General features: G+C 39.8%; 7 protein-coding genes across 9 annotated transcripts in view; 5 read left to right on the top strand and 2 right to left on the bottom strand.

Moving 5' to 3' along the window:
* LOC117558123 (bone morphogenetic protein 1-like) overlaps positions 1-9,731 on the top strand; it is a 14,605-nt gene extending 4,874 nt beyond the window's left edge. The window contains exons 7-20 of the mRNA XM_034234124.1: positions 955-1,079; positions 1,286-1,401; positions 1,897-1,999; positions 2,117-2,233; positions 2,347-2,492; positions 2,667-2,862; positions 2,942-3,067; positions 5,060-5,223; positions 5,348-5,528; positions 6,871-6,996; positions 7,932-8,059; positions 8,130-8,343; positions 8,528-8,778; positions 8,856-9,731. Of these exons, the coding sequence (XP_034090015.1) occupies positions 955-1,079; positions 1,286-1,401; positions 1,897-1,999; positions 2,117-2,233; positions 2,347-2,492; positions 2,667-2,862; positions 2,942-3,067; positions 5,060-5,223; positions 5,348-5,528; positions 6,871-6,996; positions 7,932-8,059; positions 8,130-8,343; positions 8,528-8,778; positions 8,856-8,990 (2,128 nt within the window). The 3' untranslated portion in view covers positions 8,991-9,731. The remainder of the gene's footprint in view (positions 1-954; positions 1,080-1,285; positions 1,402-1,896; positions 2,000-2,116; positions 2,234-2,346; positions 2,493-2,666; positions 2,863-2,941; positions 3,068-5,059; positions 5,224-5,347; positions 5,529-6,870; positions 6,997-7,931; positions 8,060-8,129; positions 8,344-8,527; positions 8,779-8,855) is intronic.
* Positions 9,732-9,804: 73 nt separating this feature from the next.
* On the bottom strand, positions 9,805-16,048 carry trim69 (tripartite motif containing 69). Its single transcript, XM_034234132.1, is given in 7 exon segments — positions 9,805-11,247; positions 12,723-12,838; positions 12,933-12,955; positions 13,602-13,835; positions 14,584-14,679; positions 15,251-15,448; positions 15,450-16,048. Coding segments are annotated over 7 exon segments (1,650 nt in total). The 5' UTR covers positions 15,888-16,048; the 3' UTR covers positions 9,805-10,702.
* A 4,728-nt stretch (positions 16,049-20,776) lies between these two features.
* Positions 20,777-32,924, top strand: LOC117558139 (calsenilin-like). Of its 3 annotated transcripts, none has more exons than XM_034234147.1 (10): positions 20,777-20,863; positions 23,161-23,335; positions 25,185-25,187; positions 30,296-30,420; positions 31,407-31,476; positions 31,580-31,650; positions 31,730-31,837; positions 31,917-32,021; positions 32,311-32,373; positions 32,462-32,924. In XM_034234147.1, the coding sequence occupies exons 1-10, from the start codon at positions 20,858-20,860 to the stop codon at positions 32,507-32,509; spliced, it is 774 nt and encodes a 257-aa protein (XP_034090038.1). In that variant the 5' UTR covers positions 20,777-20,857; the 3' UTR covers positions 32,510-32,924. The 3 variants fall into 3 exon arrangements, with proteins under 3 accessions (XP_034090038.1, XP_034090037.1, XP_034090039.1); XM_034234146.1 differs by lacking the exon at positions 25,185-25,187 and adding an exon at positions 24,937-24,941 and having other exon boundaries at positions 30,295-30,420; XM_034234148.1 differs by lacking the exons at positions 20,777-20,863; positions 23,161-23,335; positions 25,185-25,187 and adding an exon at positions 26,999-28,778.
* A 3,530-nt stretch (positions 32,925-36,454) lies between these two features.
* sprn2 (shadow of prion protein 2) lies at positions 36,455-36,954 on the top strand. Its single transcript, XM_034234150.1, has one exon. The coding sequence runs from the start codon at positions 36,455-36,457 to the stop codon at positions 36,905-36,907; it is 453 nt and encodes a 150-aa protein (XP_034090041.1). The 3' UTR covers positions 36,908-36,954.
* Positions 36,955-37,467: 513 nt separating this feature from the next.
* Positions 37,468-41,602, bottom strand: prnpb (prion protein b). The gene is made up of 2 exons (XM_034234134.1): positions 41,444-41,602; positions 37,468-40,935 (listed from the first exon to the last, which is right to left on the bottom strand). The coding sequence occupies exon 2, from the start codon at positions 40,929-40,931 to the stop codon at positions 39,549-39,551; it is 1,383 nt and encodes a 460-aa protein (XP_034090025.1). The 5' UTR covers positions 40,932-40,935; positions 41,444-41,602; the 3' UTR covers positions 37,468-39,548.
* A 2,144-nt stretch (positions 41,603-43,746) lies between these two features.
* Positions 43,747-50,986, top strand: LOC117558138 (protein phosphatase PTC7 homolog). Its single transcript, XM_034234145.1, has 6 exons — positions 43,747-44,301; positions 45,704-45,883; positions 46,833-47,031; positions 47,775-47,898; positions 48,014-48,143; positions 48,472-50,986. The coding sequence occupies exons 1-6, from the start codon at positions 44,100-44,102 to the stop codon at positions 48,528-48,530; spliced, it is 894 nt and encodes a 297-aa protein (XP_034090036.1). The 5' UTR covers positions 43,747-44,099; the 3' UTR covers positions 48,531-50,986.
* An 868-nt stretch (positions 50,987-51,854) lies between these two features.
* tbc1d10ab (TBC1 domain family, member 10Ab) lies at positions 51,855-60,970 on the top strand. Its single transcript, XM_034234133.1, has 9 exons — positions 51,855-52,488; positions 56,517-56,616; positions 56,919-57,026; positions 57,247-57,353; positions 57,455-57,569; positions 57,841-57,906; positions 59,038-59,227; positions 59,905-60,059; positions 60,222-60,970. The coding sequence occupies exons 1-9, from the start codon at positions 52,316-52,318 to the stop codon at positions 60,624-60,626; spliced, it is 1,419 nt and encodes a 472-aa protein (XP_034090024.1). The 5' UTR covers positions 51,855-52,315; the 3' UTR covers positions 60,627-60,970.
* The last annotated feature ends 9,300 nt before the right edge of the window (positions 60,971-70,270 follow it).

The raw sequence follows: 70,270 nt of genomic DNA, 5'->3' as shown, positions 1-70,270 counted from the left end.
ACCTTGTTATGCTTTTCTTTCCCAAAGTGAGTTTTGTGGTACTACTATAATATAATCACTTTATATCCCAGATGTATTTTGATTCAGCTCTACCCTGGTTCACATAAACAGGCTATTAGTGATTCACTCTTACTACTATGCCTGTAACTGGCCACACACAGTGCACCAGGCCATCATCGCCGACACCTTTCTTCTTAGACTAAGTGATTTAGCTCCTTTATGTTCATGGCATTTAGAGTTTTAATTGAATACTTTTTTCATAGAGGAGAGTTCTGATTGGTTACTGTAGTTGTATGATATTTATTACAAGGTCTTGCTCATTTGACCTCCCCAGCTGCCCCTCATTTCATGCTGCATTATTAGCAGAGCTCCTACACTGACCAAGTGTTGTTCCCCTCATTCAGCTCTGCTAAACAAGCTTCATAGGGAACCTCAGGGGATTTGATCTTTTATTGTCACAGAAATGGTTTCACACTAGTCTCCTTTTCATTTCTGTCTCGTGCATGTTGTTGCCCTGTTGCTTTTCTCTGTGCTTTTGGTTTTTTACCTCCAATCGCCGCTTTGCTGGTGTGGGTCATGGAGGCGAGCCAAGGTAAATAAAGGCCTGGCAGTTCAGGCTTTGTTGAACAATTTGGGCTGGAGTGGCCTTTTTCTCTGGCATTCAGCAGCGGGCTCCACTGAGCCGGCTGGCACCGCCGAAAGGCCCCTTTCAGAGTGCTCTGTTTGCACATGCCTGTCATTCATGGGTGCATCTCCATGGGAACTGTGCAACAGTGACCTCCAAACCCAGAGAGATAATCACAATCAATAAAGTATTAAGGTGTTGAACAGGAGTCAGATGTCTGAACTTTGGAACAACATATGTTGCTGCACCTCCTCATCTGCAGACTTTTGAATTATTAGATTTATTTCCATTTCTTTGAGAATTAACTGCTTGTGATCCGTCTGATACAGAGGCCTCTTTTTAGACACCATCTTGCCTCGATATGACGTCAATGGAGTCCGGCCACCTATTGGACAGAGGACCCAGCTTAGCAAAGGGGACATTGAACAGGCCCGCAAACTCTACAAGTGTGCAAGTGAGTAGTGCATGTGCAGAAAACATCCTGACCCAAATGATTAATTTTATCATTATTATTTACCAATCCAATTAGATAGCAAACACTATGACTGAATATGCACTAAAGCTAAGGGAACCAGCTTCTTTGTTCTTTATTCTGGGACATTAAAGTTATTTCTAACTGTAATAAGACCATGTGTATGTTATGGTGTGTGCTTGTTAAAGGATGTGGGGACAGCCTGCAGGAAAGCTCTGGAAACTTTTCTTCTCCGGGTTTTCCCAACGGTTACTCAGCGTACGCTCACTGTGTGTGGAGGATTTCTGTCACTCCAGGAGAGAAGGTGAGTAATGACAAACAACAAGTCATTCATTTAGGGCTAGACAAATCACCAGCTTTATCCAGTTACTGACTGTGTTACTCATATCAAAACATTCAATACATTAACTCTCCCAGTCCCAAATACAATTCTCTACAGACTCTTTAGCTGTAATTAAATATTACAAAAATGCCAGCAGTGATATGGTGCACAGGTCAGTTTGAAAAAAATCGGTCCATTTATTTAAGTACTTTTTAAGGTCAAATTGACAATTATTCATGATATACTGTCGATCAATTGGCAGGTACATTATTCAGTTTATCTTTATAAGATTTACTTACTTTTATTAAAACTACTTAATGATTAACTTTTGAAACCATAAATAAGAATTCACACTTAATTGAAATGAATCAGTGACCACTGCTGGCTCAGTGTCACACGTTTCAAACCTAGTAGTAACAACAAGAGGAAGATATTTTGTCACAAACTTCCCTCCATGTGTCTTCTTCTGTCTCTTAGATTGTTCTGAATTTTACTTCCATGGACCTCTTCAGGAGTCACTTGTGTTGGTACGACCATGTAGAGGTCCGGGACGGGTTCCGGAGGAAAGCTCCTCTGAAAGGTCTGTAACTTTGACTTAAACCTCGCCTCCCTCTCATGCATAAACCTCAAGTCATTCCTGTGTCATAAACTCATTTCCAAGCTCTGTGAAGTGTAATTTCTTCATGGACTTTTGCAGGCCGTTTTTGTGGAGACACACTTCCAGAACAGATCATCTCCGCCGACAGTCAACTGTGGATTGAGTTCAGAAGCAGCAGCAGCTGGTTGGGAAAAGGCTTTACAGCAGTCTATGAAGGTACAACATTGACAATATTGTACGCTTTTATTCAGCACTTTCTTTCCCCTGACTGTAGAAATATAGAAAGCTTACCCCTGGTTGAAACAAATCACTTCTCACCTCCTGTGCAGCCATCTGTGGGGGAGAGGTGAAGCGGGACAGCGGCCAGATCCAGTCTCCCAATTATCCCGATGACTACCAGTCCAACAAAATGTGTGTGTGGAAAATCACAGTAGCAGAGGGTTTCAACGTTGGCCTCTCCTTTCAGTCATTTGAGGTAAAATCACTTTTCAAGGCATTATGAATAGGAGAAAATGCAAGAATGCTTCACCAACCTCAGATTCACCACGTTTTCTTAGCTCTTTAGTTTTTCGACTTTGAAAGGCGAGTAAGGCCTCATCTGCTGTAACATCTCATTGCAAACATCACTGGCCTTGCTTCCCCCCTGCAGATTGAGAAACATGACAGCTGTGCCTACGACTTTGTGGAGGTGAGAGACGGCGGCTCAGACAGCAGCCCACTGCTCGGACGTTTCTGCGGCTACGACAAACCAGACGACATGAAAAGCAGCTCCAACCAGCTCTGGCTGAAGTTTGTGTCCGACGGCTCGGTCAACAAAGCCGGGTTTGCAGGCAACTTTTTTAAAGGTCAGAAAGTCATTACAGTAACAAACGGCCAGGATTGAAGAGAGCGTCTGGTTTTATTTTGACGTTTTCCAATTTCCAGAGATGGACGAGTGCTCCAGACCCGACCACGGTCACTGTGAGCAGCGCTGCCTGAACACGCTGGGCAGCTACAGATGTGCCTGTGATCCAGGGTATGAGCTGGCAGCGGACAGACGCAGCTGTGAGAGTGAGTGTAGACGCGACTCCACACACTGAGCCTGCATACTGCTTCAGTCACATCTGTACCCTGATTGTAGAGATCTTCTCTCAATGCAACACATATCCAATGTCTCTGAGAAGACAATAAAGTGGAAGCATTGCTGGGTCTTTGTTGTGATCAGCTTCAGGTATATTGTGCTTATTCTATGTTGTGAAGATCTCAATGAATTGGTGGAATATGGTCTCAGAAATGTGTAAAGGGGGCATGCAATTTATGTGTTTTTGAGACCATATTCCACTCATGCAATGAGCCATTCACAAGATGGAATACATATCAACTGCACCATTTTAAAACAGGGTGTTGTACTTAATGTGAACGTTTTGAATGACGGTTCAATTGAGAAGATCAATATTGCTCCCCTTTTATTTATTTCCATTAAATAGATATAGATAGAAAGGTACTTCATTGATCACAAATTGGCAAATGGTGTTGTGGCAGCAGCACGGTTTACAGGCATTACAATCTTTAAAGATGGAAGAAAGTATAAACATGATCAAATGAACATGACATGAACCACAAGAATACTCAATATAAAACGTTCTAGATAATTTAGACTGTTCCACAATATATTACAGTAGCAGGACACATATATACGCATTGGTAGTATATAAATTACAGTTGTGTAACTAATTAAGATTATTATTAAGACTAGAAACAGGGGGAAAAAACTAGCCTGGCTCTGTCTAAATGTAATCAAATCAAATCAAAGTTTATTTATAAAGCACATTTAAAAGCGATTTTTGGTCGGGCCAAAGTGCTGTACATGTAATAAAAATACATTACTACAATCACAATAAAAGACAATAAATTACAACAGATATATAAAAAACACAAAAGGTCAGGAGTCGTGCTCCGCTCTGACTAGAAAGCCAGGGAGAAGAAGTGTGTCTTAAGAGTAGATTTAAAAACCCCTAGGGTCTGGGCCGACCTCACATGGAGGGGCAGAGTGTTCCAGAGCCTAGGGCCAGCTGCTGCGAAGGCTCGGTGCCCTCAGGTTTTGAGCCTGGTCTTAGGCACTATCAGCAGCAGCTGGTCAGCCGACCTTAAGGCTCTGGCTGGGGTGTAGCGCTGGAGGAGTTCAGCTATATAGGCCGGAGCCAGCCCATTTAATGCTTTAAAAACAATTAAAAGGATTTTTAAATCAATTCTGAACCGAATTGGAAGCCAGTGTAGTGAGGCCAGAATTGGGGTGATGTGGTCACGCTTTTTGTGGCCAGTCAGAAGACGTGCAGCTGCGTTCTGCACTAGCTGCAGGCGTCTAATTGACGCACGTACAGAGCGTTGCAGTAGTCCAACCTCGAGGTAACAAAGGCGTTAATAACCCTTTCCAGGTCTTTAAAAGATAAAAACGACTTGGTCTTGGCCAATAGTCGTATTTAAAAAAAGCAGGTTTTGACTACGCTGCTGACCTGCTTATCGGATTTAAAAGCGCTATTGAAGGTCACTCCAAGGTTCGTGACAGAGGGGAGGATATTATTTTTGAGGGAGCCCAGAATATCTACCTGGGAGGCTGGAGGTTGGGGTCCAAAAAAGATAACCTCAGTCTTGCGCTCATAAAATCAAACCTTTCGAAAAACTGTTTCCAGTCTTTGGTTTTTAACTAATCTAACTTCCTGGGGGTATGGACTTTTTTTTTACTAGGTTAATTCATCTTCTACAGCTGTAGTATTTCCAATCAATAGGCTATGACCTTCTTCTACCACCAGAGGGCAGTACTACCTCACTGCATTTCTTGAGCCTTCAGCACAATGTGGTGCATTTCTTGATTAAAAAAGTGATTGCGTAATCTTTAGTGACTACTCTTCTTCCAGTATCACTCATTCATATTACATAAATGATCCTGGCTGTAATCTAAGTTTTTGTTATCAAGAGCTTGTTAGCTACGGGGGATAACATGTCCTGCAATAATTCTGACATTAGCACAAATCTAATTAATGTGTCTGTGTGTTCTCCCACCAGCAGCTGCCTGTGGCGGGTTCATCACCAAGCTGAACGGCTCCCTCACCACCCCCGGCTGGCCCAAAGAATACCCCCCCAACAAGAACTGTGTGTGGCAGCTGGTGGCGCCCATTCAGTATCGCATCACTCTGGTGTTCGATGTGTTCGAGGCCGAAGGGAATGATGTAAGTTCATGACTGTAATACATCTCTCTGCAGACTTTTTATCAGATAGTCTACTATAATCATGATCATTTCACAGGCCAATTCTGTGTCCGCTGTAGTAAAAATGTCCAGTGTTTACCACCAGGTGTGTAAGTATGACTATGTGGAGGTGCGCAGTGGGTTGAGTTCGGACTCCGAGCTTCATGGGAAGTTCTGTGGAGCGGAAAAACCCGAGGTGATCACCTCCCAACAAAACAACATGAGGATCGAGTTCAAGTCTGACAACACCGTCTCCAAGAGGGGCTTCAAGGCCCACTTCTTCTCTGGTAAGTAATGAGGGAACTTTACAGGAAGTGCTGAGGAAGGAAACACTGAGGAAGTATTACATAATGCCAAAAGCCTGCTACTGTAGGAAACATCACTGCACTCCAGAGGTGGGAGAAGTACTCTAGATCTTGTAATTGAGTGAAAGTATAAGTAGTGTAGGAACACTAAAAAATATATATTTACTAAATATACTTAAACTACCAAAAGTAAAAGTACTTATTATGCAGATTGGTCCATTGAGTATAATTAGTGATGCATTAAAGTGTTATCAAAGCTGGTAAAGGTGCAGCTATCTACATCTGTAAAGTAACTAAAGATACAAAATAAATGTAGTGGAGTAAAAGTACATGAGTTACCTCTGAATTGTAGTGGGGTAGAAGTACAAAGTAGCAAACAATTGAAATACTCAAGTCAAGTACAAGTATCTCAAAATTGTAATTAAGTACTTGGGTAAATCTACTTGGTTACTTTACACCTCTGCTGCACTCCAAAAACAATGAAGTAGCTGTCTTCACTTTCTGATGCTAGACTGGAGGCAGGGATGTTGGACTTGTTTGTTCAAATGTAATTTAATTTTGCACAATTCAATCATTTAAAAGCATGCCTGGAGTTTAAAGTGAATCTGTCAATTTCACATTCAGAATCACAGTTTGCATTATTCACACAATTAAGACTAATGTTTGTGTATTTCTCTGATGGTATTTTATTTTATTATCTAATATAAAATAATTGTGTAGAAAATGTCATTGCAAAAATGCTCTCCAACTAAATTATAAATGTGTTAAAAGTGCTTCATGCAACAACAGCTGAAATACATCCACCTAAACAGACCACCATTTATAATAATAACGGCTATAGAATTAATTACATTTTTTCTCAAATGAATGTCCCAACTGAATGCTCTTTTTTGTAATAAAGAATATGTTGATAGCTCATCTTAATATCCACATAATAACATCTTATTAATTTTGTAATGTTGCGAATGACCAGCTAAAATGTATTAAATGGATACACCACATCCATTAGTGTACGTATAGGCCTATATCTTGAACCTCAAGCTGTTGATGTATTTCACAATGTATGCATTTGGTTCTTTGGACTGGAAGAGCTGAGCTTTTTAAAAACACTTACATAAGACTCTTAGACAAGAGAGTTTTGCTGAGAGCGTACAGTACTGCAGATTCTCCCTCGTTCAGTAACACATGGAGCCTTTGTGTCTGCACTGCAGCGGCACATCTTGGCCCAAAACTCAATATGTGGTGAACTTTTTCTGCAGTCTGCTGTGACAGAAATGCTGTGCAAAGGAATTTTGAAAAGCAAATTCTTTAAACATTTCAACAGATATAGACGAGTGCTCCAAAGAAAACGGAGGCTGCCAGCACGAGTGTGTGAACACCTTCGGGAGCTACAGCTGCCAGTGCCGCAGCGGCTTCATGCTGCACGACAACAAGCACGACTGCAAGGAAGGTACAGTGGCTGTTTCTGCTGCATACTCACATGTCTTATTGGAAGGGTCAGTGCACACAAATTACAGAAAGACTGGAAAAAATGTCTTATTTTTATTTAAGCAGAGATGGCAAAAGTACACACATCCTTTACTCAAATAGAAGTACAGATACTCGTGTTTAAAAATACTCTGGTAAAAGTAGAAGTACTGACTAAACTTCTTTACCAAAGTAAAGAAGTGTGGGCTTCGAAATGTACTATAGTAAAAAGTACCCATAACTAGCAGCTGTTTTAAAGAATACCTGACCTCCCTTTATATTAATAGAACAATAATGTCATTATTAGCTAATGAATGTTTCCATGCTGAACAACGGCAAAATTACAACATTTTCATTGGTCCCTCTTCTTTAGAGAAGACCAGGAAATGATGGATACACGGATCGTGTTCAAATCAATAGGCACGCAATGACTCTAAATAATAATGATCAGGCCACCAAACACACATTCAAACTAAAGGAACCAGCTGTTAGAAAGTACAGGTATTTGTGTTAAAAATGTAAGAAGTCAAAGTAAAAAGTCGTCTATAAGAAGTATAAGATAAGAAGTGGAGTAAAGTACTGATACCAGAAAAATGTACTTAAGTACAGTAACTAAGTATTTGTACTCCACTACTTCCCACCTCTGTATTTAAGTGTTTTTTTTTCACCTTTTATTTAATCTCCCCTTGAAAATTAGCTGACATGAGGGGACAAAAGCTCGGTGTTCTACTTTATAACTTTGATATATATTATTTACATGTTATTTCTTCTGTCTGGACAGTTTTCTTATGAACTGCCTATTGTTATTACTTTTGATGGATGCCTATTCTTAGGGAAAGACCCCAGAGGACACTTGTGGTGAAAGGGGGAAATGATGTGACCACTCTGTGATGCAGCTTCCATTGTTTTGCTTTTCAGCGGGCTGTGATAACGCTGTGAGCACGGTGTCCGGCACAATGAGCAGCCCCAACTGGCCCGATAAGTATCCCAACAAGAAGGCCTGCACCTGGTCTCTGTCCACAACCCCGGGCCATCGGATCAAACTGGTATGTCGAAGGGTCTTTTGTCACAACCCAACTTGAAAAGAAAGATATTCATACCTTTTTATCACTACAGGTTTTCAACGAGATTGACATGGAGGCTCACCTGGAGTGTGCTTACGACCACCTGGAGATCTACGACGGGCAGGACGCTCGTGCACAAAGTCTAGGACGATTCTGCGGCACCAAAAAGCCTTCTCCAGTCATGTCCACTGGAAACAAAATGTTCCTGCATTTTTTCTCAGACAACTCCGTGCAGAAGAGAGGCTTTGAGGCTTCATACAGAGCAGGTGGGCAAAGCAATTTTCTACGCCCAAAAAGTCTGGAAAATGTCCCTTTGGAGAAAGAATAAAATACAAAATAAGTGATGTTTCAACTATGTTTGTCCCGCTATGTTTAGAAAAGTTGCATTCTTTCCTCACTTTTACAAGATCCTCTGTGTGACCCTCTAATCTTGTGGTTGTGAATTCCCAGAATGTGGAGGAAGCCTGAAAGCCGAGGTCAAGACAAAAGATCTGTACTCCCATGCACAGTTTGGAGATAACAACTACCCGAGCGGCTCGGACTGTCTGTGGGTGGTCTCAGCTGAGAAGGGATACGGAGTGGAGATCATCTTCCAAGTGTTTGAGATCGAGGAGGAGGTGGACTGCGGGTATGATTACGTGGAGCTGTATGACGGTGCTGACATCAAGTCTCCCAGGCTGGGACGATATTGTGGATCTGGGGTAAGGCTAAAAATACCAGTTTAGAGTTTTAAAAACTGTTTAAATTACTCTTCAAAAACCCTTTTTCTTCCCCTCAGGCCCCAGAGGAAGTGTACTCAGCGGGAGATGCCATAGTTTTAAAGTTTCACTCAGATGACAGCATCAATAAAAAAGGCTTTCATGTTCGCTACACAAGCACAAAATTCCAGGACACGTTACACGCAAGCAAGTGACTCTCTACCCCAAAACTAAATGTGGAGACTTCACCCCTAACTTTTGGTCGGACACACCCATCTCGAGTGGATGCATGGATTGATACCACAAACACCAACCCGCATACTTTTACACTCACATCTGTTTTGACAAATTGCATCTTCCATAGCTCTTTAGGATAAGAGGCGAGGATTAGCTTGCAGTGATTATTTTGAGTAAATTCAGCGCCTGTAATGAGCTGATTAAGTCCTAGCACTGTGTTGAAGATATACAATGTATATATTGTGATATAGTCTTAATTCTAATGAATGTAATGCACTTTGTTGTTTTATAAAAATGGACGAATGCACATAACAAAATAATAATGATGGAGAAAGAAATGATGTAATCTGAGTTTTCCTTCCCAAAATATGAATTGTTCGTTTATTTTATATTTTGTCTGACTTGCATTTGATATTGAGTTTTCATTTCATTCATTACATTAATTACAGATTCAATTAGCGCCACATAATTCAATCTATCCAATATTCCCTTTACATCTCTGACTACGTCCTCATCAGTAAAACAAATGTATACTGACTTTGAACAGCAACTTAATACATAATACCTTGATTTATTTTTGAACTCACTTTAGTCTTTTAGAAGTGTACAATGTGGGCGTATAAGTACAGAGACACCAATTCAAGGAATTGAGGAAGCGAGGATGTACAAACTGAAATATGAGCCCTGAGCCTTTCATTTAGACCGATAGGGCTCCAACACCAACATAATGTAATCAAATGGCAAGGATGATCTATTTACTTTTTAATTTGGAATAAGTACTTTGGAAAGAAGTTGGAAGACATTTTTTAAACTTTTATTAACATTTTCATTTAGTGTTATATTGGTTGCCAACATGTATCAGCCATTGAGTCAGCCAACAGTCAAGACATCTATCAAAACCAGTAGAACATATCCACACTTAAAACCATTTGTTCACATTATAAAAAACGTATTAAACCCAAATGATCTTAAATACGCTTTTACAAATGTTTTGTCGTTGTTCTGCTGCTAGTTAGAATAAAAAAACATTCCCAATGTCCCTAAATGCACCAAAACAAAAAAAAACAATAAATGATATAGCACCTGATTAACTAAACATTTACTGTATACTGTATCAACATATCCATAAAACCACATTATAGAGTGGTAAATATATGTGGATCATGATCAACAAAAAATTATTGAATGATTAAAGTAATAATAAACCAGACAGTTTCATATTCTTCACTGAAGCACAGCTCCTCTGAAGTGAAACGTGTGGCAGTAGATCCAGTCTAGAAAATGAACAATGTGTTACAGAACTTAAAAGTTCCCCGTGGAGCTGCTGTCCTCTAGAAGTGTTGTTTTCCAATGAGTGACCCTTTTTTTGTTTAGATGCACACACAGTCCTTCAAATAGTGTCACATTGTGTTAATGATCAACAGGTGGCAGTCACACTCAAAGGTAAGCTGCAATGTGCCAACAAATACAGGCAAGAAGAAGGCTGAAGGCTAGCTAGTAGCTAACAGATTGCAAATGTTTGTGAGGAAGAGGATCTCCACAGGCCCCCATCTGTTTCTGTTGTTGAGTTGTATCTAATGTACAATGCAAATTAACAATTCTCCACTTCTCTACATAGTAAAAGTAATTGTTCCATGTTTGTTTATCAACTTTTTAAAATCTTTTTCAGTTGCATATTTGTCACACTTTCTTAAATCTTAGGTAGGAACACTTTGAGAGGCTCATTCTCATGCACTTTATCCAGGAAGCCGAGGTTGAAGTAGGGGAACAGGGTCTCGGTGAAGGTCTCCCTGAAGGTGTACAGGTGTGCCATGCACTCTGCGTTGTAGAAGGACACTAGGCCCCTCTTGTAATCCAGATACACCCCGATCCTGACCAGGGGCTCCTCCAGGGACAGGACGGTGGGGGGGGAAGTGCCGGCCATGTACTGTATCCCATAAGACAGGGAGAGGGTCCAGAAGCCGTTGGCAGGGAGGGCTTTGATGACCCCCTTCCTGGGCACCGACTCCCGGGCCACCCCCACCGTCCACACGGTGCTGCTGTAGACTTCGATCTCCCAGTAGTGGCGCCCGTGGGTAAAGCCCTGGCTCCCCAGCAGCGACAAGGCAGCGTTGAACCGTGAGGGGTTGTCCTGCACCGTGAGGTTAAAGGTCTGGTAGCGCACACAGGTGAGGGAGGAGGTCAGGCTGAGCCAAGGGTTGGCCGTGCTGGAGTTAAAGGTGATGGCCGCTGGAACTTAAAACAGGACAAATAACAAAAGAGTTAAAAGATCAGTGGGTTTCTGTGCAGGCTATTGCTTCTAGTTTACATTTTGCATAGAAAAATGGGGCCAAAATGATACCAGACGGACATTTCCCCCCAAATAGGATTTGTTGTATATCCATTACTCCCACTCTGTCACTTTGAAATCTTAAAGAATACTGCATGCCTCCAGAGTGAAGGAAAAAGCCAAGCCTTCCTAAACATTTCCAAAAGTCTTGATGAATTTAAAGTGGACCTATCATGCTATATTTGAAATATATATTGTAGGGCCATACCTATACAAAACATGTCTGTGAAGTCTTTTTTTCAAAATACCAAACAGGTCACCCATTGTAGCCATCCCTCATACTGCTCAAACCCCTCTTTTGAAGCCCTGTTAGAGAAACGCGGATCTTGGGTTCTTAGCTTGAAAAAAATGAAAGAAGAGGAGGTGGAGCTAATGCCTGATCAGAATTCTACTGGAGATAAAGTTAAATTCAGTTGTGATAAAACGCCATCCTGTTTAAACCACGTCAAGGATTATTTCTGAAATAGTATGGAGCTCAAATGCTTTTTCTTTTGCAGGATTATCACAAGGTGAGTTCTTTTTTTATTTCCTGCTTTTAAACACATGTGCTCTTCAGTACAGGTTAGCTCTGAATGTTAGCGAGGTTTGCTAATGTACAAACAAAGACGTCCAAAACACGTCAGGCATTGTTTCTGATAGCAACTTTCTATGGGTCCGCCGACGTCACCATGGATGGACATGTCAGTTCGGATGGAATCTGTATCCGCTCGTTGTACACCCGTTTTAAAAAGATTTGGGTACGGAGGAAAAGAGAGAGGGTTTTATTTTCTGACGCTGCGTGAGTTCCCCGACGCACCGGGGACACATATGTATGTATAAAAGACATCACAAAGTGCATTTTGCATGATAGGTCCCCTTTAAGTAAATGGGATCTAGTTTTAACAACACAAACTCTCACAACTCGTGCAATTTAATCCAAGTCTAATTCATCCAATGATATGATGTTTTGGCTCTATGAAACCTGATGTACTTATATGATTCTGTTTTCTTCAAGGTTGTGTCTTCCTGGTCGAATGTACTTATTGTAAGTCGCTTTGGATAAAAGCGTCAGCTAAATGCAATGTAATGTAATGTAATGTGATCGCTTATTTTTTTAGACATGCATTTTAACTAAAACCTTACTATTTAACACTTTTGGTAAAGTTCAGTGTTTAGGAAGAAGTGAGCATACTGTATAATGAGACTTTGATTAAACTGCGAGTTTGAGAAAATGTATGTTTAGTTATAGATCTACAGTTTCTTCAATTCATCAATAGTTTTCTCAGTTATTTGTTAATTGTTCACACTGGAGATGTGACGAGAAGGTTTCTTCAAGAATTCATGGTACCATGGCGTGAGTAATAGATCTAAAAATGCTCATTTTCATGTATTCCTTTAGTACCTGGATAAAGGCTTCCTTTCATGGATTTCCACACTCTGTACTGCAGGGGCCCCGCAAAACGACCCTCACACAGACTGGGCGGTGTGAATGTTGGTTTTTCAAACTTCAGTGAAGGCCTTCCAACATAAGCAAAAAGTCAGAACACTTAAGAGACGGAGATAAAAACAAAATCTATGCAGAATAAAACATTCAGACGCTTCTCTCACTCACCTCTGGAGCAGTGCTTTGATGCTCTGAATCGAGACAGGAATAAACACAAGACAGACACAAACTGTGATTAGTATCTGAGAAGCAGAAAGCTTTTTCCACATTACATCAATGCCTGAGCTCACGCTATCCCACCCTGTGGGATCTCCCTGTGGCTGGGGAAAGTCCCGCTGTATGGCCCCGTGCCTGAGCTAAACCCCTTATCCTCCAGATCAACAAGTGAGATCACGGTCTACATCCTGTCTCCACTCTGTGCAAGTATTTTGTTACAAGAGAAGTAGCAGCTGTGTTAACATTTCTACCATGTACGATAGTCTTCAAAATAATGCAAAGTGACATGATCAACATGTTTATGGCCTTTTTAATAATAGTGTACAAACTTACAGAGGAAAGCCAGAATGGTCACACCCTGCTCGGTTAAGTGTTTAAATGTTGATGTTGGAGCCATTGAGGCACCGAAATACAGCCCAGATCATGAAAATGAACTTTTACCCCATATTCCTGATTCATAGCATAAACATGAGTCTGGAAACCAACAGATTTAAAACCATGAGCTCAGCATTTCTTGCTCTAATTACCCCCAGAGCTGACTCATAATGCTGTTTCTCATTTCCAGATGGATTGTTTTGAACGTGGTTGAGGTTGGTTGAGGTTGGTTTCAGCGGATCTTACCCGCAGCAGGGTGAAGGCATCCTGCTCCCTCAGCTTGTCCTCGATCTCGTGGAGGGCCCCCTGCAGACGGGAGATCTCCACACAGAGCAGCGCCTTGTGCTCGTCCAGGCGGATCAGCTCCCTGCGCTCCTCCGTCTTCAGCTTCACCTGCAGCAGCTTCTCCTCCTGGTACAGGAACTGGTGCAGGTCGCTGAACTGGGCCTCGATGCGCTGCTTCAGGTCAGCCGTGTGGTCCTGGATCATGGACAAAGTCAGTGGGAGCAATCTCTTACAGTGTTTTCACAAAGAGGATCTTTTGTTCTTAGCTGCTACAATCTATGTTGGGAATTAGACACATTAACATCTTTGTTTTGCAGATTGCTTTCTGGCAAAAGCCGATTTCAAAGGTGCCCTATTCTGTTTTTCATCAATATATTATAGGTCTCAGATATATACAAAACATGTCTCTGAAGTGTTTGGCTCCAAATACCAAACAGATCATTGCAGCATCCCATAATCCCCTCTGTTTCAGCCCTGTTTCCAAAGTGCTGATTCTGGGTCTGTTACATTAGATGAAAATAAGGAGCCCCTCCCCACGCCCCTCTGAGAGAGATTTGGTTAAAAGAATACAATGGTGCTCTCGGGGGAGATTCAGGTGATAAGGTGGGGGGGGGGTACCTTGGTTGGTGATTGGCTAATGGTTACACAAGCCAAACAACTTTATGACATCACAAAGTGGCCAAAATCTGATCAGCTCATTTTCAGACAGGTTTTTATATAAATGGATCAGGAAAAAAAGAGAGTGGGTCTTTTTTCCTGAAACGTTCAGAGTCCCTTTCCACAGAGGGGACACATGTTGATGAATAAAACACATGAAAAAGTGGATTTTGTATAATAGGTGACCTTTCAGAGATTAAATGTCAAAGTGGATATTTTAGTCCAGTAAAGATTGTATTGTGTCCTTTGTGGCATCTATGTGTTTTTTGGAAGTGTTTCCTCTCACCTTCAGCTTTGTAACCTCGTCCTCTACCTCTCTGTCACACTGCAGCGCCGTGTTGAGCTCCACCTTCAGTGAGTCCATGGAGCTGTTTAGAGACGCCTGACAGGATAGAGACACAACATCACTGCACACTGACCCGCATCTACCTTCAAGTACAATGTCCCCCCTATGTATAGTTGATCTGAAGCAAAAAACTAGATAGGAACAGATTAAGAACTCATATATATATAAAACTATATGTAATGTTGCATTTAAGGTATTTGCTCACGTATACACTGTAGGAAACCAAACAGCCACAGCAGTGATTTATCTGAAATAAACTCCTGATATGCTGAATAATGTGCACTTCCTTCCCAAAAAAACGATCTTTTGGAAACTAAATCAAAGTCAGTGTTTAGAGAAGAAAGAAGAAGAAGAAATTGACACTATCACAGACTGAAGACCATGTAGTGTATTATGCACTAAGAAAAATATGCAAACAACCTGACTTGCAGCAACATGTGTAACAGAGAACTTGTGAGACCTTGATTTTAAAGGGTACTAAAATCAATAAATGTGTATTTTGGTTATTTTCCTTCAAACAGTGCATTATGAAAGCACGAAAAGCCCAAACAATCAAAATTGATCAGTGTATTAAAACAATATATGTTCTCCTGTTGGCTGAACTCACCCTGTACTTGTGCTCGGCCTCCTGCACACACACCATGGTGTGGTTCCTGTGCTCCTGGGAGACCCCACACACCAGACACACCAGCTCTTGGTCCTCCTCACAGTAAAGCTTCAGCTCCTCTCTGTGTCTGATGCAGCGGGGGACCAGAGCCGGAGCAGGGACCCTCTCCACCCCCCCCGACCTCCGCCAGACAGGGTCCGCTCCCGCTCTCCTCCAGACCCTGGCAGTAGCTCTCCACGATGTTGGCCACGATGCGGTTGGGCCTGTAGCTCTGCCCGGGGAACAGCTTCCTGCACTGGGGGCAGGAGCCGGTCCCTCCATGAAGGGGGACCCGGGGCCCGGTCCAGTAGCCCTCGATGCAGCCCTGGCAGAAGGTGTGATCACAGGGTAGGGACACCGGCTGCTTGAAGAGATCCAAGCAGATGGAGCAGGTGAGATCTCTGCTGATTCTGTGTGCTGAGCTTTTGGTGACTTTCCCAGCGAGGGGAGGCTGCCGCAGCTTTTCCATCGCTGCAGGGAAGTCTCCTTCCTTTGGTTTCCAACTTTTCTTCTCTGGCTTTAACCCCTGGTTGAGTTTTTCCAAGTTCTGCAGATAAACTGTCTGGATTTTCTTCACGTCTTTCGGATTCTTGCTCATTCCCTTGCCTTGGTTGTTTTCCTTTGTTCTGACGGTACAGCTGGACCTCCACGTCCTTCCTCTCCTGCAGAGTGCTGCTGCTCTGCTTGGCCTCCAGTCTTCCTGTTGAATGTGGGGAAATGAAGTGGGTGGTGCAGCAGCAGCAGCAGCCACAGCCTCTCACATCCTCAGCAGATAGTGAGGGAATCTCAACAGGCCCCCCTTTCCCCTCCAGAATGACGTCACGTCTGAGTCAGGAAACCAAGGCGGACTATGGATATTCTATCCTTGGCATGTTTGTATAGTGAAGCCTGCTCAGTAAGTGCAAGAAAGTTCACTAAACTCTTAATCCTTTGTAAAGTAACTGCAGAAAAATGTAAATCCTTACGGGAGCCTGTGTGTGTCCATGCCTGAGTGTGTTTGAGAAGTACATTTGTAATCACCAACAGATTTCCTGCTTGTTTTTATAGCGACACTCTAAGTAATAACTCCCGGTAAGTAATCATCGTCGCTGAAGGATAAACAAGTTCATAAAGAGATTTACAAAGAGAAAGAAAGCATCCTGCAGGCAGAAAACTCCACCATGGGCAAATACAAAGATAGCATGAATCATGTCAGTTTCCCCCGCCCCTCCAGTCATTATCACGCATATTTACAGCTCGGTCCCTGAGGGCTGGAACATCTGTCCTTGGAGTTTGTTTAACACACACTAGTTGACAGTTTCTTGTGACTTGCAGGGAAGAAAAAGAGCTCTGAGACTCGTCGGCATGTTTAAATATTACAGGGCGTTACATCACTCAGTGTTTATGGGAAGTCAGTACAAAGGTCAGGACAGTGAAGCGAGGGTTATGTTCATTTACATATGCATGTCAATTGGTCTGTCTGAGCTGGAAAGAGAGAAAAAGAGGGAACAAACCAATAGGGCGCATTTCTTATCTCATCTGGTACATTCAGTATTTTGAGTCTCTTGTAAAAACTTGTATCCTTGACATTCCTGAGACAGCAAGCAGATCAGCACCAAAATGTTGCGTTATGGACAATTGTGACACCTGGTGTTCAAACTGAAATGAAACAGAGGAATTATTATACAGTACATTACAGTATCGTGTAAAAAGTTATTCAAATCTTGCTCCTAATTACAAAACTACAGTAGACATTTAATAAGTTACGGTTGATATCCAGTGGGGTGGTGGCGAAGTCCATAGGGACTTGGCTTGGCAACTGGAAGGTCACCAAGTCCCGGAAAGACCAAGTGCTACCGAGGTGTCCCTGAGCAAGGCACCGTTCCCTACACGGCTCCCCGGGCGCCGTACATAATGGCAGCCCACTGCTCCTAACACTAGGATGGGTCAAATGCAGAGAAACCGTTTCGTTACATAGTACCTGTACTACGTAATGACAATAAGTTGAATCTTCAATCTTCTTCTTCAGTAGCAGAGGCGCTGTAGTTTAGAAAGCAGGGAGAAAACGGATGAGTGAATACGAGGTAAATAATGTTAAGCACGTAAGCGACAAGCGTGATACAATCTGTCTGCATTTCGATATCATTCCCCAACCAAGAACCCTCGCTGCTCTGTTTCACGCAGACTTGCAGTATACAGATGGTGACGAGGAGGTGATGAAGCTGCGTGTGAGTTCATCTCTGGAGAGAGTGACGGCAGTAAATAACTCTCCCCTGCCTCTTCCCCCTGCGATTTAGTGGATCACCAGATGTACGGCACATGTGCTTCAGGAGCCAAATGAAGGTGTGATCATGTGACCTCTGAACTCGGTCGCTGTCCTTGGTGCTGAAGATCGACAGGAGCTGTCTGCGGTGCTGAACATTTACAGGTAGGAAGCACTTTGTATCACAATCACTAAAACATTTAACATATTCTGCACAATTTGTGTTCTCCTGATTGGGCTGACATCTCAATAATCTCTTTTTTTCTCCTTTTTATTTGTATTTGATGTAACTTTCCTTAAGTTCTCCAGGTTGTTGTTTATGTTCATAGCTTCTTACCTCTACACGCAACCTGTTATCACTGGCAATGTGTGAAATATCACTTGGGGTGAATACAAAATGAAGTCCATTATAAACCTCATAAATCAGGTCATGTGTTGCATGAGTTATGATGTGCAATGACTGGAAAATATATGCAAGAAGAGAGGTTAAATTATATCTAACTTTTAGCGGCTGTTTTCAATATGAACTGCTTTCAGTACAGAATAAGTTAATTGATGGCACATAGTGTAATTGACTTGTAACCTTCTTTAGACCTTCACACACATAATGAACACAGGAGACGGATAAGGGCTGTTAATTAAAGTGTTGATTCCTGTAAACCTCATGGGTCAAAGGGAAAAAGACTGGTTTGCAGCAGAGGATAAGTGATGGTAGTATTTCATAAATGGGGAAAAGAAAAATGTACCAAACCTCATGCGATTCAGGTGCAAGTAACAATCAAAAACTCACACTGCAACATTAGATAATAATTGGTTAACATTGTTCGAAAAATGACGAGAGCACTTCAGTGTGAGCTTGTGTTAGCATGCTGATGTTAGCATGTATCTCAAAGCTCAGCCTCTCAAATCCTCTCACATGGCTTAAGACTCTTTATACGTTGCTACACACCTTGCAAAAAGTCCAACTTTAGAAAACAAAACAGTGTTTCATGTATTTTTATTTATAGGAAAAGCTGCAGAAATGGTCATTTTGATTTCTTTATATTTTTCTTTTTAGTTTGGACCTTTAGGTAAAGTGTTATAACAGCTGGGTAACGACAACAACACATATTGAATGTCCTTTTTGCTATGAGGCTGTTTATCTTCACCCGCCCTTTACATGAACACCTCTATATGTTCTATAACTCATATACCGGTTGCAGTGTTGCATATGAAGGCTATATTCATGTATTATACAATAGATGAGGAGAGATGGGTATATGTGGCACAGCTGGAGACAAAGTCTGAGTATGTGCAGAAATGTGTGCAGTCATGCATGACACCAGTGTTTTGTGGCCAATTCTGAAAAAAGAAAATGCAACATTCATGAGGACAGAGAGAAAATAAAAAGACTCTCCCTTTCACACACAAACACAGGAGGCACATCTGTACTGGACACCCACACACGCACACACACACACACACACACACACACACACACACACACACACACACACACACACACACACACACACACACACACACACACACACACACACACACACACACGCACACTGACCTCAATTAAACCCTGAGCTGATGTGTGAGGCACCGGGGAAACTGGAGGCTCTCTGGACTGCGCGGGGCTATAAATAACCTCTCAGTCTGCACCTAGGAAGATAAGAGTCACAAGGACAGGCAGAACGGAAATATTGAATTTCTCTAGATATGTAAATGATGGCTGTTAAGATATTGTTAACAATGTATGTGTTCTCTGACTTCTAAGTATTATATTTAAGCAAATGAAATAAATAATTTGAATGATTTGATTTCAAATGGCTTACATTTTTCCCATTTGAATCATTCAGTCAAACTTTAAGATAATTAAGATGGCAGAAAAAGTCATATTTCACACCACAAACACTGTACTTAAACGTAGTCTTGATGGACAACATCTCCTCAGGAACATCTTTCTTCTTAAACCTCCAAGTAACGTGAGAAGCCTATTTCCGTTTCTATCTCTCTTTTCCAACTGAGAGCACACACTAGCATGCAAAATGCAGGGTTGATGAGAATGGAAGAAGACTTTGCTAAACACCAAAAGGAAAAACAAATGTAATTCTCTCCATAACCAAACTGTTTCTTTCCCTGTTTTTCTTCATCTCGGTGTTTCCTTTCTGTTAGATTCCCCCCCACAATAAAAAGCCACTTTCCTCCTCATGACTTGCATAGCATTTGAGAAGATGTGTTTAAATGTCAGTCAGCTATTGGGCACAGCCAGGAGGCAGCTTCCTTCCAAGTTAATGTGAAACCACATGCAGGTGCAAAGGACAAAGTGTGCTCTGACTGGGCTAATGTCACATTTAAAAGTCTAATCACAGGAGTTGTGCAGCATGATGCCATTTACACTCTGTGGTTCCACATATCAAACCTACATGCAGCTTGTTATTCAATTGGAGAGACTATCACCATTTATGTTTATTGTAACATTAAAATATATTGTAATATTGATATTTTATGCACTGATATAACTGCAATGGTACTTAAAAATACTTAATAAGACTGTTAGGGAAGATTTGTTTCTGAATTGTACTTAATGAATGCTGCAATTGTAGAAAATACAGATTTGCATGATTACACACTGTTGCAAATTCTGTATACCTTGTCCTAGTAGAACGTTTACAGTTCTTCCACTTAGAATAAACTAGATGCAAGATGTCCGTGTCTGTCAATGGGACTGTACGTCTCATAATTGGCTCGACCAAAAATCGTTTATAAATGTGCTATATAAATAAAACTTGATTTGATTTGATAATATATGAATCCTCTTGTTTTGTTATTATTAATATCATATCTGTGCAGGATCACACAGAAAGCAAAGCAGAGCCATGAAACACAGCAATCATGTTTTAATTTCCTCAGAGTCACACTGTTAGCGCCTGCCTGTCTGAGTTTGGACTCGCACACCATCACTGCAGGTTATATTATCTGTCTGGCATTTCTAATAATAATGTGTCACGATGTGAACACCTCATCACACCTCAGTCCCTCTGACGCTACATACATACATTGTTGAGGATCGCGACTCTGCCCACCACTGACTGAATTGTGTTTTCATCCTTAGATACATCAGGTTTGTTTGTTCATCTGTAGCTGTGTTTTTTAATATTGTTGTTTAGTCTCGCAGTGTGAGCGCAGCACTCGGAGACGCTCTGCTCCTCCTCCAGATTACTGTGTCTCTCCGTCTCCCTGCTGCTGCTGCTGCTGATCACTTCGTCTGAGGAGCGCGAGCGAGGAAGATTGCAGCGAGATCACTCTGCACAAACAGCAACACACATCCAAACGCAATGCAGGTACAATGATCCCTTATTAATATGCTTTAAAAGGATAATTGCTGTGAAAACTAGCATGCTGAATGTGGTTTATTGTTTTGTGTTCTTATAGCTACGGTACTTTGTAGTTTACTCACTGGGATACTTGTACTTGATAATGTATCAACAACAGAAAGACCTAACAATTAATGAACAAGAGAAAACAAAAGCTTTGGATCATACTTTGAGAGATTTTCATTGGAGAAAGAAATACTTTCAATTACTTTAGGTATGTACACTGTAGACTATGCAATACAAAAATAGTCAAAGTAAAAATCATGCATTTGCATTGGAAATGTCTTTTAAATAAAAAACAAAAATATAATCAAAAGTAAAAAATGATGCAAAATAGCCCCCTTCAATGTTCATGTATATTTTATACTATTTGGATGACTTTATTATTATTATCATTGCCGTAACGTAAGCAGTGTTTCTATTTTCTAGTAGATAACTTCATATGCTCTTATTTAAAAATATAACATTACCCTCTGAAATGTAGTGTCTATGTGAACGCCTCAGCTCACTCCCTTCATCTGCTGGACGCTGTTTCCCAAGGGGCTCTGAGGTTCATAACCAACTGTAAACCCCTCACACACCATTGCACGCTGTACGCTTTAGTCAACTGGACATCACTATCAATGCGCAGATCACTGCATTGGTACAAACTCATCTATACCGCTATGCTTGGACTGCTGCCCCTCTACATATCCACTTACATATCACACAAACAGTACAGACTACGATCTCAACATTACATCACTCTGTCCGTCCCCTCAGTACGCACGGTGCTTGGGAAAAAAGCCATATCATACTCTGCCCCCTCGACCTGGAACACACTTCAGCAGGAACTTAAGCTGACCACTTTGATACCCATCACGGATTTTAAACTCATTTTTAAAAAGCTGGAGAAATCATCTGTGGGTGTTTGCACCTGCTATATCTGACTGCTGTATATGGATTTCAATGACTACTTTTTTTACGGTGTTGTATTTGAGTGTTGCCTCTGTGTTTAGTGTCCTGTCTGTAACTTTGTGTGGTAGTGTTACCACTGAACAGGTCTCTCTTGAAAATGAGACCTTGTGTCTCAATGAAATTTTACACCTGTATAAATAAAGGTTAAATTAAAAAATGATAATAATGTGAAGTATAAAGTAGCATACAATTAAAGCACTCGAAAACAAGTAACTCCAAATGAATTTACTTAGGACTTGAGGAAACTGGAGATTTCAAACTTTAAATATAATTATATAGTGCAGATTCACTTCATGTAAAGCGACCTTCAGGGCAGATTGTCAATATAAAACTCAGTGTGTTTTATGAATGGAGTTCTGTTGAGGTTTTGACCAATAACCCTAAGTGATAACACTTTGTTGAGCTATATATTGCTTTATATTATTTAATAGTTACAAATAAATGTTCTTGCCATTTTTGTTGTGTGTGTGTGTGTGTGTGTGTGTGTGTGTGTGTGTGTGTGTGTGTGTGTGTGTGTGTGTGTGTGTGTGTGTGTGTGTGTGTGTGTGTGTGTGTGTGTGTGTGTGTGTGTGTGTGTGTGTGTGTGTGTGTGTGTGTGTGTGTGTGTGTGTGTGTGTGTGTGTGTGATGCATATGTGATGATCAGTGGAGGACTCTTGCCTGCAGCGTTCACACTAATGATCTCAGGCAGCGTCTCCCTGCTCTGCTCACATGGCTTCACTTCTTTGAATAATGCAGCGCTCTGGATGTTAAGACCCCAAATCCTCCTCTTCCTCAGATCTTTTACAGCAGTTACTCAACACGCAGTCACAGAAAATCAAAAGATGATTTAGTTTGACTGATATTGTATAACTTTGTTGACAGGTTTATGCTAAACTGTGTGTGTTCTTATAGACAGAGGGTCCATCAAGTATCACTTAGTGTTTCACTCGTCATCTTTCACCTCACTGTGGCAGCCATCTCTTTTATTGATGCAGTTTTAAGGAGTGTGAATTATTGAGCGACATTTCTCGATGCTCTGGCATCCTTTCATATTCAAATAGGATACCAGATGGGCATAGCCTATCCCCAGATAGTAGCTCTCTCTACATACTCACTTCTTAACCTCTTGAAGAGACAAATAAACGGATTAAGAAAAGAGAAAAAAGATTGACAATGTGGTCGGGCGTTTGCCTCGTGATGTTAAGCTACCTCCTATTTCTTAAATGAATTGTCTTCTTTGTGTGTTAATGCTTATGTAAAGCATGTCTTGTGTATGATACAGTATGTGCTATAGAAAGAAACTAACCTTCCTCTGTGTTTCCCCAGGCAGATGGGAAGGCAGTGGATGGCGGCCTGCTGCCTGACGCCAACGGGAAGGACCCGAACCCTGGTGGACAGACAGAGGGCTCCAAGTGGCAGAGACCACGGCTCACACGCAAATCTCTGATGAATTGTTGTCTCGTCAAGTGGATCATTGCCAGCACCACGCAACAAGGGCCAGGTACACACACAAAGGCTTACACAAACATGTGTGCATGATCATGTGACAGCAGGGAAAGTGGGACCCGAGGAGGGATATAAAGAAAGAGGACAGGTCTTCATTCACCTGCTCTGCAGAATACATGCATTTTAGAGCATCTACAACATATTTTGTGTATGTTCACGTCCTCTGTTCACTGTTTATGCTTCCCTTCAGTCAATGAATGTAGCTAGCTGCTTTCATTCTTACCTCTGATTCTGCGTCAAAGAATTTAGTTGAATCCACTACATATTCATTATCTTTATCTTATGCTCCTTATCCCTCTCTTTCCTATCACACATGCACAGATACACACACAGACCATATACTGTATATATAAAGACGTATAAAGATATATAAAGTACTGTTGTTTTTTCTTGGTTTATCCAACAAAAACAGTATGTTGACTCTGTGCTTACTTTTGACAGCAGGGACATTCATTCCTTTCTGCAATATGTCCAAACAATATCACATCATTTCCTAATTTTAAATTAGGACTATCTCATGTCATGAATTATGTTGTGAAAAGCAATCATCAAACCTTTCTTAACTTAGGTATTCATAAGGTGCCCCTGAGTAAAAAAGGTAATGTTAAATATCAACATTGCGTTCGTTTGTTTTTCCTAAATCAGGCTCAATTGCTCACAAGGCACTCGTGAGGATATTCATGATTATCCAGATAACGATAATAACCCCATTCCTCTTATTGCAAATGTGTTTTTATCACAACCCCCGATACATTTCCATAACCTCAAATCCCTAATTAAAATTCATACAAATAGTGATTAATTTCCCCTCTGATCTTTGATCAGCCTGGTTAACAAACACAGTGATGAGCCGGCAGAATGTCTCCGCTGGTGTTTTCCAGAAAGGACTGCTGTTTGTTATCCAGACTCGTTTACTGCTGACTTCTCTCTCTGCCGGCACACAGAGCCATGCCTCTGACAGGACACTAATGAAAACAGAGCAGGACTAATACTCTGGGGGCTGACAAACCATCCACTCAAACTTGAATCATAACACTGTGTTCAGCTCTAATTTGGAGCAGAAAACTTGTCTTGATTTTTAGTTATGAGGTTTTAAAATATATCTGTAGTTGGAATAAAGTTCAACTTCTGCTCAAACATTTCATTTCAAACTTTTATTTAACGAGATTGGTCCCATTGAGATCATAGATCTATTTTTCAAGGGAGACCTGCAGCATATAGGTTCCACATGAAACATAAAACAAGGACATTATACATTATATTTACAGGATACATAAACAAAACCAAAATATACTGTATATGTATTCTCACTCTCAATATTATATGAAACCATTAGACCATTGGTTACGTTTTAAAAGGAAATAATGTGTTAAAGGTGGGGTATGTAATTTTGGAGAAACCAGCTCGAGTGCGCTAGAATTTGAAAATACGCAGCCGAAAAAAATCTGCCATTTCCTTCAGACTTCCTTCCAGAGCCCCTCCTCCAACACACACGCACGCGCACATGACCAATGAGGGCACGAGATACGTTTGTGCACAGATGGAAAGGCTGACAGGGAGGTAGGCCATCCAGTTATTTTAGCCGGGCCGGCTCAGATGATTGGTCGTGCTTTTTACAGTAGGCCTACCACGGCTTCCACAGATGACGTTTTTTTAATGTATTTATTGTCAAAGCATTTAATATAATCATTGCTATCAAGATGTTAAGAGCATTCCATGGAATATAACAAAAAGTGTACCCCACCTTTAAGTGTTAAAGCATATCTCCTTAACTTTAAAGCAACTTGATCGCCATCTACTGGTGTGTAGACATGGTATCACCTGAGTGTTCGACAAAAGACAAGATGGTCTGCACTCACTCTCGCAAGCCTTGATGTATCATGCACAACAATATGATATATGCAAGTGCAAAATATGCAACAACAATTCTTAATAGTTATAAGATTGTGCAGGAAAATATGGAATTGCTGTGTAATGTTAAAACGTGATTCATACATTATTGTTTCTCTGATTTTGCGAGTGAGAACTGCAGCACATAGGATTAGCAGAGGATGTTGAACTTTTGTATTCACTTTGCCATCACATACTGTAGGCTATATATAGCTGTATTTACAGCTTTAGGACTTTAACTTTAAAGGCCCTCTATTATACTCTTTTTCAAAAATATATTATAGTTCTCTGATATATACAAAACATGTCTCTGAAGTGTTTGGCTGAAATACCTAACAGATCATGCGTTGTAGCATCCCATAAACCCCTCTGTTTCAGCCCTGTTTCAAAAGAGCTGATTCGGTGTCTAGCTTTAAATACTAATGAGCTGCTGCTGGCCACGCCCCTTTGTGATGTGTTTGGTTTTAAAAGAACACAATGGTGCTCTAGGAGGAGATTCAGGTGATAAGGTGTTACCTTGGTTGGTGATTGGCTAATGGTTGCACAACCCAAAAAATCATTATGACATCACAAAGTGGCCAAAATCTGATCAGCTCATTTTCAGACAGGTTTTTATAAAAATGGATCAGGAAAAAAAGAGAGGGGATCTTTTTTTACTGAAGCTTTCCGAATCTCTTAGCACAGAGGGGGGACATGTTTATATATAAAATACATGAACAGTGGATTTTGCACAATAAGTGACCTTTAATGTTGTACAAGTTGTTACAAGCCCTTAGGATTTTATTCATGACAACCTGGGAAATTCCTTATGTGTCTTTTGTATCTACTTTTGGTTAGAAGTTTGTTACTACTAGAGTTAACCTCAACAATAAACATTATCAAACCCTCTACACCTTTACAATCCAGCTTGAACTGGTTTGTTGTTGTTGTTTTAAAGACTTCAGTCTAAAGGGGGATTTAAAATCTCTCTTATAACTCAAGAGTGAGACGATCTTACAGAAATAATAAAAGCATGTCGTTTATTTGTGAGAAGTTTCTTTGTTTGTTACAGGGTTGGAGATGTCTTTTCTCTGCAGGAATGTGTGAAAGAGCCAAATATGTTAGTAATACATTCTCATGGTGGCTGCTGCTCCATCTCCTACACATGTTCTATTTAATATGTGTATTAGAGAGGAAGCTAGAGGTCAGCTTAAAGAGAGTGTAAAGATTGTGCGCTTTCTGTCAAATCTTATTTACTGTTAAAAGAAAATGTATGGTAATATGTCCACCTGATGATGGAAATGCTGCTTTACAATGGCATTTAGCATGGAGGTTACCATTTCATTTATAGTTCTTCAGAATCAGGTCATTAGTGATAGCAATGCACATTTTGAAACTATGTTTGACAAGGCAATTGGAAGTTTAATAAAACCTGGGCAACATCATTATTATTTTATTTATTTATTTCCTTTCATTTACATCAAAAAACTTCTCTTGAATTTAAAGGCAAGTTTCTTCGTTTTTGTTTTAACTTATTTACTTAAAAGTTAGAAATGAGTTTGTATATTGAGCAAAGTATGGAAAAAAACGATTCAATAAACAAAAAGTAAAAAACAACTGGGTGTAATCCCCCTTAAAAAAAATGCAATGTAAAGCACTTTTTGACAAAGAAAATACATACAAATCAATAAAAAAGCTAAAAGCATGCACTAAGAAAGAGGCTGTGAGAGAGCGACGCTTCGGGTGTTTCTTCCTGAGAGGAGAACCTGTGACGTGTTTGATGGATGAGCTGAGGCTCTGAGCTGTAATGCTCTCTCCTCAGTCATTAAAGCCTGAGGGGGAAACTGATGCACTGTCTGCATCTCTGCATGCTTAAGCCACCTCGCTGTATTTAATATGAGAACGGGGGTAGATCAGCACTTAGGGTGCATTAAACATTATACTGCTGCCTTATTGTTTATGTTAGGCCAGTTCCCACATTAGCTCATACATCTTGCATGTTCTCTAATGGCCGAGTTCGTTTCCTCCGTCGAGGTAGGATTAACCAACACATCAAAAACACTTTCTAAAAATCTATGTTTGTAAGTAAAGGATAACTAGTTAGCTAGACGATCAATCACCACAGTTTAAATCCTCTGACTCGTGTAAGGCAAAATCAAGCATATTAGGGAAAAATGAAGGCTATTATTTTGTAAAATGTATTTTAGTAGGCTGATTTATTGACGATTGAGTACTATTCTTCCATATACGCAACATAGGAACTTGTTTGATTTATGACACACAATTTTTATCAAAAGAACACAAACAATCACGCACTACGACATCAAATCTCCCTCTGAAATACAGCTGTTACACTGCTCTTGTGGTGTGCAGCGGCCAAATGTGTTTGGTTTTTTTGGAAATTGCACCATCCCAGTTCATCAGTGCACCGTAGCTGTTTGACTCAGACATTAAGTACAAGGCTATTTACATAAACCATCGGCAGCAATCAAAATGCATTTCTGGCCTGCCTTCTCTCCCTCTTCTTAATATTTATCTCTCAACAATTGATTTGCCCTCCACCCCCCTTTCCTACTTGAACTGAGTCCATTATGTTGTGCAGAGTCATCAGCTGTGAACTATTCTCAAACACTTACATTGTCCTCCGGCGGCACACAATAATACAACATGGAAGCATGAAAGGAGCATTTTACAGAGGCTTCTTATTGACCTCAAAGGTGTGCAGCTCATCGTTCAGCACAGATGTAACTGCCCTTTGCTTAACTACAGTGTCGTAAACAAAGCACCGGTTTAACAGTCACCGTTTTTTTTCGTCTTTAAGTGAATCCTGCTGAGTTATTGACTATGTTGTGCGGCTGGTTGACGTAGGAGAAACAAGCAGCGCCACACAGGGCAGGGCCGGCTCCTTCTTTATAAGTGCTGTTCATATCCTAGCCATCAGCGGATGTGGATCAATGCTTGGTTTTACAGCTTTGCATCCTTGAAATGACTGAGCAAATACAGACTGTCAATCAGGGACTATTAGCAAAGAAATTCCTTCAGTAGCAACCCCCTCCTGCCCCTACGAACCTCCAACACACACACTCAAACACACAGATCAGGACAGAGAGGAGATGGAGTGAGTGTGGGGTGGAGCCCCTGAGTTGATGGAGTTGTTGGACAGATCCTAAAATGAACTATCCAGGAGGTAAAACACCAGCTGTTGGATTTTTTGGAAAGCTTTGGATAATTGAAGTCGATTAACACTATGATTGTAATTTTTCTGCACACATGACAGACTTTTAATCCAAACGAGGATGCTCTGCAGGCAAATGAGGATTCTATTTGTTGCTTTATTGGTCAGTGGTTGAAGTCAGGGGTTTCTTTTAAGTGATCCTGGACAAGAGCCCTGACGTGGCAGGAGGAAGTTGACATCAAGTTTTTTTAAGAGGGCTTTTGCACAGGCGGTATCTAATGCAAGGCAACAATGGGAATGGATGGCATGGAAGTAATTGCCATTGCTGTTGTTATCGGGCTGTTTTATGTCGTGCTCAAACAGTTTGGAGTTTGGGAGCCCTTGTCACTCGAAGGTAAGACGTTGAGACCTTTGCATGGGATTTTCTGAAGAAGAAAAATCGTATAAACTTTCCAGTTGTTTTGTTGTGGTGCTAAATTATAAGTGAGTGCAGTCACATAAGGCAGCTGTAAAATATCAAAGGGATATGGATTATGGATTTCAAAAAGAAAGGATAAAGGATATAGAAATATTTGTTGTTGCTGTAATTGTTACTCCTGGGACATTTGAGGCAACCACAAACTCTTTCAGCGTACATAATAGCATGTTCACCTTAATAATGTTGTTGTTTTTTAAATGTGTTCACTGTGTTGGTATATTTGTGTCACTTTTAGAGATTAAGCATTAACAGTTTCTTCTTCCCCCTTTCATTTTCTTCATCACCATCTCTTGCTGGTCAACTTTTGTGTTGTGCTTTCTTTAAAGATGGTGAGTAGTACTTCTTGAGGTGTTCATTCTGGTATTATCAATAAGGTTTTCATTTTAATCCCAGCTATCTTTTGTAAACTTCTTTCCCTTCATTTGTTATCTAAATGAACTGTCCCTTTGGCTGATAGAATAATGCATATTCCCTTTTGGAAGACTTGTCAAACACGGTGTTACTAATATGAATTATGGCTGCCTTGTATTCAGGTGATGTTGCAGAATTTTTACCAATGTTAATTAGTCAAACCTGTGATTATAAAGCAAGTCAGAGGGTGTGTCTGAAATCCCTCTCTACTGTCCATTTATTTATCCAAATGTCAGAATTGTCACAAAAAAGTAACCATAAAGATGTAGATTGTATGTCTGTGTATTTCCTGTGGCAGCCTTATTTCTTCATGATTAATCCCCCCTTTTTTATAGCAGAAATGTAGATTTAAGAACAATTTCTTGTTAAAATGTGTGTTGAAGTTTATGCAGTAGCACACTTGTCAATTACAGGCACAAAATGATATTTATTTGTGTAAAAAAATCTCAATGTATTCCATACTATACGGTACATAAACGAGTGGTTATTATGAAGGAATAAGAGGTTTAGTGAAAGAGGGGGTTATTTTGGACACAGCCAAGATGTCAACAATTCCTTGAACTGCTTCCACCACTTCAATCGTATTTCATGCTTATTTCCTCTAACTACCCTCATTTTTCCAAGCTACAGTAGACGCTCCTCTAACTAATATATTTGTCATCTTCTTTATCAAAAAATGTCCCTAAATATTTTACACCACTGGTGTGTTTTTATCATATTTAAGCAATACTGTACATTCTTCTAACTACTTTGTTTTGTATCTCTTACCCACTTCCTTGTCTTACATATCCCTCTTTATTTTTTTCGAATTTCTATGTGGTCTGTACAGATGGTGAGCATTTTGAGTTATGTTCTGTACTTATATTTTGCCTCCCATCTATTATGATTTTCTAGTATTTTCAACTCCTCTCCTCCCTGTCCTTTGTGGTTTTTCTTTCTTGTCCTTCCCCTGTTTCCTCCTTCTTTTTTTCTTCCCCTTATTTCCCACCCCACCCCCTATTTTCTCTGTGTCCCACTGACAGACAGCTGTGACGGAGAACTTGAACTCTCCATGGTGCGTCACCAGCCCGAGGGCCTCGATCAGCTCCAGGCCCAGACACAGTTCACCAGGAAGGAGCTCCAGTCGCTCTACAGAGGCTTTAAAAATGTATGAAAACAATCAGTCAGCGCTAGTGGATCTGATTAGAGAGGACGAGCCTTCATCTTAACGAAAACTGTTAATAGTAACGGTGGCTCAGGGGTCTAGTTGAGACGGATCAATCATTGACCAGAATAAAGCTTGCAGACACATTTATATTTACATTACACCATATATGAGGCCAAAATGATGTGGATGCCCCAATAATTACCCATATGTGGTTATTTAACATATTTCCCAAACAATTAGGATTAATATGCTGCTACTATAAATCTCCACTTGTCAGGCTATCCACAAAATGTTGTTGACAAAACAATGGGTAATGAATCGACAGTTAGTGACGATTTATGTGCCTTTAAGAGAAGAAGAAGAGTGCAAGCTAATGTTAACAAATCAGACTTTAATTAAATATAAACAAATGTGTTCACGTTCCTGAGCCCTTAACGTCACATAATGGTAAGAGACCTTCAGAGTAAAGAAACTGTAATGAAATATCTACAGGGGGACTTGCTCTGGGTGCTCTGCTAAGTTAAATCTAATGGGAAAATGCCATTTTAAGAGATTTTAGTTTCAAAATCTAATGTTCTCTGTCTGGCTGTTACTGTTTCCTTTACATGCACTACTTGCATGTACCTTGATTTACTTAAGGAATTGTCTCACCAGAGTTTACACATGTGCCTTAAGGCTTTTCATTGCTGAAGTAATCTGCATTGTGGGTATTTATTTTGCAAAAAAAGCACCAAGGGCCCCATAGAGATTTTCCATAAATAGTGACGTTTTTGTAAGTTATTTATGCCCTCCAGTGGCCATACATTAGATCTGCATTTCAGGCAGGGGCTGATACTGCACAGGAGAATACATAGAATGCCATTAATGAACCATTATTGTCTGTTATTCTTGTTATTACATAACTCTAACTGTAATTTCAAATATAATTCATTATTAATAGTGTACGCTCTGACTTCAATTATGTCAATGTTTATTTCCTTCCACAGGAATGTCCCAGTGGGCTGGTGGATGAGGAAACGTTCAAAAGCATTTACTCTCAGTTCTTCCCTCAAGGAGGTACAGTATTCATTTAATAAACTGGTGTTATATAAGCATCTGATTCTCAGTATACAACTAGTATCTTTCTTAAGTGTATTGTATATTCATTTTATGTTCTCAGACGCAACCACGTATGCACATTTCTTGTTCCAAGCATTTGATATGGACAGAAGTGGCTCCATCCGGTTTGAGGTGAGTGCACCACTGACTGAATATTTGTGGAAGAAACCAAAAAGAGAGGTTATAATAATACGTCTTATTGTTTTTACAGGACTTTGTGATAGGACTGTCTGTGTTGCTAAGAGGCTCTGTCACAGAGAAACTTCGATGGGCGTTCAACCTGTACGACATCAACAAAGATGGCTACGTTACAAAAGAGGTAACTTCAACAAACAGGAAAACAAAGCAAAATGTGTTGAAGGGTCTTCATTTCTGTCTGTGTCTCTGGTTTCCTGCAGGAAATGATGGCAATAATGACGTCAATTTATGACATGATGGGCCGATATACCTTACCCAGTGTACGGGATGATTCTCCATATGAGCATGTGGAGAGATTCTTCCAGGTTTGTTATCTATGCAGCCACAAAGCTTAATAATGTAAATACATCCAGTAGGCCTATACTGTATCAAGTCACAGTGTGTGTCAATGAACCTGTATACTGTAGGGTTTTTGACCAGTGACACTCTCTCAATAACACAAAGCCGTTTGTTTAATCATTCTGAAGGCTGGACCTCTTTTAAAACCACAGATCATCATTATCATGTTGTGACACACTGTTGTACTTTAGATAAATATCATTTTACACTTGATTAATTGTGCAATATTTCCTTTCCATGTCTGACATTTTTCAGAAAATGGATCGGAACAGAGACGGCGTGGTGACTATTGATGAGTTCATAGAAACCTGTCAAAAGGTAAAACTCTGGTCAAACTGAGTGAGTTCATGCAGCTTTCAAACAAACAAACACATTTTCTCTTCCATGTGCTTTTGTTTCTCAATAGGATGAAAACATTATGGCTTCCATGCAGCTCTTTGAGAACGTCATCTAGTTTAGAGACGGGGATCAGTAAAGCGCTTCCAGCTGCAAATGAAATAACTTCATCCTTCCTGGAAAGGGTAAACCAGGTCATGCAACATATTTGACTCATTTTAACACACAGTGGAAACAACTATTACTTTTCCCGTCCAACTGTTCTATGCAGAGAAGTGTGCAGAAATCACCACAAGCGTTTTTTTGCATGACAATTGTTTTTATGTACATGAAGGGAATGTGAAAAAAGTCACCATACCAGATGAGCATGAGTGAATGCCCAACAAAGCATGTGATGCAAACTACATTGAAGACAAACAAAAAGTATATTTATGTTTGAGTTCTACAGATTGTTGTGTCCTAAATGTGACCCTGTCATTGACATGTTGATGCAAAACCTGCTGAAATAAATAAACTACCTTCACATTCTGAAAGATCTACTGAATATCTTCACGACACACACAGCAGGGATGTGTGCAAGCGGGGCTTAATTATTTACAGAATAAACAGTCTTGCACAACTCAACATCTTGCCATGATTACATCAGACGTCTTATATTTGAAGTTATGTAAATGTTCGGCTGCAAAACATCAATAAAACGAAGTACTATGCAACTTCCTGCTTCCATGCTACATGCAAAAACAAATCAAATGAGTCAATCCTTTGTACACAAGATAATGAACAAATTGTCCAAGTCAGACGTTCTTTGATTTTATCCTGAAACAAATTCCCACTATTTTTAGCGTTTCGGTTTTTTCTGAACAATCATCTTCCTTATTCAAAGTCCTGTGTTGCTCTCATACTTCTGTCTAGCATCACAGTCTTGGTATTTCCTAAAGAAAATGTTAAATGGTTAAACCCTGCTGGCTGTTGAACTTCTTCTGCGTGTTTGACCAATTCTCTATTTGTATGCACATTGATTTTCCCAGTTATTCAATTAAGTGCTCATGTGATCTATTTCAGGGTCCTTGGTGGACGATTAACACAGCAAAAGTACAGAATTGTTTTATTTATTTTCAAACTAAGAAACTGTGAAGACTCAAGATGCAACTCTTCCTTCCTTCTTCATTCTTTTATGGTTAAAAGTTTAAGTCAGATGTCCTATGCTTTCAACAGTCAAATGAATGAATGACTCTGTATTGTTTACGTGTGTTATAGTTCAGCTAGTTATGATTAGGCGGACATCTTTTTGAGAGGATTTAGGTATGTTTTTTTTGGGAAACCAACCATTCATTTTTCTAGCAATATTCAATCTGCAAAGCAAAGTCTGACTAGGCTCCTGTTACAGTTGAGATAATGATTCACTGTCCTAATATCAAACACTACTATGCAGAGCCGGCCCGACCCATTAAGTGACATAAGCGGCCGCTTAGGGCCCCACAGCCACTAAGGGGCCCCCTAGCAAAAATGAAAAAAATGAAGAAGAAAAAATGAAAAAAATAAATAATCTCAGTACACCGTCGCCGTGATAAGTATGTTTAAATAATTGTGTTAATATGCCTAGATTGCCTACTCTCAAAGTCATGTATTATATTATTGAGTCAACAATATTAATACATTAACCGTGCTTTACCTGAACCTCATCATGACACAAGAGAGGACGGCAGGATTGTAATTTCCCGTGTTCAGTGAATGCAACAGAGGCAAGACACCAGACCAACCAGAGAGTTGAATGGAAACAAACATCTGTCTTATTGGCTGACAGGTACCTATCCTGTGAGCAGTGATAATGTTTAAAATAAACTGTCAGTCGGACTCAGAGTTTTTGAAGATGGACATAAGAACATTTTTTCTTAAAAAAGACGACAATTCTCAAGTGGTGGCTCACACAACAACCCCAGAGCCACCACTTGAGCCAGGTAAACAAGGTAAGTAAATGTCAGTAAACTTCCAAGTTATGCGAGCATATAAGCAAAGCATAAATTACAGCTACGTTGACGTTACTTTGAATCGCGGGGGTAAGCTAAACCGTTAGCAAGTAGCTATAGCTACCCAGATATATTAAATAAACACTTTGTCATACAATCTAAATGTAATGTTTTTTAAAAGAAAGCTCTGTAATGTTGACTTACTGTTCGACATGAAGCTAGAAGCTACCTTACAGTACACAGTTGATCCGGAGTCCTGTCAGTTAAAGTGTTTCATATAGTTAAAACCTAGCACTGAAATATATGGATGTTATGTGACAGTATTTCTGAGAAAAAGTCAGCTGAAATGGTGGCATAGTTGCCACTGCTTTACGTGTCAACAGCATGTTTGAACGTATTTGCAGCAGTAAGCGTGCCCCCGGACCCCCCTAGAGGAGGTTAGGTCCACGGTGTTTACATGCTTATTTATACAATATGTGTGCTCATGCTAACATCGTAAGACAAAAGTTGGTTCCGTGTTATGTGTAGTGAGAACGCGCTAGAGTGATAGGGGCCCCCAAGCCAAAGCTCGTTTAGGGCCCCCAAAAGTCTAGGGCCGGCCCTGCTACTATGCTTTCTTCCTGTTAAGTTAATCCAGCTGCAAGTCCAGTCAGGTTTATGAGGTACAGGTTTATTCACTCAATAAAATCTGAACATTAGACTCGTGCAGGTGTAAACATGTCTGATTTTAATATATAAAAGAAAATCCAAACACACAGAACCATGGTAGAAAAGTATTCAGTACAGACAGTAATATCAGTGTCTTTGGTCGATCATATCACCCCTGTTCTCATTTAATTGCATTGGCTCCTGATTCACATAAGATCAGACTTCAAGATTTTACTGTTAACCTTAAAAATCTTACATGAACTAGCAACTCCCTATTTATCATCATTAATTACCCCGCCTCTATCTACCAGGCTCCCACGATCCCAAAATCCCAGTCTCCTTTCCATCCCCAGAATTCACAATTCCTCAGTAGGTGGCAGAGCCTTTTCCTTCCGAGCACCTCTCTTTTGGAACGTCTTCCCATTCAGATCCGAGAAGCTAATTCCGTTGATTCCTTTAATAAAAAGAAAACTCAAAACACATCTCTTCTTATCTGTCTTCCTTGTCACCTAGTTTCCATCACCATAGTTTCCATCTTCATTAGCATCACTTCTGTTTGGTTTTACATACACATGAAGTTGTTCATAATGTTTTTATCATTTTTGTGCTATGATATTTGTATTTTGTTTTTATTTTGTACAGCCCTTTGGGGCATTTTTTGTAATATCATTGTTTTGTTTTGGCATCAGCCTTTGCATTTGGAGGATAATGGGAGAAGACTAGGTGTTGCAACTGTATGTGAACTGCCACCATCAGCTAAAACCATTCAACCTGTACTGTATTATTGATCTTGGACCAATGGCAAAGCGTGGTTTGTTTTGGGGAGGAGCTGTGTTGCTCTGTGGAGTAGATGTTTGTTTAGAAATTATACTGATACCAAAATGCTGCTCTTCTGTGTGGCAAGTGTTGTGGTTTGAAAAAGGACTGCCGCTCCAACATCACTGCCTCCGACCAGAAAGGTAAGTTCATTATCTATTGTTTTTAATTAACATCAAAGTGGATGGTATCACTAAATTTTACCTGTGTGACTTAAGATGTCAATGATCTCCTTCCAGGTGCATTGGCATGATACATGGAGTTGCATATCCACTTTGATACAACACTATCTTCTGCAATGTTTATCTGAGACCGTAAAAACCTATTCATCATGGAAAGGAGAGAAATATGCATCACACACACATAATGCCCACTGAGCCCAGTGTTGACAGAGCATGTGGATGGTTCTGGATGTCTGTTGTGTTAGTGCTGGTGAGCATGTGACTTTTGATGTGCAACCGGCTCAATCAAAAGCTGGTATGGACGTCAGCCAACAGACTTAACAATAGTCTCTTTGTCTCTCAAAGAAAGGAATAAATAACCTATGCAAAAACACAAACACAGCAATATGGATTTGTATTTGACCAGGCTCCAATCACCTGCCACTCTTTTATTTGTTTAGGTCTTCAGTAATGATTGGCCAGCAGAAGCTTCTCTCGCTGTGGGTTTTGCTGTTGCTCACTGCAGCTCTGTGCCCAGGTGTGAACAGTAAGCGTGGCTTTAAGGGTCGTGGAAAAGGTGATGATGATGATGATAAAGCGCCTTCCTCTCCAAGTAAAAGCCTCTCCAAGAAGGGCCTGAAGTGGGCGGGAGCAGCAGCAGCAGCCGGGATGCTGGGAGGCACCGGCACCGGACTGGGGTTCTTTGGTAAAGGAAAACACGGATCTGGGAAACATCATGGCCACAAGACGTCCTCTTCCGAGCATGATCAGCGGCCTCATCACAATGAAAACCAGAGATTTCACAACCATTCCCTCTGGAGAGCCTTTGTTAAGTCAGCTGCCCCCGCTCCTACTACTAACATCTGCCTCACACTTGGGAATGTGTTGTCCTTCCTGATAGCAGCCTGGATCAGGGACTTTTGAGCAACGTCCGATCACAGGAAAAGCATTCAGTCATTAAACCAAATGAAATAAAAGCTATTTTAAACAATATTCTTCTTTGTGCAATATTCTTTTCCAGTAAAATGAGGTTGCTAAGGTCCCTGAGGCTTTAGCAACCCAATTGTAATGTTATATTTTACAGCCTGATTCCAGGATGATTACTCGCTCACACGCTTTGACTACTTTCAAGCCATGCAACAATCTCTTAGTACATAACTTGGGACTGAGTAGAATAAGTGTATGAATTGACATTTGGTGCTTTTATATGGTAATTATAACAACTTCATCAAACCTTTCTGAATAGCAACTAGTTGTTGCAGCTGTTTTGAACTTTTCTCCATTTACAGAACATATAAATCATGCATTACAAATATTTGCCTTATTATAATAGAGCTGGACTGCGAATAACTACTGGTTACAAAATATAATTAGTTAATCCCTTTTTCGTTTTCTATGCTTTGATGTTATGATTTAATATTAAATGAGTTAGAGGATATTGTTATGTGACAGGGTGAAGGTATATCGTTAACACATAAAGACCCTTAGTTTGTTACTTATTTTATTTAACACATAAACATCCATGACAAACAATATTAAATCATATTAGTAATCCAAAGCGTTAACAACTGGGAGATCTAGATCTCTGCACTCCCTGTGAGCTCTGTGACGCAGTTGCAGAATATCTAAACCTAAGTGAAATAAGTGCACTTTACAGATATTCTACAGTCTAGACAGAATGAACATGTTAAATTCATTTATAATCAACATTGCTAGAATCAAGAAAAGGAAAAAAGCAGTATGATAAACTAACTGAGATCAAAACAATACAAATAAATCACAATACAACAGTGCATATCACTTCCAGATAAACTGTCAACATTTGGACAGTATTCAATTCATTTTCTTGGTTACTACACACTAAACATAGCGTGATTAACATACCAATAACAGACAGAACACAGTACTGTCAATACTCTGAACTGTACAGGGACAGTTTTGTCCATAAACTGAACATTTACTTGGTTGAAACTCCCTTCCTAATCCTGCAAACTTCATTTACAGTACAATCTTTTGAAACATAATCACAAAGTGCATTATAAAACCAAGAAACCAGAAATATTTAAAACTGTCAGATGTAATCAAACAAACTGGGACAGTAAGATACATTTCTAATACACAAACTTACAGCGGGAGCAAAATCAGAGCAGAAGTTTAATTCCTGGAGTCAAAGATCATAAAAAGCGAAAATTCAACATGAGTTATTTACAGATCTGCCAATACCCAAAATGTGACTGTTATAATGCGGGAAGATGGATAGCCTGGAAACATGGAAATCCCAAATTCAAACAACGTGAATAGACTGTGTATAATGAGCAGGGTTACATATAGAAAAGCTTAGTTCTTTGATGGCAGAATTTAAGATGAACGTATTGAATTGTTGTAGACATTATCTGTCTGAAACCTCAAATCCCAGCATGTACGGCACAGTTTTAAAGCATCAGGCGCAATGATCAACAAATTGATCTCAACAGCTGCAGACAAACAGCCACATCACTTCACCGCTAATGGCTGCACATCGAAAGATTCATGCTCACTAACTGCCTAGGGCTAAAACATGCAATACATGAATTTACAGGCAACACAGAAGCAATTTGTAGGTTTTATGTTCCTGAGAAGGGGGGGGGCTTTGCTTTTGTGGCATATTCAGTCTTGCACTGACTGCCCACATTTGAGTTTGTAATGGTAAGCCATTTATCTAAACGGAAATGCACTTCAACATTTTCCATTATGGTTAACAGAATTTCGTGTTCATAAGGGAAGCTTGATTTCATTTGCAAACACAATTAGGGCCAATCAAAATGTCCCATTCCTTATTTTATGGCATTTAAATGCATCTCACTGTCCAAGACATTTATTTCTCCTTTCTGGTATAACATATCTTCTTTTGGGCTTTTAAAAAAAGCTGAATAATTTATCTCTGTTTGTTCCCATTACCAAACTTACATTATTTGGAAGTGATCAACTCCCCAGCACATTGCAATGACAATCAGAAAATCTACTTTGAAAACACAGCTTGTAAAAGTTAGTTAACCCTGGCTTAAACATTCATTTATATTTCATGAAAACACATTTTCCTTTGATTAAGCATTTTAATCAATTGACATATCAGTCTGTCCAATTGCCCAGTATGATAATAAAAAAGTATGAATGGTGGAATGATGTTAGTTGCATGTTTGTGTACCTAATTTAAACCCTTAGTGTCATATTCCTATCTTATACAGTAGCATTAAAAAAGATGTCACAATACATCGTCACAAAAACTGATCTGTGCAATAATGTAGAGTACAAAAGTGCAAAATAAAAAGAGATGCAAGACTATTTCATGAGAGAATTGACAAGAAACAAATGTGCAGCTTGTACAACACACAACTAATGATCGAACTGTAGAAGTTTAAACTGATAACTGCTTCTTATAACTGACTTGGTTATATACACATATAGAGGATAATAGAGGATTGACTAAATGTGACCGGAAGATATTCATAAGTGTTGAGTGATGTGCAGATTTAATGGAGGACGTAGAAATTCATTTGGGGTATGGAAACAGGAACACTAATGGTTCTCACTGGAGTAAGAGCATGCTGGAAAGAAGCATCAGGACAGATGTGAAAAGTTGAAACATCCCGAAGCTCGGAGGGCTGCTGTTATTTTCTGCCATTCTCTGCTCTGCTCTTTTTCGTTCCTGCAGGAAGCGCTCAGAGTACTCCATGTACTTCTCAACACATCGCCTGGACTTCATCTGGTCAATTAGGGCTGGGTATCCAATCTCCTCAATGCCGACGGTGTCACCATCATCCTGGTCGCCTGCCTGGTCTTTAAGAAGATCAGTCTTATTCATGCAGCTCTCCATGAACTTGTCGTAAGACTCGGCGCGTGGAGGAAGCTTGTACTCATAATCACGGCCGTAATCTTTTTCATCGGTGGATTTGGTGCCATACTTGCGGTACATGTAACTGTTGTAGTGTTGTTCTTCTTCAGGGTTGCGGAAATTGAAGTGGGGTCGTGGGAAACGCCCTAATCCATATCCAACGGCCATTCCAGCCACAGCACCAACGCCTGCCGCCATCATGGCTTTTTTGGCAAAACCTGAAGATTGGGGCTGGTAACCCATATTACTCACAGAGCGGGAGAAAGGAGAGCCTCCCATCCCACCACCGTATCCTCCACCACCACCATATCCTCCACCATATCCTCCTCCACCGTAGCGGGGACTGAGGATCTTATTATTTGGGTTCCAGTTGGTGTAACCGCCGACTGCTCCACCTGGGTAACCACCGCCTCCACCACCGCCTCCATAACCACCGCCTCCATACCCACCGCCTCCATACCCACCGCCTCCATAACCACCACCTGGATATGGAGGGGGCTGACCATAACCCTGTCCTGTATTTCCTCCTCGGACTGGGTAGCCTCCTGCAGCTGGATACTGCTGGTTAGGATATCCTCCTGCAGGGTTGCCAGCTCTGCCTGGATATTGGCCTCCTGCTGCTGGGTAGCCTCCTGCAGCTGGATTCTGATTTGGATAACCTCTTGCTGGGTTTTGGTTGGGATACCCCCCAGCGCCTGGATAATTACCTCCAGCTGGATATCCACCTGCTGGGTTCTGGTTTGGATAACCACCAGGATTGGCTCTACCAGGCTGCTGGTTTGGGTTACTACCGACTCCTGGATTATTCGGGGGGTTTTGCCTGGGAACTCCTCCTGGATTAGGTTTGGCCGCTCCTGGATAACTTCCGCCAGCAGGATATGGGTTGCTGTTTCTATTTGGATTCTGGGGCTGCCGAGGGTAATTTGCTGGCTGAGATGGTGGCTTAGATTGTGTTTTTGTGGATGACGTTTTTCTTCCACTGCTGCTGCTTCCCCTTTTAGCCCATGTTGATTCAGTGTTTAGAAGAAACACAACAACAAGGGACAGAAGAGCGACCTCACACAACCTTCCCATCATGGACCTAAAGAGAAAAAGTGTTTTACGGAAATGATCGTAAAAAGAATCAAGCATTGAGAAAACAACATCGCTTTCTCTGTTCAGGATGACACGTAAAATAGCCCAGGAATTCCTTTTAATTATCATTGAGAGCCACACAGGATTTATTTATATAGGCTAAACACATATATTTTTCTTATTACAAGAAGATAGTCCTATTACACTGAAATTGAGAGTAGACCGTAATTTCAAAGACATTCAAGCGGAGCACCCATTGTTATCAAATGATGTCCATAAAGAAATAGGCCTAAATCAATTCAATCAATATGCCACGCATAACCACTATGAGCAAACAATGTTTGTATTTTTCAAACAGTCAAACATTGCATAATTAACACGCTGTCCTTTAGCTCAAACACGACCACTGACGCTGCATCATGTCATAATACAGGCGCCTTTTATCCCATCCAGCCTACCAACAAAGGTCTCAATAACATTTTAATGGAGTATTCTATTAATTAAGTATTTCTTACCCTGATCCAATGGTTTTCTTGTGGGTTGGATATTAATTTGGTGGAAATACGTTGTTGTCCTCTCTCTCGCTCGGCTCCGTTATTGTAGCTCTGGCTAAGGGTGGCTTTGCCTAGTTTGGGTGCGCTCGTTTTGATGTACTGCAAGCAGCCTGGAGGCAATAGAGGCGGTGACAGTTCGCTGTGACGCAATGATCATCATGAGACAAAAAAAAACAAGATTCATAATTTCCGATATGTTTTACTTTCAGTGACTAACTGATCGATTATACCCCATTTTTTTCTCCTTATTGTGTAAGGTTGCATGTTTGTTTTACTCATTTCAGGGATTTGCAAGAAAAATACATTATTCTTAAATAATGTTATATTTGTGTTGGAATTAACATAGTATTCTGAAAAGATGTGTTTTATTTAACTATAATGTTTTGTTATATTTTTTACAATAGAAATATCCCTGCTAATTTTTTCTTTACTAATAATTATTAAATAACAGTAGTTTTGTCTCTATTTTTTTAGTACTAAAAAATTGAGACAAAACTACTGTTATTTAATCATTATTAGGTCATTCCAGAATTGGAGGACATTTCATGTCCCACACATAACAAATCAAATAAGCCATGCCCAAAAATCTAAAACATGCACTTGTTGTGTTAAATATACTTGTCTTGAGACAAGATGCATATACAGTTGTAGAAAAAATGATTTCAAAATATTATTTAAAATATCAAATATCTCTCGAACATCCCCTAAAATTGCCTGTTTCTCTTGTCCCAGCTTCTTGGAGACCAACTTGCATGTAAAATATAACGTTTAAAATAGGGTTTTTATTTACTTTTGTTGGTATTATTCTATTGATATATGTCTCTTATATTATCTGATATAAATTATATTTGTTAAATCATAAACATATTTTAAATAACAGTAATTTTACACTGAAAGTGTGTCCCACAACATGGGCGCAACCCTGTTAACGAAACCTTTTTAGCTTCGCAGAGAAAGTGAAAAAACTGTTTGTCAAATGACAAAGTGGAAAGGACATCAGCAATGTGCTACTACCATGGGTAGACCAAAACTAAGTCCTCTCCTCCCAAGTATTTTTTTATATATTTCCAATCTTGTCACTCTTAAAGGAGTGTGGCACTCATACAAACGCAACCCTGTTACTCAAATTATGAGACTAAAACAAATGTATCTTTCTGTAGTTAAATATCTAAGTGTGTCCATCCCTTGACAATAGCATTACATTGTGCAGCTAGCATTAATTCCTCCGATATAAGCTAAAATTAGCATTGATTTGCAACCCTGTTACTTGCAACCCTGTTACTATAATTAGAGTAACAGGGTTAATTCTTCATTGGAAAATAAATATGAAATATTATCAAACAAAATGTCGGTTGTCATGAGTATTTATTCGTCACATGTGTCATTATCTACAATCAAAAGTAATGTAGCCATTCAACCCTGTACCCTGTTACTCTAATTTCAACCCTGTTATCATTTTCTATTAAAATAATAAAATGTAACCAGTTTTATCCAAAAACTACATGAGTATTTAATGTAAATGTGACTTTCTTTACTTAATAGTAAAGAATTAATTGAAGAATATTTTTGAAAACACTTTTTTCTGCTTAATGAGTATTTGTAACAGGGTTGCACAAAGCATGGCACACAACAAATAAAACATAATACAAAGTGTACATTTGATGCCTTAGCTGGGCAAATCACTTTTTGGATGGTTTATTATCTGTTTTTCCTAAATACATAACAAAAAATTATAAAATAAAAGGTTAATTTTTCAAAAATGTTGGTGTCTAAATTGTCCTCCAATTCTGGAATGACGTAAGCGAGCTGTGGACGCTGCATACTGTTTGGTAATGGACCATTGCAATGAAAAGATAACATTAATAGTAAAATAATGAAAATATTGCATTTTGCATGATATGGCGTTATCAACTCCAATAATGATATAGGCCCACACTTATTTGTGTGTACAAACAATACAATTGTGTATTTGTGAAAGATCCTTTTATGTACCCAACAATGAATTGTAACCCACTGTGGTCTAGTCATTAGTCTACTTCTGTCTGATAAGAAGGTAGTTACATTTATTATCATTAACATCTCAAAGATATAATAACCGTATTATATAACACTTTTGGTAATCAAAATAACAGCGAACGTCCACCGTTACGTCCAGATACACAGAACAAGTGCACACCTGAAGCCTTCGCAGTAACCGCAGCTCTGTCGGGATGCTCTGTCATTGGCTAACGCCCGGGTGTCGTGACGTCAATGTTGTAAACGGTCAAGCACCCGTATGTACTCGCAGCTTCCTCCGATACCCAGTGGAAACATGTCGGTAAGAAGAGAGCCCAGTGGAGGAACTGCGTCCATGGAAATATACACCTGAGACATTAACTGAAACGTAACTAATCCGGGCAGACGGTGGTGTGTTAAGTAGAACTAGCAACTGCGGGGGGTACGTTACCAATTCACTGAAGCGGGCGAGTGGCAAGCGAATGGACGGTTGAAGAGAGACAGCCAGCCGGGGATTGATCAGAAGAAGTAGCCGAGCAGCAGGCGGCCCGGGCCGGGTACAGAGAGAGAGAAGACTGCGTGTTTGTGCTCAAAACAAGACGGACTTGGTGCTTGCTGGGGGATGTTATCCGTACTGTCTTATGGCAGACTGGTAGCCAGGGCTGTCCTGGGCGGACTGTCTCAGGCGGACACTCGGGACTACAGCCTGATCTCCGCCAGTTATGGCTTCGGTAAAGACTTTCGTAAGGGGATCCTGAAGAAAGGGATGTGCTATGGAGACGATGCCTGCTTCATTGCGCACAACAAGAACGCCGATGTCTTAGGTAAGGCAAAATACATACACATTCAAACGTACACGCACTAAAAGGGTTGCAATGCATCTTAGCATGTATTTGTATTTTTACTTATGTTTTGTGAGCTGTATGATTTTTTTTTAATGCATTTCTCTGTACAGCACTTCTGGTCTGGAGGTTTTACCGTGCTTTACAAATAAAGCTGTATTGTATCAGACACCCTCTTTGCTCAGGTGACCTTCAGTGAAGCCAGCCTGCACGTGAAGCGACTCCTCAGATCATAATACGACCCCCATCCCCTCCAAAAACACAGCCATAACTTCCTCCCCATTGCCACTGTTGTGTTAGCTGTGTTAAGTTAACGTGCAAAAAATTGTCACATAAGACCTACGCAGATGAAGTCATATTTCTTTATTCACAAACTGCGCTTATGTGACGTTAATGCGTAGTTTTTAAGAAAAAGCCCGGATGACCTTTCACCTAGATGGGCTTCAATTGGATCATTCGCGGCGGTACTTTACAATATCAGACGCATCGAATTAGGAGACATAGATACGCTTCATTAAAGGTGTAGAGGAGTAAAAACACCGTTATTTTAATGTCTCTTAACACCACAATGTCTTGCAAAGGTCAGAATGGTTGAGCATGGAGGCAGCCATGTTGTTATTAGCATCAGTAGCATGCTAGCTTCAGCTGAGGGTATTTTGCTTTGTCCTCATAGCCCAGGTGAAAGGAGAATAAACACAGCGAAATACTTGCTCAATCACATGGCTTTGTCAACACCTAAACAACATGTTTTACAGTTTAAAGCATTGTGTAGTCCTAAACGTTAAGCTTGTGGTGTTAAATACTATCAGCCGACTCTTTAGAAACAAAACCCCAGCAGGGCTGGCATGGTAGTTAAATCTGTAGTAAACTCCTGAAGTGGTCCGGGGTGGGGGTTACCATTTTTAGAAGTACACAAGAATTTGTTTGGGTGTTGCAGAGCTGCATTTTAATCGAGGACTGTTCGTTCTTGCCACTTTTGTTATTGCTTTGGAACTTAAAGTACTAAACATATGCTGTATTTAAGTCATCCAATATGATCCTTGTGAATTCCTAGTATCATCTACCTCGTTTGATTAAATGCCAATCTGGCATTTGATTAATCTAAGAAGAAATTAAAAAGGTGTTGAAGGTTGCAAAACAATTTCTCAAAATATTATATTTATTATATTGGAAGACAATACATTATTATATTGTATTTTTGCCCTGCCCTTCTAACAATTATTTTAGTTATTTGTTAAACGGAATTATTTAGATTTTGTGGTTTCAGCTCTTCAGTGTATTGGTAGTCATCGTCATCATCACTTAGTATGACACAAATGGTGGTGGGATGGTTAAGCACCAAATCAACAAGATTAAAGTGTTATTTCCCCATGTTGTCCATCAGGTGTTGCAGATGGCGTAGGTGGTTGGCGTGACTACGGTGTCGACCCGTCTCAGTTCTCTGCCACATTAATGAGAACTTGTGAGCGACTGGTGAAGGAGGGACGCTTCACTCCCAGCAGCCCAGTGGGTATCCTCACCTCGGGATACTTTGAGCTTCTGCAGAACAAAGTTCCCCTGCTAGGTGAGTACACACAGGCTCATAACCACACACTGATGATACATCATGAATGCACACACTCATTAAGTGGTAGAGTGAGTCATGGTTCTTATGTGTGCAGCATATCAAAGCTGCAGGATGAGGCAGACTGTGAGTGGCGGCCTTGCTCAGCAAGAAGTATCTATTACATCTAAGTCCTAAGACATGAAAGAACATATATCCATTTGAATTGTATGTCAAATGTCTTTCTCCAGTCTGGCAGAAAAAATGCATTAAATGATTACAGAATTATTAAGATGGACAATTATTGTGCCATTTAGAAAAATAAATATGATTTAGACACACAACTTCAGTTCTCATTGACTCCATCCTTACAGATGTAAATACATGTAAGGTATCTAACTCACTTTTAAATTAATTTATTTTGCGTTATGCTGCCACTTGGAATGTGAGACTCAGTGACCTCATGGGGCCGAACAGCTTTCCTTTACGCAGGGGGAACATTTAGTCGCATAGCAGAGCTTTAAAAGGTCGAGCATCTATCTGTAACTGACACTGCAGTGAGGCTGTTAACTGTGCACATTTCAAACATGTGACCACCTTTTCACGATAGTTGTCAAATGGTCTACTTTTATTTTTGGAAACTTCCAGGGTCTGTACATGACCTTCGCTGCTCAAGTTTACTTTGTCTGCAGTAACTGGGACACGGACCATGGCCCTTAGTGTTTGTTTTTTTCACTTGTGAATTGCATAATAATCTCAACCTCCCAGTGTGGAAGCCTTAAACTCATGAAGAAGGTACACACAGAGGCGGTGGTGTACTGGTTTAACAGCATTCTGCCTCCCTGGAAACTGAGAAATGTAACCTTTGCTTCTTTCTGTTTGTCTGTGTTTATCACTGGTCTTATTTTATTGTATTGTATTGCATGTATATCCACAATCTTATAGTTGCTTTCCTCTTGTCTGTTTTCAGGGAGCAGCACAGCTTGTATCGTGGTTCTGGACCGACGGAGTCACCGGCTACACACGTGTAACCTCGGTGACTCAGGCTTTCTGGTGGTTCGGGGAGGAGAGGTGGTTCATCGCTCAGATGAACAACAGCATTATTTTAACACACCCTTCCAGCTGTCCATCGCTCCTCCTGGGGCAGAAGGTGTGGTGCTCAGTGACAGGTCAGTACATCATTGAAATGCATGTGTGAATGAAATTTAAAGAATAGAATCATAAAAACAGAAGCTTTACAACACATGACTTTATTCAATTTCATTTGTTTTACTGAGCTACTTCCTTGTTCAGCTTTGAACCTCTGCATGTGCCAAAGCAAATCATTTATTGAAAAACATTATTTCTCATATTTGTTTGTCTAATAAGAAAATTGGATATAACAAACATTGAATTATTTGGGTAGGTAAAATAAGTACATTTTTGAAAACATGCAGCCTCCACAGGCAACAAACACAGCAGCTGTAGGAACTTTCAGAGGGTGCTTGCAGCATAAACATGACCTGCTTTGGCATTACACTCCTGGCAAAACCAGGCTATGCATTGTAACTACTTGGTCTTTTTTCTTATATCCCTTCATGGAAAATTGTCTCGTGTCCTCCTGTTTATAGTTTGTTGTTTTGGTTTACATTTCAGTGACTTTAAAGGTCAACCAACATAATCTGTATTATTCTCACAACTTATTAAAATAGTACACCAAGCAGTTTAGGTCATGTGATAGTGAACAGATACACAAAATGTAAGTGCACAAAGAGGTAAATTATTTGACGCCTTAAGCACAAGGCAAGATTTCGATTTTGAGTGACTTCTGACCTACTTACTGCCATTTTGGAAACTGTTGACAGCGGCTCAGCGCCACATGCTCCTGTTACACTTGTGACTGATCTGTCCACGCCCAAATTGTTTCCTCTAGCCCTGAAGCAGCTGACAGCTCCTCCTTTGACGTGCAGCTTGGTGACATCATTCTGACGGCGACCGACGGTCTATTTGACAACATGCCAGACTACATGATTCTTCAGGAGCTCAAAAAACTCAAGGTAAGACCTTTGGATTATCAGTTTATTCAAGCTTTCACACATCGGTTGTAGTTATAAGTGCAGGCATATTTTAAGCCTTTTACATTTTAATCATTTTTACTTCTGATCCTTTCAGGCTACCAACTATGACAGCGTCCTGCAGACTGCACAGAGCATTGCAAAACAAGCTCACGACCTTGCCTACGACCCCAACTATATGTCCCCTTTTGCACAGTTTGCATGTGACAATGGCCTGAATGTGAGAGGTAAGTTACACTGTGCTTCACATTCTGTGTACGGTACTTGTCATTCAGGCAATAGTCAATGTAAACTAAGACTAAAGGAAAATAACATTTGAGAGGATGCATTTTTTTGTCTTTCCTCAATAATATTTCAGTTTTAAAAATAATGAGCTGTTTTGATATTTAGACGTAACATATAAGGGTTGTTAATAGGCTGCATTTACGGCTCTAGTTTGACTCTAGTTTTCCAGACAACAGCTAAATAAAACGGGAAATGTATCTTAAATAGCCTTACAAAAACACACTCTGCGACTGGCATGGTTTCTCACACCCTTGTTTTATTTTTCTGCAGGAGGAAAGCCAGATGATATCACAGTGCTGCTCTCCGTTGTGGCTGAATATACAGACTAAAGTGTGTCTGAGTGTGTGAGCGCTTTTTCTGGGGCTGATCCCTGATCTCTGCCTGAGTCTTCCACCTGCAGCCCTCCCAAAAAAATGCACTGCATCCTCTGGGCTGACAGGGGAGGCCCACCATCACGACACACACTCCTTACTGCAGGGCCGCTGTCCACGTGTACATTTTTGGTTTTCTTCCTCTTGTTTTTGTTTGCCGCTTGAACAGCTGAGAGCGAAGCAGGCAGCTAGGACATTTTCATGTTGATCATGATGCGGGAAGAGTTGAGCACGAGAGGCTGAGGCAAGCTTTTCAGTCTCCTGTGTCTCACATCTGAGGTGATGTGACTGAGAGACAGTCCAGGGCAGTTCGGTTTGACTGAGGGCTTAACAACCGAGTAGCCCTTGTTTATAAAAAGTCATATTAAAAGAGGAGTAAGCCACGGTTTCAGAGAGAAATGGTTGAGTTGACTAGCTGTCTCTGTTTTTCCAGTTGATAATCTGTTCATTGTTGTAAATGTATTTAAACAAAGCATAAATATGGACTGAGGAAGCTGATGTTTGGAATGGATGGGAATTATTAAAACATTTGATTTAAGTTTTGTTTTCATGGGTTCGGGTATGTGTACGATGGAAGAGCAAACTAGTAACTGCTAGGATCAAAGTAACCTCTTAAAGGGAAACCACAACACCTGCTAGAGCTTACATGTTTAAGTTGATCAGTTCTTTGTCCGTTCGTTGGGGAATCTGTCTGTGCGCACACATCCTTATGAGTTGTAAATATCTTTGTGTTTTTAGGGGTTCGTTCTTGCCTTTCTGTTGTCTTTGCTTTACAGCAGAGAGCTATTTTGTTACTATTGTGGATGATGAAAAAATTGTTCATAAATGTATTTTCTTGTATAGATGTTAAACTCGAAGTGAGCTTTATAAATCCCACACTGAAATGAACAAGAGGATCTTTGCTGAGATTGATCGCTGCAGCAGTTGTGTGGTAGGAAGGATGTTAGCAATGTGTGAGTGCGGTATACATGTGAGAAGTCCTTTAATGGCTATTCTGGTGTATTTAATGTTCATATTTGTTTTCTCGCAAATGCAAAGCTAGCATCTGGGAATGCTCACAAATGCAATGATAGGTCAGGCATGAGTTTAAAGAGAAAATATGTCTTTTTTTAACGTTCTTTAGTTTTTAAAGTTAGTTTGGAGTGACTGCTGACTTGTGGTGAATGACAGATTCAGCTATCTTAACAAGAATCAGGTGTGCATGTTGAAGTAGGGATGTGTATGTTTATTTGTTTTGTATCATTTTGTTGCTCCTTATTTCCCTTTACATTTGTTTGCTGCTTCTCTTTTATAATTCTGATGTCTGTATATGACTTGACACGATTTATGATCAGCATGATTGTAATGAGTGTGTGTGTGAAAGTGTTTGCTGCATCAAATACATTGATAACACTGTTATCTTCATCACAGTCTGTCCCTTTTTGTCTAACAGCTCGCCCAAGTGGTTTGGACAATGTCTTTACAGTTTATCAGCGGGTGCCACCAAAGACACATTTTCTTTGTGTATGTCATACAGTACACGCACGCTTTTGTTGATACAAACATCGTACAGCAATACTGTAAATTCCTTGTGCTCTGAATCTTGAGTGCTGGTATGGGTGGAAATGTTCAATGGGAACATTATAAATTATTGATCTATGCCTAAAATTGTTTTATTAGAGCGTAAACCATCATAATCTTGATTTAAGTTATAAGTGACTGGTTGCTAGAAAGTGTAAGACAGGTTTATGAAACCAAAGAAGGAAAGCCATATACAAACACGTGATTATGGCACTGCTCTGTAAGCCCTGCTGTAAAGATAACATGGTGTTGCTTCACGCATACACATAATGGACATAATTATTATTAGAATATGATTTGTTCGCTTGTCTGCATTGTTCTTTCTGCATGGTTTCTGACTCAGCTGTTGGCACCATTTAACAAAGTTAATTCACACAGTTGTCTGTTGTTGTCTTGGTGGCTTATAATTGATGTGTCAAGGTTCTGAACCTGTATTTATTTCAAAGATAGACCTATATTTAAAGAAAGATGTAACTCATATGCAGGAGGGGTGGTGAGAAGGGTAATAGTGCTGAGAGCTAACAGTACGTGGGTGAGCACAGTTTCAGCCTTAACAAATAGCTAGACCTGTAATAAAGAGGCCTTTCCTGTCATTGCAAGCTTGTCTTGTCCTTGGTCATGTCGCCCGTTGTTTGATGTAAATGAAAGTCTGCCCCCGTCTTGCTCTCCTGTAACGATTTTCTCAAAGGTGCTTCTGCAGTCTGTATGGTATGATTGTCCTCTTTTTAGCAAGCAATGTTTGTGTGTATGAAAGCTACTCCTATGTCTCAAGTGTAACAATGCAGGTCTAATTTATGTAAATATGTTTTAAATATGTACAATATTTAAATAAAGAATCTAGTATTTATACTAAATCTGCTCAAGTATTTTTATGATGCTGTTTCATCTTTCATCTTTTTATACTGGTGTACTGCTCACATAGGTGCATCCAGTACATGTAATAATAACCATGTTCTCTATTACTACTATTCTGGTACATCCTACTGTTGGTGCAAATATTAAAGGTTTTAATACATTTGGTTACATCTTCTTCATATACTTTCTATTTACTTTAATGTAAGTTAATAGTTAAAGTAAAATAGGAATAATAGAATAAGTGTAAACATGTCCATAAAACATAGGCCTACATACTTCAGGGGTACAATATAATTATTATTTTTTTAGGCAATAGTGTTATTAAAACTTCTTCTCTGTTTTTTAGCACTAAATTCTCATCTTCAAGCAAGAATTTTCCTTAAGATTATTACAGTAATATCTTATCTTATTTTATGAGCCTACCAATAGAGGCCAAAGTCTAAATCCTGCTTAAGTATTTTGAAGCAGGCCTATACTTGAAAGTAACAACTTATACATTAAAGGGGATATCCTCTATCCTGCTCCTCATATCTTCTTATTTATATGGGTTCACTGGTTAAGAAAATCTACATGAGTGACAGTATTTTGAACAGAGCTACTTTTAAATGCAGGCCTATCTAATAAAATATGCCATTTCTAAATAAGAAATACTTCAATACTTCAAATACCACAAAGTGTGTGATTGAGTACCTCAAACCTGAAATCACAAAACAAAGGGAAATCCAATAAAGGCAAAGTAAATCTATTATCATAACACCCTGCAATAACCAGACTGTACCTGAGATTATGATTATCAGCAGTAGATGGCAGTGTAGAGTTAAAGGAAGCCATGGATGTTTTGTTTACTAATCTGTTCCAGTTTCTCTTCCTGTAGCCACCAGCTAACCTACATTCCTGCTGACAGCAGAGATCCTGGTTTAAATAGGTGTGTGTCAGCTGACAGTTGTATGATGCTAGCATGTTAGCGTCGGAGTTGGCAAGAAGATACTGTATCAATTCAGCGTTTATCGAAGTGGTGCGGTTCTCTTTTATAGTTTAACCATTTATTTGTTTGTTTGATCTTAAAGTTAACAAAGCGAACAGTTTTGTTTCATATGAAATTACCTTTCCAGCGCTAAGTGGCTTTTTATAGCCCTTAGCAAGCTGAAAGAGCCAGGAAGCTAATCTTCCTAGCAACCGTAGCTAGCTGTGACAGCAGGTAAGCTAACCAACGGTTATCTTCATGGAGAGCCTTAAAGTGCTAGCCAAGCTTTCAAGATTGTTTTTTAGGGTGAGTTATGTGAACAAACTGTAGACCAGCGGCTCCTGTGGAGGTAAATGTTGAATAAATGGCAAAAATAGAGCAGGGCAATGGGGTTGACTTGCGGGGCAGCCCAGAGAAGCTGACAGATAATGGGAAAGGCAACTCGTATGGATCCGACCCAGAGGTAAACGGCAATGTCCCCGGGGAGAAAGAGGTGGACAAGTACGGGTTCAGCGGAGGAGCCCAGCAGCACTCATCGTAAGTGGAGCTAAACTTCTCCTTATGTGGTTAAAACTGTGTGAACTGTTTGTGTATGTCTCCACAAACAGACACATATATTCAGGTGCTTTCTCCTCCTACTTGACTGAACATTTGGAAGTAATGAAACTAAATGGTCCTGTAACGAAGTAATTTACTATATTTCTTACTCAAATGATACACCTTCTCGAAATAATGATTTCATATCTCAAAATAATAAGAATTTGCCAATCATTACTTTGACAAATATACCTTTTTTTGAGAATGTGTTTCATATATTTTATAATAGTCCTTTTTGGAGAAATATTGTAGTTAGAGATACTAAGTCATCATCATAAGGAGGTTTATTATTATGTTGGGATAGCAAGTCATTTTGAAAAAAGTTTTAAAAAGTCCACATTTTAAGAAAATAAACCCTTTGAGTGTGTGTGTGTGAGTTTATCTAATTTAGCAGTGATTCCATGTCAGCCACAGCTTGTTACAAAAAACATGACTGATAGTGTGTTTTAAGAAACTTAAACTAGCTTTATTAAATGTCAGGTCTTTGGCAGGAAAAACATTTTTAATCAATGATTTAATCACTGAGCACAATCTCGATTTTATGATTTTAACAGAAACTTGGATTGAACAAAATAACAGTGCAGCTGTTCTTATCGAATCAACCCCTCCCAACTTCAGTTTTATGAGTCAGGAAAGAATGCATAAGAAAGGGGGTGGAGTTGCTATTCTGTTCAATGATTCCCTTCAATGCAGGAAGACATCTTATGGGAACTTTGATTCTTTTGAATATGTGGCCCTTCAGCTGAAATGCTCCTCTCGAGCTCTGTTCCTAAATATCTATAGACCACCCAAATACTGTGCAAGCTTTTTTGATGACTTTACTGAACTGCTGTCTATAGTGTGTATTGACTTTGACCGTCTAGTCATTGTTGGTGATTTTAACATCCATGTTGACAACCCCCAGGACAGAGGGGCTAAAGAACTGTTTTGTGTTCTTGATAACTATGGACTGACTCAGCATGTGACGGAGCCCACGCACAATAAGTATCACACTCTGGACTTAATTATCTCAAAGGGTCTGAATATCTCTAAGGTTGTGGTGACTGATGTTGCACTCTCTGACCATTCCTGTGTTTTCTTTGAGAGCTCTATTTGTGTTCACAAAAATGTTCAAAAAGAGGTAACCACAAAGCGATATTTAACTGAAAATACTAGGGAAATGTTAACTCAGAATTTTTCTTCCACACTAGCCCCTGCCAACATCTCAGTAAATGAGCTAGTAGATCATTTTAATTCAAAAATAAAAAATGTTATAGATGCCATTGCTCCAACTAAGGTAAAGGAAGTGTCTGGCAAGAAAATATCTCCATGGAGAAAGGCCATGACCGTGAAAACAGAAAAAAGAGAATGTCGAAAAGCTGAATGTGGCGAAAAACAAATCTAAAGAGAGACTTGGCCTTTATAATTTGGAATTGAAAAACGCACGACAATCGTTCTTCTCTGACATCATTACCAAAAACAAAAACAACGCACGTGCCTTGTTTGCTACCGTCGACAGACTAACTAACCCCCCAGTGTCAGTAGCCTCTGAATTTCTATCCACCAGGGCGTGCAATGATTTTGCCTCCTTCTTCACTGACAAAATTCAGAAAATCAGACAAGCAGTAAGTGCCTCTGCATCAGGAACAGCAAATGTGTTGTCTCTGTGTCCACCTAACATCAATTCAAACACCATGACACAATTCCATCAGATTAATGATAAAAACCTAGAGGACATTATACAACTTCTGAAATCCTCCTCCTGCTGCCTTGATATTATTCCAACAGGATTTTTCAAAGATGTTTTGCCTTGCATGGCTTCAGATCTACTTCATATAGTAAACAAATCTCTTCACTCAGGTATTTTTCCACAGGCCCTGAAAACTGCAGTCATTAAACCGCTCTTAAAAAATAATAATCTAGATGCTTCAGTAATGAACAATTACAGGCCCATATCAAACCTGCCATTTCTAGGTAAAATCATTGAAAAAGTTGTTTTTCAACAGTTGAGTAATTTATTGCATTTAAATGACTGTTTTGATGTGTTCCAGTCAGGCTTTCGTCCAAACCACAGCACTGAGACTGTTCTTGTAAAGGTCTTTAATGACATCCACTTAAACACAGACAGTGGCAGAACTTCAGTGTTAGTATTATTAGATCTCAGTGCTGCGTTTGACACTGTTGACCACAACATATTACTAGACCGACTGGAAAACTGGGTGGGACTTTCGGAAACAGTTCTAAATGGGTTTGAATCCTATTTAAAGGACAGAAACAACTTTGTTTCTATAGGTAAATACACATCTGAGTTGACAAATATGACATGTGGGGTTCCTCAAGGCTCCATCTTGGGGCCTCTTCTCTTTAACATCTACATGCTACCACTGGCTCAGATAATGAAGAACAACAAATAAGTTACCATAGCTATGCGGATAACACACACACATTTACGTAACAATTTCACCAGGAGACTATGCTCCAATTCAAACACTGAGTAAGTGCATTGAACAAATCAATGACTGGATGTGTCAGAACTTTCTCCAATTAAACAAAGATAAAACTGAGGTAATGGTTTTTGGAGCCAAGTCAGAACGTATAAAAGTTAGCGCTGAGCTTCAGTCTGCAATGTTCAAAACAACAGATAAAGCCAGAAATCTAGGTGTAGTCATGGACTCTGACCTGAGTTTCAACATTCACATTAAAACAGTTACTAAATCAGCCTACTGTCACCTAAAGAACATATCTAGGATTAAAAGACTAATGTCATAGCAGGATTTGGAAAAACTTGTCCATGCTTTTATCTTCAGTAGACTCGACTACTGCAATGGTGTCTTCACAGGTCTCACTAAAAAATATATTGGGAAGCTGCAGCTGATTCAGAATGCCGCTGCTCGAGTCCTCACTAACACTAAGAAAGTGGATCACATCACTCCTGTTCTGAAGTCTTTACACTGGCTTCCTGTGTGTCAAAGAATAGATTTCAAAATACTGCTGCTGGTTTATAAAGCACTGAATGGTTTAGGCCCAAAATACATTTCTGACCTCCTGCTAAATTATGAACCATCCAGATCTCTCAGGTCTTCAGGGACTGGTCAGCTTTCTGTCCCCAGAGTCAGAACTAAACATGGTAAAGCAGCGTTCAGTTATTATGCTCCAAATATCTGGAACAAACTCCCAGAAACCTGCAGGTCCGCTGCAACTCTGACTACTTTTAAATCCAGGCTGAAGACTTTTCTTTTTGTCGCTGCTTTTAATTGAACTATTCATATCTTAGACTGCACTGTAACTTTTATCCATGTATTTTTTCTTTTAATGTTTATTTTATTAGCTTTTCTTTTTAATGACTGATTTTAAATGCCATTTTCTTAATGTCTTTCATTTTTTGTAATGCACTTTGAATTGCCTTGTGTTGAAAAGTGCTATATAAATAAACTTGCCTTGCCTTTATTTTGAACCTTTTGTTGAGATACTAAGTTATTATTTTGAGAAGGTTTCTTATTATAATGACAACTTGTTTTGGTGCAAATACAAATCCATAGAGGCCAGGTGAACAACAAACATTATATGTATCTCTCTTTCTCTGTCACAAAACCATTCTGTGGTTGCTTGAATAGACACACTGATATGTTGAGACATAAAGGAATTTGTCCCAATCTTGTGTATAACCGTTTAGTTCTGCCTAAGTGTGGGTACAACACTGTTGTGAGATGTTGGTGTAAGCGGTGTGTAGGAGGTTCTAGGGAGCTGAACTAGGGGAAAGTTCTCCCACTGTTTCCTGTTTTCCCTGTACTTGCTGCCGATGGCAAGTGTTCCACTGTTTCGTCTGAGGTTAGGTTTCCTGTGTGGACAAGGAAGAGATGAGCCACAGTCCCACCTCCTCTAAAGACAGTATTCCCTCTGTTATAAAGGGAAGTGACACTGTGTAGGCATTGTCCATTTGTATGAAAATAATTTGCTTTTATCAGCCACAATGTCTCCTATCTGCACAGTGCGGAAGAAATCCCAACTGATGTGCTGAGGCAGCGGGAGTCAAAATGGCTGGAAATGCTCAACAGCTGGGACAAGTGGATGGCCAAAAAACACAAGAAGGTCTGTTTCATAAACTGTACATTTTCTGACTTCACATGTTTCTTTCTTTGTAATAAAAATGTTCACTTTGCAGGCGTTCGTTTAATATGCAGTGGCTGAGCTAGGAAACTTTTATTCATTTCTACAGCATGCCTGTTTTTTTAAAGTTTGGTGATTGCCTGCACATCATTTTGTAGCAAGTGGTATTTTGTACGCTGCAGTATATACAGGAGTGTTTTCCAATGTCTGTGTCCCTTTCATCTGCACTTCATTTATCTTGCTTTCTGCAGGCTTTGAGTAACTGTGAGTATGTTGAATTACAGGTGAAAGAGCGCTGTCAGAAGGGGATCCCTCCATCCCTGCGTGGCCGGGCCTGGCTCTACCTCACTGGGGGCAAGGTTAAAAGGGAACAAAACCAAAGAAAATTCCAGGTAAGTCGATTATTTGTTGACTGACCACCGGCGTAAAAAATTAGACTGTGTTTTGTTGAAAATCGCTGCAAAATGTTTTCATGATATGTATACTTGAGACTCTCTAAATGCTTATAACTTTACTATGGCATTTAGATCAAGAATTGCCTATTTTATAATATTGCTATCAAAAGGTGGTTGATGATGTTGCAAAAGCTGACAAACTGATAATGTTGTTTAGGAGCTGGACAGTAAGCCAGGAGATCCTAAATGGGTAGATATTATTGAGAGGGACCTCCATCGGCAGTTCCCCTTCCATGAAATGTTTGAAGCCAGAGGGGGTCATGGGTAAGTGCTGCTTTTTATATAAAAGCCTCTCATAATTTGAATGTTGTGTTATTGAAGCTGTACATTTTATTAATGTATTTTATATATTTGTATACATTCAGGCAGCAAGACTTGTTCCGTGTGTTGAAGGCTTACACTCTGCATCGGCCTGAAGAGGGTTATTGTCAGGCTCAGGCTCCGATCGCTGCTGTTCTCCTGATGCATATGCCAGCTGAGGTAAACACACACTACATAATCAGAAATGTTTTCTCTGATATCATATGATAATATATTTGTAATACTGGGTACTCACCTCCCTAAGGATGTTTGGCGCGTGTTCTGATACATTGAATAATGGGGTAAAGATCTTTTAAAGAATGATCACATTAACACTCATTCTATGTATAGTTTTTCCGTTTTGTTCAAAGTACAATTTATCTTGAAAAGGGCTTCACTTGAATATGAATAGTATATATTTTTACCCTTGTTTCCTTTTTCTTTGTCCTAGGATGCATTCTGGGTTCTTGTTCAGATTTGTGAGAAATACCTTCCTGGATACTACAGCTCAGGGCTGGTAAGAGTCCACACAGAATTACTGACACATCATTTTGTAAAGAGGACTTTAAATCTTAAGAAGAGCTTGAGAAGATAGGATTGCAACCTGTAACAGGATTACATATTAACACTGTTAAACATGTCAATTATTATCTATCTGAACCCTGTAAATATAGCTTAAAGTGGACCTATCATGCTATATTTGAAACATATATTGTAGGGCCATACCTATACAAAACATGTCGGTGAAGTTTTTTTTTCAAAATACCAAACAGATCATGCATTTTAGCCATGCCTCATTTCGCTCTATTTGCTCTTTTCCAGCCCTGTTTTTGCAAGGGCTGATTCTGCTTTTGTGGCAGACTACAGCGCCACTTACAGGCCTGGCATATGTACTACAGCGTCTCCAGCGCTTTCGAGCGGTCTCTCATTCCCCTGATAGGTGGAGAGTTGCCCATATAGGCGGAGCACCCCTTTTCTGACGTCAGAACAATTCAAATAATAATCAGCTCGGTTGCAGCCCCGTTTTTAGAGATTTGGGTATGGAGGAAAAGAGAGAGGGTTGTGTTTTCTGACACTTGGTGAGTTCCCTGACACACCGGGACACATATTCATGTATAAAAGACGTACAAAAGTGCATTTTGCATGATAGGTCCCCTTTAAATGAGTCCTTTGCCTAGTGCAAGCAAAAATACACTTACATAATTTGATGCCCACGAACACTTGTTTTCTGAAGTCTGCAGTTATGCCACATTATAGGCCTGAATCCTTACATTTTTTAAATATGTTTTCTTAAATTATACTGCCCAGGAGATGTCTCATTATTTAGGCTCAGGTCAAGTTATCGAACTCAAGATAATTATTATTAAGTGGAAAATATTCTTGCATATTGTTGCATCGCAAGAATATAAGAACTCTATATTATTTTACGAGTTAACCTGAAGTAAAACAAAAGTTGAGCTACTTCCTTAAAAAGTATCTTCTATTAATGCATGCAATGTGTTCTCTGGCCAGTGTATCTCAAGTTTTACACTAATACGCTAATGACCTAACTACACGAGGTGTTGACAAGGCTACTAGGACGATATAATCAGATTAACCAAAGAGAAAGCTCCCCTCCACTGACTGCTGTTCCATGTTTCCTCCACAGGAGGCGATCCAGCTGGACGGGGAGATCCTGTACGCTCTGCTGCGGCGGGTGTCCCCGGTGGCCCACCGTCACCTGAAGAAGCACAAGCTGGAGCCCGTCCTGTACATGACCGAGTGGTTCATGTGCGCCTTCTCTCGGACTCTGCCCTGGGCCTCTGTGCTGCGGGTCTGGGACATGTTCCTTTGTGAGGGTGAGACACTACACTTTATTTTCACTGGTATTTTATTATGCATGAAAAACATTTTCCACAACATCACAGGTTACCCTTCCTGAGCTTTTGAAGATAATGAATGTTTCCAGGCCCTGTGCATGTGTCTATTAATCATCTGTATAATTTTACCTGCAATAAAACAAAGCATACTCGCCTTTCAAAGTATGCAAATGTTTAAAACAAGAATGCTACCTATTGTTTTGGTTTGTGATATGAGAATATATATGAAATAGATCACCATTAAAAATATAGATGTAGACCGCTGCTCTATCTGCATGATTAAAAATATACTGCTACAATTTCTGATTATTTTTCACGATTTTTAACTACTTTCACGAGAAAATCGTGAAAAGCGTCCATCCCAGTTTCTCAAAGATACTTCTTTAAATGTCCTTTTCTGTCTTAAAAACAAAACCCATTCAGTTTAATTCTAAAGAAATCAGAAAACGTGTATATTTTGTCATTCGGATTGTCTATAGTAGTATACTGTCATGTCATTATGTTGGTTATGTTGTTGCATGTCTATCCATTAGGGAGAGTGATCCCTCTTCAGTTTCTCTTTCTTTGGTCCCTTCCACTTTTTCCCTGTTGAAAGGCAAATGTGTGATATTAAGCTATGGAAATGAAACTTTACTTTGTGTCTGATGTGTTCTCAGGAGTAAAGATCCTCTTTCGGGTAGGCCTGGTTCTCCTGAAATGCACGTTGGGATCCCAGGAGAAACTGAAGACCTCTCAGGGTCTGTATGAAACAATGGAGCTGCTCCGAGCCATACAGCCACAGTACCTACGAGAAGGCTTCCTGGTGCAAGAGGTACAGTTTACTCTGTCATGGTTATTGTCTGTTATCCAATTTATTGTTTTGACCCTTTGACTTTGCCCTCCTGTGGTTGTTGTAACATTGATATACAAATACCTGTATGTAATGTGCTGAAATACTTAAACCATAAAAAAAACCTCTCTCCTTGTGTTTCAGATAATTGAGTTAGGGGTGTCAGAGAAAGACATTGAGAAGGAACACTTTGCTCAGCTGCGCCGCTGGAAGGAGACTCATGGAGATCTACACTGCAAGTCCCCTCCCAGGATGCACGGCGCTAAAGCTATCATTACGGCAGAGCCGCCCAGCCGTCAGGACCTGAAACAAAGGCCCACCATCATCGTGCAGTCGCCCCTGGCAACGCAGACGGACGGAGAGAGAGAACAGGACGCCAAGGAGAGTGCAAAGACTAACAAGGGGAAACAGAAGAAAACCACGCTTCCCCCAGTGGAGACGGTTAATCCTTACCTTTCTCCCAGTGACCCCTCCCTTCTCCTCAAACACATGACTGTACAAGGGTCCAAAGAGAGTCTGAGCAGCGCCGAGCATGACACTTACCTGTAGCGGGGTAAGTGTCCCAGTTTACTTGCATCACCATTCACAACAGCCTTTACAGTTTTAAGTAAACGTTCTTGAGTCACAGTGACATGACAAAACCTTTCATGAATTACTGTGTGTAGGACAGGTTTTATTCAAATGGTTATGTTTACAATCAAGAAAAAAAAATTGTATTTTCAAGGTTTGTGAAAAACGCCATTGCTCAAACCAGCAGTCACTTAAATGATTGACGGCAAGGTATTGTCTGCACGGTAACACATGTTTTAACTACACAGAAAGGTGAAACAAATGGAGAACTTTGAGGAGATTTTGGTTTGGCGCGAGGATAAAGCCGCACAAAGTATACAACATACATTTTGTCCTTGTCACAATTGTCCATAAGCTCATGTCTGTGCGACCGCACGTGTGCAAACTAACTGAGCTTTAAAAGTCAACACAGTTTCGCTGTCATGTCATTTATACATGTTTCTATTTACCTTACTTATAACTAAATGAACTCGTAAATGTGTAATTGCGGAACAATGGATGACAACTCTGTGCTGTGAGGGACATTGAGCTAATTCAGCTATAGAGTGGCGAGGTCCCTCCCCTTCCGGTGGGACTCATGGGACCTTATTTCGGAAAAAGTTTGTATTGAAGTCAATGGAGAGAGAAAGATTATCTTTCCATCCCGTTTGAATTGTGCCACAAATTACACACATGATGTTTGTCAATCTTAAATAATCATTTCCATGTCAAAAAAAAGTCACAGTTTGTCGTAAAACTGTTGAAATATAAGACTATGAAAAATACGCAACTAGAAAGACTACAAATCCCAGAATCCCGGTCCCGCATGCTGGCTCTTACGGAACCGACTAACTCCCCTTGTGTGTATGTACAGCTCTCAACATGCCCAGACTTGTAGTGATTTTCACCTCTTTTAATACTTTTTGCCTCATTCTGAAAGAAAGAAGTGAAATGTGCCAACGTGACGGCCGTCTTGGTGTGTGGTGCGAGATGGGAGATGTAGTTCATTGAGCGGTTTCTCACAAAAAAACGTGTTACTTCACAGTTTTAGGACTCATTTTAATTTTTTTGACTTACAAAATTATCTTTTAAATTGACAAACATCATATGTGTAATTCGTGGCACAATTCAAACGGGATCGAAAGATAAGTTTTCTCTCTCCATTGACTTCAATACATACTTTTTCCGAAATAAGGTCCCATGGACCGGAAGTAGATGGGCGTGACTTCGCCACTATATAATGCTGCAGAGATTTGTTTTTGAAAGCTAACCTGCTTGTTAGTATCGATCTGGTTCACTCTACAAAGCCAATGGGATTTGTCCATTTGAGTTTGGATTATTGCAGAAACAAAAGTGTAAGATACTTTTGTTCACTAAGGAAAATGAACAGAACTATGACTTTTAAATATAAATGCAATCTCTAAAAGTAACAAACTCCACCACGGTTTAAGCAGATGAGTCTCTGCCTTTGGAGTGTTAGTATTTAATGTCCTCAATGTTAACTGGTCTTAGCTACAGACCTTATATCATGCATCTTAAAAAATGCATCGACTAAAACAAGGAAACTAGAAATGTAAAAATGCTGACTAATTTCCGGCTATCAGGATTCATTCCTGCTGCAATCTATTAGCTTCATATGAGCGAACATATGGGGTTCACAGTACACTCGCTAACTCACTGTTAACAGCTGCTGCTGCTGCTACTTACCTCCCTAATTTTACCTCTTAGATTCTGTCCTTTGTTATAAATGAAGTCTGATTTTGTCTTTATTGATGAGGTCTTTTCTACAGCACTTTGTCTTTATGGCCTTCCTCTTTGCCTACATTAGTCACTACGTTGCCAACGCAGAGATTCCTATTTACCCTGCTTTGCTAGACGTGCACCGATACGCACATTTGACTGTCAGTGCAGCATCCAGGAGTCTTTGCTGATGTTGGACACTGGAGGGCGTCCTCACAGCAGTGACCATCGCAGGTCTCTGAGTGAGAGCAAAAACTGACACAATGAAGGAAGAAGTGTGCAGGGACAATTAGTGCCACTAAGCCAAAGATTTGTAATGCTGATTTTTTTTTTAAATATGTTGTTGAAGCAGTTTATCCAATCATATTGTGATTCAGTATTAGGGAGAGGTTTTTGTTTAGTTATCAAAGAGATGTGGTGAAATGCCATGTTGAAGAACGATAATACAGAGCTGTTGTTTTTATAATCATGCTTGAAGGTTGTGGGCCTTTAGACTTAAATATATTGGATGTGGATTTAAAGAAAAAAAAGACAGAAGGAGATTTTTTTGTAATCTTTTTAACGTCAGAATCCAATCTCCGGTTCAATAATGGTGTTATCTTTCTGATAAAACTGTTCAAAACTTAATTGAATTTAAAAACATCACGAAAAATAATAATGAAGCCATTATAGTCTTTAGCCGTTCTTTTTGAATGGCATGATTTAACAAACGAAAACAGATGAGAGACTAGTTCTCTTTGGTTTTTAAGAAGTATGACCCTCCAGCATTTTGTGTACATATTCAAATAAACCATAGAAAATATTTGATGATAATGGATGATATTAAAAGTCAAGGGAGTCCAACACCTTTGAGCTCATTTGATCTGAGCTGCGACAATGAAGAAATTGCTTGAAATGATTCTTAATGAATTTATAAACTCTCAGTCTAGGAAAATAATGTATTAGCAGCTGTGTAAATGTACATCAAACTATATGCTGTCAGGAGTTTTATACTGGGAAATTGGTTGTGTGTATGTTGATTTTAAATGTGGGATGTTTTGAAAGTATATTCTACGGGTTCATTTTCTGTCTAATAGTATGCATTGTTTAACAACCATGTTCTGTGAAGCCTTTTTATATTTATATTTTTAAAAGGTTTAATCAAAAATACAAATCACATGTAACCAGCTGTCCTGTAGATGGCGCCACCGAGCTTCAACCTGGGGTGTAAATGAAGGATATACATGATGTGGTTTGGATTCCTGTATAATATTTAACAAAAATATATTTTGTAATGTCGAGAAGCTTCTTATTACTAATCATTGCAACTATTATGATTTAAGGAAAGATTGTAAATGTGTAACTTATCTTGCTGTCATTCTATAGGAACTTATTTCTGATCTGTTTTTTAATTGAAATCAACTTCTCATATCTACGAGCTGTTTTATAGAAAATTACTTCATTAAATCAATACAGAAAGAAAACGTCAGATCTGTCATGTTTTCCATTTTTGCTCTGATATTAAATCCCTTTTTTTTAGACAAAGAAAAAGAGACAGGCGAAGAAGTGCCACACAGACTGGACTGAACAAGCAGGCCTTCAATGCTGCCTGTGTTATCATTCAGCGCCCTCACACCCGCCCCCCCTCCCTCCCTCACCCACGCAGCAGCACACTTCCTTGGACACCTGTTTCTCCGGCTCTTTCAGCTCTTTGAGGAATTTGCATCTCAAATAGAGCAAATTCCCACAGCAACGTCTAAAGCGCCTCACCCTGCCATTTGCCTTTAGTCTCTGAATGGAGTCTTCACAGACCTTCTTCTTCTTCTGCTTCTCCTTGTTCCTCTCCTTCTTCTTGTATGGTTCTTCTGACTCTGATTGTTCTTCTTTGTTTCTTCTTTTTCTACTTCATCTTCTACCTTTTTAATGTTTCTTCTTCTTCTCCTGCAGTCCAAGAACATGACAGCTAGGAAAGCTCTCCTCTATATATCTATTCACCTATTTAGTGATACCCTAACACTTTAAATGTTTCTTAGTACATGTTTGGGCCCTTTTATCAATAATTCCTTTACTATTGTTGCTTGTATTCTTATTGTTGTCCTATTACAACTCCATACTTCCGCTCATTTATAGTAGAGACATTTTCTGTCACTTGAGAATGCATTGATGGCAACAATGTCGTATTTTTATAGAGATTTGTCATCTTCCTTAATGCCACATTTCTGAGTCGTCGTCACAGCGGCCTTTTTCTATTTCTGGGAAGGATGCTGTGTGTCACTTGTCTGAGGACGCCTGTCATTAATGCATTCTTTTGTAATTCGGTCTACTCTAATCGTCTCTCTTGTGCCTTTTGCTATGTGTAAACGATGCTGGCTTCTCACCCCAACTCCACCCTTCACCTCAACCCAACCTCGCCCCAGCGGACTCTCCCTACCCCCACCTGTCTCGCTGTGCTGAGCCTCCGACAGAGAGGGTGTAATGGGAGAACAGCTTTATGGCTATAGTCTGCAGAAAAGACGTGACCCAGACGTGCCCCTATAATCGCACTCTCAGAAAAGAGCAGTATTTGTAGCTAGTTGTTGTGTACTTGTACCAAGAGCATCATGGTAGACTCTCTCACAAGACTCAGGAAATAATTACACTCGTGTTCAGATGCCTTTTTTTCCCAATTTGGAGCAGCCATTTCTCTCAGTCCATGATGCTTGACAAGCAACGTTTGGCCTGAAAATGGGTCTGTGTTTAAAGGGAATAAAAACACTAGGTGGGGTGTGTTGCTTCAACTAGTGTTGAGAAGATGAAATATGATCCAGGAAGTCCAGTTTGAATGATACACACATCCATGAGCTTTAAGACTCATCAGACACAGTGACAGGATTTCACAGCTCTGGAAAATGGTCACGGCTGCAAACATTTTATCCTCCATTTCAATGATTGCAAGGTTCACATTACAAAGTAATATACCAGGAAAGGGCTCATACTTGCTTGGCCTGTGCAGTCTGTTGTTGGGTGATGTTGCTGGATAAAATGGACATGTCAAAGCGGCCTCGGGGCTATCGGTAATCATAAACCTTCCCCAAATGTAGTTTGTCCTCTATTGATTAAACACAACATAGTTGATCCAGGTTCAAGTGTTTTGCCAGTTGACCCTAGGTTGGTGTTTTTTATCTAGGATTCAAGCTGTTGCAACACAGTGGTCTCATTGCAATGACCAAAGATGTAGATGTTTCTCATAAAATACTCTTGAGGGACCCCTTCTTGCTTCCTTGAGGACATAAGAAGAGAGGGCAGTGTGGACAGAATAGTAGTTCAAATAAGACTTTTCCTTTTTGCCGCAAAATGTTGCCCTCTGCCCATGTTTGCAAGGGTCAGTAGTGCAGACTAAATACAATGATTGCCCATGAGTAAAGCAATTGAATGTCCTTATGTGTCAATTTAAAAGTGTATCTTGTTTGGAGAATGCAGCCTAAAGTATGCGGACACACAATGTGATCAAACAAAACTGGATCCATCTTGATATCTTCTGTACTATGAACACTGACTCAGTTTAATGACACCAAGCCAAACTCCCAGTAAATATCCAGTATCTTTTATAGAGGATCATAAAACTCATACTTTACATTATATAAAAATATGAAGCTAAGACTTAATCTCCACTCAAATCAGATTTTTTTTAGGTTAAAAGACGTGACTGTGCACATCTACAGTATTTTTAGATAGGACAACTATATCTAAAGCTACACTGAACGTGAGAGTAAACAGACACCCCACCCATGTGATGTCTGTTTATATACTGTAGCTGTTTACGGGGGTGGATGAGTATAGTTAGGTGGATTATCTCATTAGAACATATGTGTGAAGCGTCTGGGAGATTAAAGTCTGGCTTCACAAGCAGAAAATCTCCTCTAAAGCTTTTTGGTAACAGGGACCGAGGTTCTGCATCCTTATCCCCATTCTGCCATCCCCCATCATGCCCACTGCCTAAAGAAGGGATTAGAAGGGGTAGAGGTCACGGCCACAAAACCAAAAACGCAACCTCTTGATAATGGTTTGGATTATTAAATAGGATTGCAGCTGCCATGCATTCTCTGCAGCTTTGTTTTATGCATGATGTTGTCTAATGCAATCATTGAATGTGTCTTTAGGTAAATAAGAAAAAACATCAGCCAGTTACCATGTAAATGTGGGACGGATAGCTCATGGTCGCTCTTATTTGTGACTTTTCCATCAGGAGGAAGCGCTTTGATGAAAAGTTTGAAGTGGCGGAGCTGCACGTGTGGGACAGGAAGTAGAGTCATAGTGGAAGGTGTTGTGGGTCGGACAGATGCTCATTCAATGGACAGTGGACAGGATGTGTGAGTGTCCTTTTATGGTTCTCCTCTGGGATAACAGTAGCTGGACATGAAGCTGTAACCATCTCAAATCCATCAGGGTTTTGACACAAGGTTATGATTCGTAATAGGAAATGATAACGCACACCTGTTTGGTACGAGCCGGGGATCTCCCGGGTCTCCCTTACAGTCCAAGCAGAATAATGAATCAACATAAGACTGATTTATAGCTTTTGCAAAGCAACTTCATATCCATATCTAAATTACTGTTCCGTTCTAAGGTCCCTGAAAGGGTCATTTTCGGCAAAAAAATGATGTATAGCAATACTCAAGTCATTTTTCTCCAACTGAAATGTAAGCCTTTTAAAGCTAAGAAGACGTTAAATCAGATGAAGTGACAGGAAGAGCTTATTATTATATGTTCTTATTTTTACAGACAAAGTTTTGAACTTAGAAAGATACAAATCTTTAAGGGATAGGCAATGTGTGTTTTTAATTTATGACTTTGCGGACAAACCACCAAAATTAACACACAATGAAAGTTCCTTTTAATTGCCTTAAAATGTAAATGGTCCTTTGCCGGAGCTGCAAAGTGAATGATATGCAGTGCTTAGTGGGTTAAAAAATAGCTTTTGTTGACTGCTGTTTTAAATCCTACACTCAGTCATCCTTTTTATTTAACTTTCAAACATGGGTTACCACAAAACTGTTGGTTTTATTGCTGTTTGCAACTGATCCAGAATACAGATAATCTTCCCGCTTCTCTCCACTTGATTTCTGTTTGTTTGAAGTTGTGCATGCTCCTGATTACACATTATACAACCCCAGACCTCTCAGGTTTTCTATTTCAGGGACCTTCTTGTGACCTCTGAACTGTTGAACAGCCATTCCCAGCTGCACACACTCCAATGTTGACTCTTTCAACTTCCTGCAAGCTACTTGTTTTATTTTGGAAGTTTCTTGACTTGTCTTCAACTTTAATGTGCATGGTTTTTATTTGTATCTGCAGCATCGTAATTCACTTTGAGTTGGCAGGGATACATAACCAGGCTTGTTTGTTGTTGGTAAAGCTCAGGGTGTATTATCAATCAGCACATTTGAAATACAGAGCAATGCTTTATAGCTTTTCAAAGCTAACTACAGCGGCTTTTCTTAGTGCTTAAACCATTCATGATTTAACATGTGATTACAGTAATTAAGAGTATTTATCCAGTGTATTTCTGATGCAGTTTTATTATTATTACATTTTTTTATTAGACAGAGAACAGCATTACAGAATTATTATTATGATATACATTTGTTGGTAATAAAAGGAGAAATATCCTCATAATTCAATATCAGTGCAGTCTTAAAGGGTTGAGGGGACATTTATTTGGCACTGTGTTTGTGTCGCATGTTTATCTCTTCAACGGGGATGTTTGTTAGCTCAGTGCTTCTGTGTTGGTGTGTTTGCTCTAATCTTAAATTGATCTGAAGTCACTTCCTGCCATTGTTGTGGCCACATCCCCACTGTCTCCTCTCTTCCCGTCTTCTAGTCCCCTCTATCCCCATCAAGGAAGCCGGTAGCTGAGAGAGGATACGTGTGTGTGTGTGTGTGTGTGTGTGTGTGTGTGTGTGTGTGTGTGTGTGTGTGTGTGTGTGTGTGTGTGTGTGTGTGTGTGTGTGTGTGTGTGTGTGTGTGTGTGTGTGTGTGTGTGTGTGTGTGTGTGTGTGTGGTGTGTGTGTGTGTGTGTGTGTGTGTGTGTGTGTGTGTGTGTGTGTGTGTGTGTGTGTGTGTGTGTGTGTGTGTGTGTGTGTGTGTGTGTTTAATTAAAGGTTTTTCGGCGTAAAAAATTTAATAATTTCAAATAATGATTAATGCATGCATGCAGGAAAGCTCCACAGATACAACAATTCCAGAAGAAAAAGAGGATCAATTGGGTTTTTACAACTGTAACCTTAGGCTGCAATATACCCCTTTTTTGCATTTATATGTGCATTTGTGCGTGCTTGGGAGAGAGAGAGAGAGTAAAGGACACTGACCTCATAGCCTGTTATAATTGAGACTAATGACAAAAGCATATGGGCGTCAAGAACTTTGGTTTGAGGTTACAATAGCTTATTGTATTGCATCCAGAGTAGTCATGGCTGTTACATAGGGTGTGTGAACCTGTAGTATCGTGGAGTGTGTTTTGTGCACAAGTGTGTATGTGTGTGTACGTCTCTCAGTCTTGCTCAAACTAAACTGAAGGCTAGTGTTTCAAAACTCTGTGAAGTTGAGACAGCCATAAAAAATCTATAAAACAGTTCATGTTACATGCAGGATAAAAGTCTCTGTAAATCCTGCAGTGCTTTTAGAATATTTCACACAGTTCTTTAGGCTTCCTCCTGTTTTCTGACCCCTCAGAAAGGACATTTTCTCGCATGCTGGACGTTCCATACAGGAAATGTGGGTGCAGGTTTTACTGCAGTTTTCTGGTGTTTAGACAGCAGGGAGGATATACTCTATCTGTGTTCCCCACGAGTGGTCTTGTTTAAATGTATTATTTCCAAGCATTTCCTGGTTAGTTCTGTTTAGCACGTGGAATTTCTTTAAATGAAGTATATGTTGTGCAATAATGCTTGCTGTGCCATCATTACATCCCATCCATATATAGAGTGATAAGCAGGACAAAAGTATTTACACCCAACAAACTATAACCTCATGACATTGCATCCTGCAAAGTTTAACATTTCAAGTTAAAAGCCTTTTGAAAGTAACCTTTGTAAATATGGAATGCATAAGCCAACACAGTCTCACGGCATTTCGTGTTAAAGTCACAAAATTAATCTATTGATTCGTGTTCACCAACACGGTTTTGACATTTTTTTCGTGTCACACAGAACGATTTTAAAAGCAATGTAAATAATAACAAATTAGAAGGAAAAAAAGATGACAAAAAATACAGATTTCAGTATTCTGAGGCTCTTTGCCCCATTTCCTTTCCTCGCGGACGGCAAAAAAACTCAGACATTATACAATTTAAAGTAAAAGGGATAGGGTTAGGCTTAGCGTAAGATATTGAGTAAGAAAATGTTTTTATGAACCACACAGCTTCTGGTATTCCAAGACCCGACCGGACAAAAATACGTAAACATACTACCAATAGAAATACATTGCTTTTAAAACCGTTCAGTGGGACACGAAAACAATGCGAAAATCGTGTTGGTGAACACGAATCAATAGATTAAATTAATTTCGTGACTATAACACGAAATGCCGTGAGACTGGGTTGAATAAGCACTAAACGCAACAATGCCTTTAGTACACTAAGAGTTTTCTCTAATTAAAGCCTTGCTTTGTCCGGTACGACCACTAGCTTATTGTGGCTTAGTTTAGCATTCTTTAGCTTGTCAAAATCTAATGCCGATTCATTGGAGTACTGGTACAAGTTCAGGTTAGCAAAACATGCCTTTAAAGCAGCAAAATGGCTTTAGTTTGTGGATTCATGCCAACTTCCATTGAGACCCCATTTACACGCAAACGCATACAAAACGCAAACGAACCAAATACGATATCAAAAACGTATTCCGTTCACACGAGACCGAAAGCGCTGGAGACGCTGTAGTACATATGCCGGG

Source organism: Gymnodraco acuticeps, unplaced genomic scaffold, assembly GCF_902827175.1.
Source record: "Gymnodraco acuticeps unplaced genomic scaffold, fGymAcu1.1, whole genome shotgun sequence".
NCBI classification, from domain to species: Eukaryota; Metazoa; Chordata; class Actinopteri; order Perciformes; family Bathydraconidae; genus Gymnodraco; species Gymnodraco acuticeps.
Note: the sequence above shows the minus strand (reverse complement) of the source record. Positions and strands in the feature narration are given on the sequence as shown.

Bases quoted from the DNA above. Each gene is read 5' to 3' on its own strand.
- sprn2 (XM_034234150.1), top strand. From the start codon at position 36,455: ATGATTGGCCAGCAGAAGCTTCTCTCGCTGTGGGTTTTGCTGTTGCTC.
- LOC117558139 (XM_034234146.1), top strand. The intron at 31,651-31,729 runs GTGAGTGCACCA...TTGTTTTTACAG, and splicing joins GTGGCTCCATCCGGTTTGAG to GACTTTGTGATAGGACTGTC. The intron at 32,022-32,310 runs GTTTGTTATCTA...GACATTTTTCAG, and splicing joins ATGTGGAGAGATTCTTCCAG to AAAATGGATCGGAACAGAGA.
- LOC117558138 (XM_034234145.1), top strand. From the start codon at position 44,100: ATGTTATCCGTACTGTCTTATGGCAGACTGGTAGCCAGGGCTGTCCTG. The intron at 47,032-47,774 runs GTCAGTACATCA...TGTTTCCTCTAG, and splicing joins GGTGTGGTGCTCAGTGACAG to CCCTGAAGCAGCTGACAGCT. The intron at 48,144-48,471 runs GTAAGTTACACT...ATTTTTCTGCAG, and splicing joins CAATGGCCTGAATGTGAGAG to GAGGAAAGCCAGATGATATC.
- tbc1d10ab (XM_034234133.1), top strand. From the start codon at position 52,316: ATGGCAAAAATAGAGCAGGGCAATGGGGTTGACTTGCGGGGCAGCCCA. The intron at 57,354-57,454 runs GTAAGTGCTGCT...GTATACATTCAG, and splicing joins GAAGCCAGAGGGGGTCATGG to GCAGCAAGACTTGTTCCGTG. The intron at 60,060-60,221 runs GTACAGTTTACT...CTTGTGTTTCAG, and splicing joins AAGGCTTCCTGGTGCAAGAG to ATAATTGAGTTAGGGGTGTC.
- prnpb (XM_034234134.1), bottom strand. From the start codon at position 40,931: ATGATGGGAAGGTTGTGTGAGGTCGCTCTTCTGTCCCTTGTTGTTGTG.